At 39.1% G+C, this 71,918-nt stretch overlaps 3 protein-coding genes across 5 annotated transcripts; all 3 read right to left on the bottom strand.

Moving 5' to 3' along the window:
* Positions 1–30,069: 30,069 nt before the first annotated feature.
* On the bottom strand, positions 30,070–36,130 carry LOC124351002 (putative ferric-chelate reductase 1 homolog). Of its 3 annotated transcripts, none has more exons than XM_046801747.1 (14): positions 35,914–36,130; positions 35,725–35,812; positions 33,435–33,570; positions 33,294–33,347; positions 32,976–33,155; positions 32,827–32,918; positions 32,509–32,746; positions 32,103–32,420; positions 31,797–32,037; positions 31,578–31,714; positions 31,252–31,504; positions 31,067–31,179; positions 30,854–30,988; positions 30,070–30,791 (listed from the first exon to the last, which is right to left on the bottom strand). In XM_046801747.1, exons 1-14 carry the CDS (start codon positions 36,113–36,115, stop codon positions 30,684–30,686), a joined length of 2,295 nt encoding a protein of 764 aa, XP_046657703.1. In that variant the 5' UTR covers positions 36,116–36,130; the 3' UTR covers positions 30,070–30,683. The 3 variants fall into 3 exon arrangements, with proteins under 3 accessions (XP_046657703.1, XP_046657704.1, XP_046657705.1); XM_046801748.1 differs by having other exon boundaries at positions 35,883–36,033; XM_046801749.1 differs by lacking the exons at positions 35,725–35,812; positions 35,914–36,130 and adding an exon at positions 33,640–33,876.
* A 6,209-nt stretch (positions 36,131–42,339) lies between these two features.
* On the bottom strand, positions 42,340–43,918 carry LOC124348739 (WD repeat-containing protein 18-like). Its single transcript, XM_046799011.1, has 5 exons — positions 43,742–43,918; positions 43,403–43,684; positions 43,165–43,332; positions 42,883–43,090; positions 42,340–42,779 (listed from the first exon to the last, which is right to left on the bottom strand). The coding sequence occupies exons 1-5, from the start codon at positions 43,916–43,918 to the stop codon at positions 42,340–42,342; spliced, it is 1,275 nt and encodes a 424-aa protein (XP_046654967.1).
* Positions 43,919–44,404: 486 nt separating this feature from the next.
* On the bottom strand, positions 44,405–50,515 carry LOC124348364 (serine/threonine-protein kinase Nek6-like). Its single transcript, XM_046798558.1, has 8 exons — positions 50,281–50,515; positions 49,698–50,138; positions 49,524–49,614; positions 49,237–49,443; positions 48,848–48,989; positions 48,549–48,748; positions 46,591–46,743; positions 44,405–46,422 (listed from the first exon to the last, which is right to left on the bottom strand). The coding sequence occupies exons 2-8, from the start codon at positions 49,729–49,731 to the stop codon at positions 44,766–44,768; spliced, it is 2,484 nt and encodes an 827-aa protein (XP_046654514.1). The 5' UTR covers positions 49,732–50,138; positions 50,281–50,515; the 3' UTR covers positions 44,405–44,765.
* Between the last annotated feature and the right edge of the window lie 21,403 nt (positions 50,516–71,918).

Here is a 71,918-nt window from a genome sequence, read left to right as displayed (position 1 = left end):
AATAAGATAAAAACGTACTGGATACGCAAAATAATAATAAAAAATTAGACAACAGTAATATTTCAGTGTCTCTTAGACCAATATAGTTAATGCACACTCGGAAGACAATATTTTTTTCCAAAAAAAGATTTCCGTCGTTTTTACGTGGCAACGAAGCCTATTTAAGAGAGCCAATCCGAGAGGAGTAAACGAACGACGCCGAGAAAATTCATGAAAAGGGGCACGCGACTGACGCGAGTTCAGCACAAGCTTCCTCAACCTCATTTTCTGTCGAAGGTCGAAGGTTGTAAAGTTCTTCAAGTCTTTTTCTAAAGTATCGTCTGTCTCGTTCCTGCAACAGTTTTTTTTTTAAATGGTAACCCTAAAATTAGTTTAACTTAATTCAACTTTTAACTTTTTTTTTCTCCTCTAGGCCGAAGTCCAGAACAATCTACCCGTAACGATTGGCGCAGCAGCCGCCATGGCGAAAGCCTTTGGTGCTTTAGTTAAAGTCATTTACGACTTCATCGCCACGGAATTAACACCTGCTGCCCGCGATCTCAACGTGATTTACGCAAGCTTGCTGGCAACCGAGATCGTATTATGTTTGATCATAAGCGTTATCGATATAGACCGACAAGCCAACAACCGATTTTTTCACGTGATGGCATTTTTGCTTGGATTTGTCGAACTATGTGTCCTCACCGTCCGTGGTGTCATGGACATCATGGACACCAATGGGGTATTTTATGTCATCGGTGACGATTCCCGACGTCACAACGCGACCTCCCCTGTCTCCGTCTCAAGATGTCTGGAAATTACTTTCGTAATTCGAATACGGTCGGGTATGATGGTCGGGGTTTAATTCCTCCATTTTGTTTTGCATCGGTTGCATGGTGGGTTGCAACTTGTGCTTAGTATTACGGTCTGGTAAGGTGCCGTAAAACCACAAACTCTTTACTAAAGCCCAAAGTCCGTTTCCCATATTGCGGTTGAACATTTTGACTTTGAGAAAACTGTGATTACTCTATTGGAAATCGGTGTCCCTTATATAACCATTGGTTTCCATTCGCCATTCGCAGCAGCCGTTTGGCTCAGTTATTCGATTATATTTTAAAAGCGTCAAAGTTTATGTCATTCAATTATAGCTCATTCGAAACATAATTTTATTACGCATGTATTTCAAAAAAGACATTTAATTTTTAATTAATTCTGATCGAATTATATTAAAAATAAAAAATTCCATAGGGGCTGCCATCTACTATTTGCGAGTTTCAAGTGGCAGTGTTTTTTTTCCCAAATACTGGCAGGGTTGGTTGTTTGTTTCAGCACTGGGGTGGCAAAAATGACTACTAATGGGGTTTTTAAAATAAGGCACTCTTTACTTCACTTGCCTATTCCACTATATATGTTCATTAAACCAACTCGGAATTGCACGGTTGATTTCCCAAAGTTTTTCTTATTTCTACGAAATGAATGAAACCAGGTAAAGCTTTAATGTAATGCAGAATTTATTGCACTGTTAATCAGGCTACATGAAAGGTAATGCTTATAGCGTCATTTTTTAGTCAAACACAACACCAGATACAAAAATCTTATAAAGAATAACACAGTTTTAGGCTTAGGAACAAAGAAACATTGAGTATGGATGATTTCAGCAGAAAAAAGAGCTTCTTGACAGTTGTGTGTGGTCCTACATGGATGGTCGATATCAGTCAGGATGCATTAACAAATGTAGCTTTTTCACAGCATCCTAGAAAACAAATATAATGTTCTCAACAAAGTGTTATTACTGATAAACTTATTGATTACTTACTGAACACATTTAAAAATTCTTCTAGTGCTTTCATCAGTGTCTCATAAAGAGTTGTCTACCTGATTTATTCAGGAATTAGTGTAGATTGTTTGTATTCCAATTTAACTCGTTGTACGCCTCTCTAATTTAAGAGCCTCAAGATTTTCATCCTTTAATAACAACCCTGTTTGGCTCTGGTTTGGCTATTGAGTTTAGTGTGGGTTGTTTTTCAAGACACCAAAACAACTCCTGCTCTGAGTGATTCTTTTTTCAGCACCTTTGAAAGAAAATAGAAATGCAACAATTCAGATTAGATGAGTAAACAGCAACTTATAATTAGGCTAAACTTCTCACTTTTCTGTAAGATTTTTCTGTAAGAACATTTCATCGCTATCTAGTTCATTTTGCCTACCAGAATGGTTTGACAGAAATAGAGTTGTCGCCGTTCCCCGTTCCCCTTATGAAAAAAGTTCTTCCCTGTATTTTATGGACCCATCAATTTAATCGGTAGTATTGAATATTTTATTATTCCTTCATATTTAACTTTCAACAGAACTATCTACTGCCGACGCTGTAGCCTCATTAACTGAGATGCTGGCGTAAAATACAGCGATGCCATCGCAAAATATGAATATTAAAACAGAACACTTATATTCTCAATCGGCAACTTTGCTTTTTTAAATTATAGACATCTTTAAATTTGCAACGGTTCCCCAGAGCCAAAAGTCGTGCGACTTCTCCACTAATGCTCATTTGTAGCAGGGCTGTATTTTGATCAAATATTGCTTCACCATGGATGTCCACAATCCAAAAGGTTCCAACTAGCTCCGCAGATCAAAAACTATTATATATTTAGCAAATAAAAAACTGATGAACTGTAGCACATTAGAAAAGTTCTATACTGGGCGGGCTTGAATCACAATCGGTAGTTCCAAGCAACCAACCACCAGAGGAAACTTTTCGACATAAAATAAAACCCACCAAGATCGATAGATGGCGCTCTTCTCTCAAAGTGATAGGGCATTGCCAACTCGATGGACAAATTCAAGCCTGGAGTATCAGACTCAAAAAATGACACAGCCCTCGGGCGATAGTTGGAGCTTCTTACACCATGAACGACTTTAAGAAATCCCTTGAGAGTTATATTATCACCGTTATATTGCCATGACAGATGTGATTTGTAACACGTATATAATTATATTAGTTGTAGTAAGATTTAAGAGAAGAAAATTTTTTATTTGAATTCCGTTGATCTCCGTTTTCAGAATTCAGAAATTCTAACTGCTAAGCTTCATTATATCTTGGCGAGTTTTTTTTACGCGAAAATCAATAACAAATGAAAATTGTGAAATTTTATTTTTGAAATGTAAAAAGTGTAGTGTCGAAATATCTCCTGGCAAAGATAAAAGTAAAATTTATTATCAGTCTTGCCACAATCACGATTGGAAAATAATCGCGATTATAATTTCGATCTAATATTAGATCGAAAAACGAATCTTTTTAAAATGATCTTAATCACAAATATCAAAATATCATTCTTAAGAAATTTTTTTTCGATCATTTTGTGTCCCGTTTCCCTTCAAAAGTGAATTTTTTTTACATTTCCCGGCCTGTCTTTGGTCTTTTTAAATTTTTCACAAATTTTCTGAAAGAAATTTGCGGTATTTCCAAACCTCGCCTAGAACCCTTCTTTACCTAAGAAAACCTAAGTAAACTTTTTCGTTTTTCGAACAAATTTTGGGGAAAGTCGATATGGAGGGAATAGTTGATCCTAAGGATCATATCAGCTGGCCACCAAGATACTAGGGTATTTTGTGGTGGGACTCAGCACATACTTTAAAGTGCCGGTGGCCTATTTTCTCATCAGTCATTTTACTGCTCAACAAGCAGGAGGCTATTATCCTTCAAGTTATTAAAGATGTTGAAGACTGCGGGTTCAAAATAACTTGGTTGGTCACCAAAAATTTCGCCGTCAACACTAACATGTTCAAGAGGATGAATGCAGGTATTCTTTATCCAGTAATCGCCACCAAATTCAGGAGTACAGTAAGGCTGATCTCCTTTGAAAAAACCTGGGTCTATTGACCTCTCTTTTGTAACCTTTATTACTGCCACGTTACAAAAAACGTCCGCAACTAGTTTCTAGAGAAAAATTTACATATACAGGGAAAACATATGACGGGAGATTTTGCACTCAGAGTATTTGAGGACCAAATGGGCGAATTACTTACTGCTGTTAGGAGCTGGACACCAAAGCATGAAATGTCCAATTTCCTTGAAAAAAAGTAAAATGAGCAATTGACGTGTTTCTTCCGGAAGTGATAATAGCCGTCGAAAAGCACGCTGCACTTAAAACATAAGGATTCGTCGACGTCGACAGCACGTTGACAGTTATGAAACGAAATCACCGGTGGATTAGCTTACATGATGTAAGCAACGTTAAAGAGCATCAATGGTGCCGGTTACCGGAAAAATGCCCTACTATTATCCGCTAAACGAGAGACTACATTTCTCGGAATTTCATTTAAATCCCTAGTTTCGCGATTGGCACCAAGAAATTCAAAGTCTAATCAAATCTATGCCTAACAACAACAAGGCAGACAAAGACGCTTTAAAGAAAACGAAAAAAAAGTTTCTAACGCAAGAAACATACGAAGCCCTTACTTATACTACTTATACAATAGTTGCATGCATACGATATTTTATAGAAGAATTGAGTTTCCAATTCGTACACAAGAAGATTCTCCGGTGACCCCATTGAACAGTTGTTTGGGACTATTCGTCAGTTGATCGGCGGAAACTTAAAGGACGACGCTACAGCTGTTTCGCAGGCCTTTGAAAAGACCTGCGAACGGGCATAGCTTACAATATAATATACGACACTACCGTACCACCTTGTTTCGCGAACCTGAAAAAGAATACATGTTATACAAAATTCAGAAAAATCGAAAATTGCAATGATAAAAGCACTCCGTTTTATCATCAAGTTTCCTTATACTAGCTAAATGATCTTAAAAAACTCCAGGTACAGTTTGAAAATGAGAAAATGAGTATTGATAATTTTAACTTAACAGTTTTGATTCTTTCTTGAATTGTTAGTGAAGCCAAAGCCAACATTACACGCTTGCTTGCACTGTAGCACTACTTTCTGGGTGCATTGTATGTGTCCTACTGGAGCAAGAGTTTTGTGGGGATCGTGTAGCCAGACTTCAGGGTGTAAAAACCACAGACTCACTGATGCAGCTCATCTTTCGACTAGGCTGTAACCTTTTCCAATAATGATTTAACAAATTGGTTGGCATGAATAACACAACTTGAATTACTTTATACAGACTGTTAAGCACATTTTTTTGTGAAATTACTCGTCCTGGTGAAAATAACAAATAATTAATTTATGTTATTTTGAGAAATTTCTAAAAATGAATTTTTTCAACAAAATCAAACAGAGAACAAGAGAAAGTTGCATTTGTGTTTAAGCAAAAATACCAATAGTTTTGACCCAACCAACAAAGAGCGCAAGGCCAGAACTTTCAGAAAATTAATTAAAACTCAATTGTAAAAACTCAATACCATTTCATTTTAGAATTTTGAAGTACCTAAAAATATGCTTACCGTTGGCAGTTGGCAGCTGTAGATGCCAAACGTTTCACAGCACTGGCATTATCATCTAACGAGGTAGGAATACCGAACATTGGATGCCAACTACGATGGCGAAGCTGAAACCTCTTTTTTTCTTCTGATTGGCTTTTACCCGGGGAAACGGATACGGAATTTTGCAGATCATCTAGCAGATCATCTAGGGCGAGATTCAAGTTTACAGAGCTTAACCATAAAGTAGGCAATGGATACAAGTAACATAGTGTAAAAGAAAATAGAGAATTATATCTCAGAGTAATCTTTTTTTTCCGCAAAGGACGGAATAACCCCTTTACGAACTAACTCGGGCTTCCCTAAGTCTAATGTGTTTCTAATATTAAAAAATCCTAAAAATAAATTTACTTTAAAGCATGATGCGAAAGATCTTTTCTCAAAGCCAAAACTGGGTTGGATTACGAGATCCATTTCATCTAAGAAGTAAGACACAATGGTTATTGTAATAAATGAGTCTGTCACAACTGGACGCCGGGTTAAGATTTGTATTTGTCGTGTATTTATCTATTTTATTTGTGTGGTATTTGGTTCTCACTAGCCACTTAGCCATCTAGTGAGCCTACATTCTTTGAATAAAAAAGATTTAACTCTCAAAGCTGTCGAAATCAATCAACGCAATAAAATTAAGAATCAGAACCAACACTTGTATACTCCAATTCAATAAACGCTTTGCCAAACTTCCACTACTGAACTAGTCATAAATGTATACGCAAAAGAAGACAAAAGCAGGAAACATCATTAATGGGATAGAATGCCATACGAACGGCTACAACGAATCAAACGAAGACTTGAAAGACCCATTGAGGAGAAACGAAATCCTGGTTACTAACAAAAAGGAGGATCGACTCGCGATGTAGAATGGGAAAGTCTAGGACGGGCCGTCCTAGGCCCCTGGTCCTCGCTGGAGGAGGTCAAACATCTGAGGCTTAAAATCCATGAAACACCGCCATGAAATCTTATTCTGGAGTATTATCCTCCTTTGAATAAAGAAACCAAACTAGTCCGAGTCGGTAAAGGTGGTGTGCGGAAACACTTACTGCAACACATACAAAAGTTGAGAGACCGTCGCATAGGTAGGCAATCTGACGCAAACGAAGGGACGAATCTCTCGATGACTCACATTGCTGCTGTTGTTAGTGGCGATTGTTGGTGAGAGACTTTTCGAGATTGATTGCTTGCCGATTCCTAAGAAACCAACGGCCACAATTTGCTGGAACAACGTTGCGTTCTGGATACACAGATTGGACAACGCTAGGAATCCACTTCTTTGAAATTTGAACATGTACCGGGCTATTCACAGAAAAGGGAGAAAGGTACTTTTTCCGTCGACCTGAATGGAAGAATTGGTAGGCTTGACGAAGTTGAAACTGTTCCTTGACAAATGTATCATTGATGTTTTTCTATTGCAATTGCTGAGATGTGAATAACAGTCTCCCTCTAAGATTCTGACGTTGCAAAATAACAGCTGGGGTTGGTAACCCATTTAGAAGGCGAATTTAACGAAGAACTTGCAGTTGCAACGTATCCAGCAAGGTTTACCCTTAACTTTGAAACTTGATAAATGACTATTTTACAGTTTGAACCTTCTATCCTCCAACCCATTGGATCGGGGATATCCTGGACTTGATATTGGAGAAAGAATATTAAAGGAACTAAAAAATTGACGAAATTTGGCGAAATCGAATTGTTTTCCATTATCTTAAACTAGTTGTTCAGGTACAACGATGGAAACAGTAAAGAAACACAAGCTAAAGTGCTATATGGCTGGCCCTGATGCATATTTGCTATCAGCTTCCCAAAGTCTCATTCAAGAGTCTGCTTGAAAACTATGAAATCTGTGAACCGTCTAACGTTACCCCGCAGCCATGGCCACCAGCAACACAGAGACGTTTCTCTCACTTCTTCTCGTCTATCGCATTTTCGTTGGAGGCCATTTCTAGAACGCACAAACTATACAGAATCGAATGACATTACGTATAAAATACATGTTTGACCAAAAGACCAGCGGCCCCTGAACGCCGAGTATACGGCCAGTGGGTGGAGACAACAGGCGAAGAAATCGCAGATGGTCAAGTTAATGATGAACACGTTGGCCGGCGTCCCCAGCCATTTGGACCTGCGATTCACAATCTAAGAATGGGTTGTTCATCATCAAATTGAGGAAAAAAATGACAAGTACCTGGAAAAGACGTAGAGGATGGTGAAATTGGTGGCGAAACCGAAGAGCACGATGAAACTGAGAAGGACGTCAAGGGAGACGTGAATTCGTCGAGATACCCCGCCACGTTCCAGAAGTTGGCGCTGCTCCTGGAGGCGTCCAGCTCCTCAATCCGCCAAGATAGAAAATCATTTCTAGCAGGGCCAGCATCAAGATGTGAAGGGTTTACGTCAGCAAGAAGGCGGCCACCATCATAACAATCGTCCGAATTCCCTCAATAAATAAAACAAACAAAACAACCTGGCTTATGAGCATTTTAAGATTTTTTTTTTTGGGGGGGGGGGGGGTGATTTCCTTTACGACTCCGATACTCTCCCCCCCTTTGCGTGAACGAACTATGGGGGGGGCTACTATCGTGAGTTCCACACGACAATAATCCCCCTCCAGATTTCATGGGGGGACATCATAGGGGAGATCCAATCAAGGGGGGACTCAATTCTTGGGGGCAATTATCTCGGGGTGGCTACAATCCAAAGAGAGCTGGGGGATAGAGTAGGGGGATGTCACATCGACATGCCTAAAGAATTTGCCTTGAGGAGGCAAACCAAATTATTGTAGATAATATTGCATCATTGTTTCTGTTAATGATTTCATTTTCATATGTCTAGCCAGATGGGAAAGTGACATCAGTCCAGCATCAGTCAGCCCACGTACACATCCAAGAACCATTTAGGCCGCTGTGGTTTCGTTTACGTGTTCGATTTCGGAATGAGCACTTGCCAGATCAACCCATTTTCTGCATAGGTTATCCATTAATGGAAGTGTATTTTGTTTTGTTTTCTGAGAATGGAATGCGTTCATACTTTGAGTTTCATGATATGTACCTTAAAGGAATAACCAATCTATTTGCATAACCAAATGTTCAAAATATAAGTCTTGTGTATGAATTAAAGTGTATAAATTGAAGTCCTGATTGATAGATATCAGATCCTAGATTTTAACTTATTTTAACTTAATTTGCTGGATGTCTTTTCCTTAGCTGTTGCTTTTCCTTGTGTTGTGTGTTCAGCATCTTCTGTCTTTAAAGACATAGAATCTAAACTTATTTCTTCTTTCTTCGAGTAAGGATTGAAACAGGTTGAGATGTCTAACAAATACGAGAAGTACATTGCTGAAAAGGGGGAATTCAAGGAATTAGAAAAATTCAAGGTATTATCTTAAACACAATATAAACTTTAAACTTTAAACTTAAACTTATTACCTTTGCAGTTGAAAATGGATGGATTACGAGGAAAGAGTGAAACAGGAAAAAAGCTAACCGATGCTGAACAACAAATGCTGGTCGATTATGAAACTGTAGTAATCAAATTGGAAACCATGAGACCATTGTTGGAAGCCTTCGAGTACGATGAAATGCCTTCTTCAGATACAGGAAAAGATGAGGTAATTATAAAAAAAAACCTAACCCGTAAAAGTTAATACTGCAATTAACTACGTTAATTTTGCTCAAATAACGGATTTCTTTCGAGCAGTAGTGCCGGTGTTGAAACAATTCAAATCTGAAACCTTGGATAACACCGATATAATTCTCAATTCATTTTTGTTAGGATTTAGTGTGGTCTATGTTGTCTTTCTCGTTTGGCTGATTTTAACAAATTTGGACAAAGAGAATAATCGTGTGAAGGTTAAGAAACTCTGTGTTTTGATCGGTATCGCTGCCACTTTAGTTAACGGTCTTTACATTTTAAAAAATAATTTTTGAGTTTTCATGTAAAATTTTGTATTTAAGAAGAGCCACTAGGTGGCAAAAAATCTTAATACAGCATTCTTAACCCTGCGTCCTTTCTTGGAATTGGAAAAATTAAAGTTATTATCTTAAACACTATTTTAACTTTAGCCTTTAAACTTAAACTTTATTACCTTTGCAGTTGAAAATGGATAGATTACGAGAAAAGAGAAAAACAGGAAAAGAGCTATCCGAAGATGAAGAACAAATGATGGAAGATTATGAAACTGTAGTAATCAAATTGGATACCATGAGACCATTGTTGGAAGCCTTCGAGTACGCTGAAATGCCTTCAGCAGATACAGAAAAAGAAGGGTAATTATAAAAAAACCTAATCTAACCTAACTTTTAATTAAACTTAACTAAACTTTTTTTAATCAATCTTTTTTTTCAGGAATCGCCATTAGTTACGAAATGTCGAAAAGAGAACGATGTGGAATTGGGAATGCAGGTCGATTATGAAACTGTAGCTATCAAATTGGAAACCATGAGACCATTGTTGGAAACCTTCGAGTACGATGAAATGCCTTCTTCAGATACAGGAAAAGATGAGGTAATTACAAAAACATATTATATAAACTTTTAACTAAGCTGAACTAAACCTTTTTTAATCAATCTTTTTCTTTTCAGGACAATGCTGAAAAACTAAAAGATCTGGAACCGGGAAAAGAAAAAGAGTCAAAGGATAAACAAGACCCCGTAAAAGTTAATACTGCAATTAACTACGTTAATTTTGCTCAAAAAACGGATGTCTTTCGAGCAGTAGTGCCGGTGTTGAAACAATTCAAATCTGAAACCTTGGATAACACCGATATAATTCTCAATTCATTTTTGTTAGGATTTAGTGTGGTCTATGTTGTCTTTCTCGTTTGGCTGATTCTAACAAATTTTGACAAAGAGAATAATCGTGTGAAGGTTAAGAAACTCTGTGTTTTGATCGGTATCGCTGCCACTTTAGTTAACGGTCTTTACATTTTAAAAAATAATTTGTGAGTTTTCATGTATAATTTTGTATTAAAGAAGAGCCACTAGGTGTCAAAAAAATTTTAATACAGTATTCTTAACCCTGCGTCCTTTCTTGGAATTGGAAAAATTAAAGGTATTATCTTAAAAACTATTTTTACTTTAGCCTTTAAACTTAAACTTTATTACCTTTGCAGTTGAAAATGGATAGATTACGAGAAAAGAGAAAAACAGGAAAAGAGCTATCCGAAGATGAAGAACAAATGCTGGAAGATTGAAACTGTAGTAATCAAATTGGATACCATGAGACCATTGTTGGAAGACTTCGAGTACGCTGAAATGCCTTCAGCAGATACAGAAAAAGAAGGGTAATTATAAAAAAAACCTTATCTAACCTAACTTTTAATTAAACTTAACTAAACTTTTTTTAATCAATCTTTTTTTTCAGGAATCGCCATTAGTAACGAAATATCGAAAAGAAAACGATGTGGAATTGGGAAAAGAGAAATAGAAACAGAAGGCAAAGGAAATTTAAGAAACAGTCAAATTGACTTGATCGATCAACTACGTGAATGTTGCCTAAATTACGGACATATTCCGAACGATAGTGCCTATTGTTATTGAATATAAAGCTGAAACTCTGATTCTGATCAATTATAATGCCGACCCAATGGTGCCATGCCATTGAGAAGAAGGAGAGACAACACTCCTCAAGCAACAGCAGAATGAATTGTGCGCAAACGTAATTTATGAGGGGTACTGAAATATGCCAGATTGCGGGAATGATACGAGGTGCCCGGAGTTGCCAGTTTTAAAAACACTACCTTGCGTGTTGTGAAAATTCTTCTTCCATGGTGGCAGACTTTCTTGTCGTCTGCCCAACGTGACTCCTTTGGCGTATCAAGTATTGAAGCCCCTTGGATTTCGTCGGCTCAGACTAAATTTTCACTCCATGATTTGGATCCCTCTATCAAATGCCATCTGGTACCGTTTGTAGCACGATCTGACGTCAGTGTAAAGTGTGAAGTGTTTACAAAAAGAAAGTGATCAGTGACAGTAAATTATTTACCTTTTTCAGTGAATAACTGAAGAAAGAAATAAGAACAAAATTTTTATGGCGATTCCCGATCAAGGGACTGTAATAGCTCTAGCGACACTGAATGAAATCATCCAACGTGTTGCTGCTGAACCGAATTCATGACTTCGTAATTAGAGCCTGCTGCCTTCATAATTTATGTATTGAGTTTTGTGATGTGGATGAGGATTAATTTGATGGTGAAAATTTTGATGGTATTGCGAATGAAAATGGCGAAAGAGAAAATAATGAAATTGGTACAGTTGCAGGGGAAAGGAAATGCAATGCAATATCCCATCTGTTGATGTAATTGATTGTATAAAAATCATTTTTGTAATTTTGAACTGAGTTTCTAAATATAAAATAAATAGTTTCAATACGTTTGCATATGATTCAGCATATTTATTTCATTCTCATTTTTGGGACCTTTTTCGATTAGAGAAGTCAAACGATCAAAGGTTTCATTTTTTTTTTTACTTTGCTTCGAGCAATATCTTTAAAACGTCAACTCTTTCTTTTTCAATGCAAATTAATTGTTTATTTCAATTAGAAGAGTTGGTGCTGCTGGTAGCCCTTTTCTTAGGACCTCCATCACCCACTTCCGCAACGTGTTTCAACTTGATTGCTGGGCCATCCCCAAAGATAAGGTCCATCTATTAGTCCATTTCCATTGTAGACTAGTTTTCGCGCCAGGCCGATTCTTCTTTCGCCAAGCCTTTTTTGTTTTCTCCATTTTCATAAATTTCTTTCCCCGCCTTATTAAACATTTTTTTTTATATTCATATTTTTGGGAAGATTTTGAACGATGGGATAGCGTGCTGCGTTTGGGGCAATTCGAGTCAATTGCATTAGATATTGAAAGGCGGCAAGTCACGGGAGACTTTTTTTTACTCCAATTGGTTATTTGAACGACGTGAAATCACTAATAACCGAACGTTCTATAAACATGCCATTGATGTAAACGGTTGGGAATTTTTTGGAGAATTTTTATTAAGTTCACTAAATTTGTTTACAGTTTCATTGAAATGTATAGGACGTGTTTTAATATTAGGGAAAAGTTTACTACTAGCAGACGCTGGGAGAACTCCGAGTAATTCGTGACTTACTTATAGCGACAATGTCACATGATTGTTAACCGAGCGGCGTAACCAGGTACAGCACCTGGTGTCAAGTATTCATATGATGATTCGATATATGATTTCGATTTATGATTGATTATCATATGATGATTTTGATTATATATGATGATTCCTGCTTTTCTTCTAATTTGTGCAATTTCGAAGATTTATAAAACAATTAATGGTAGGTCGGCAACATTTGTCTATTGCTGTAACACGGTTATATAACAACCCCCTCTGAAAAAGAAGAAGAATAAAAGGGAACAAAGGTTTTTTTCATCTTTTTTTTTTTAAATAACCCTGTGGATGAAAGAAAAAAAGGCAATAGAAAAAGATGACGGAAGAAAGAAGAAGAAAAGAGGAGAAAAAAGGAGAACGTGAAAAAAACGTGAGAACGTAAAAAAAACATTGAAAAACGAAAAAAAACGTGAAAAAAAGGAGAACGTGAAAAAAGGAGAACGAGAACGATAAAATGAGAACGAAAGAAGGGGAACGAGAAAAAAAGGAATACGTTGTGGCTCATTGTGAAGGTATGCTTTTGCCAGCTAAAGCACACGCGGCGGCCAGCGGGTAAATGGCTGTGTGATGTGCTCTTACTTTGTAGGTATTCAATAACTGAGGCCAAAGACGTAATAAATATACGAAAAAAGATATTTCGTAGATACTAGTGAGTCTAGATAGCGTGAAATTATGAACATGGTACACAATAAAACCTGTCATGAATCACCCTTCCTTGGGAACACAAAATGCTCTTACAGCATTACAAACAATTTTACGAAAAGCAAAATGGTTCTGGTAAATAAAATTGTACTGACATAAAATGCTCTAGCATTACCGACAATTTTTACAAAAAGTGATGATTATGGGAAATAAGCTGTAAGGACAAAACTGGAATTTAAATTAAATCATTCAATCAAATCTTGTTCGCCGCATACCATTCCATTTTTAATTTACATTATGGACCAACAAAAGACAGCAAGTATGCAAGTTTCCTTAAAATACTTGAATTGACCGGCTGGTCAACGCTCACACAGACCATTAGAAATACTAGGGCTGTATTAAACGCCAAGCATGAAACATAGAACACATTGATGTAGAATGCCGATTCCATTACAAAATCATACGCATTAAAAAAGTGATGTGACAAAATTGAAGTATGGGAACCATTGGGAGATTGTAGCACATATATATAAAGACCACTTCTCAAAAGTAATTGGATAATTCCCAATTGTTGTCTTTAGCTTGCTTCTCCCCATTTTCGATATCACTTTCTGATATGTTGTTACAAAAAAAGTCTGTTCTCTTTAAGAGAGTTTTGAGTATTCTTTAACACATCGATTCCTTTCTTGGTCACATCTTGGCATCGTCTAACGTTTAACTTTTCAAGATGACTGAAATTACGAATTCCCGTGACCTTTTGGAGAACGTCGCCATTGAACGCAAACATCTTACCATTTCCATTTCCAACAACGAAGGCGCAGACAACAAGTAAATCAAATGTTTGCGACTAATGTCGTCACCTGCAAATCGCAACTTTTCTAGTTGCATTAATACTTGAGACTTACTATTAGCCCAACATCTATCGGTTTGTGACACATTATCAATTGGGTCAAGGACTACAAGGTTAGGGCTAAGCTGAAGCAATACATGAAAATCGAAATCAAGGAAATGTGATAGGGAAAGTGACTCATATGATGATTTTCCAAATGCTTTTAAAATTGGAATGATTCCGCCATGAAATGTGACACACGAGTTTCTATTCCCACTAAAAATAAAAGTAGAGAGATTTTCAAGAGATGTCAGACTATGTAAATCATTATCTGACAGTCCTTCGAATACAAAAATTTCTACCTTTACAACATAAGGGCACAGACGCACAACAAATTCCAGAGCTTTGAGGTGATAATTTACGTGACGAGGGATTTTTAAAGACAGTAGAGCCTACCTTGGCATTTCCCCATTTTGGTACAAGACAATCTTTCCGTGAATTTTTGTCAATGTTTGTACAGTAGCAAAATCAAAGAATCTGAAATTGCAAAAGTTTTCCAAAGTTAATTGAACTCCTACTGGGTAATTGCCGTTCTCATCGCACACAAGGAAATAAGAGATTTGTGCAGTCCGAAACACTCACTTGTTGGATACGGCGCAGCACCAACACAAAATCCTTTAACTCCGATATCCGACATGTTGTCACATCCCTTGATGTTGAGTTTTCTATGAAATAAATTGTAATTAATTTCTAAAAATTTTGACTTTAGGGTAAACAAGTGTATCTCAAATCTGTGCAATTCATTCCTATAACTTGCAAGCTGTAGTCATCCGCTCCAGAATATGAAATATCCAGGACTTGTAATTTTACGAGCACAGGAATGAAAGAATGAAACAATTCAGCCTTGACAGAAAATGTTAGTAGAGTAAGATGTTTCAAGAGAAAAAAATTTCATGTATATATGTTGGTATTGATGTGTAAGAACAATTAATTCTTACTACACAGCGCATGAAACTTTGAAGTTCAATTGTTTTATCGTCATCACTGCATAAGCAATCTAGATCTAAAGTCTCTAAACGTGGAACAGCCAAAAATCCAATGAATTGTTTTAAACATCCTTTGGTTCGAAGAGCATTGATAATTTACACCAGCAACTTGTTCGCTACAACGTAATAATGCAATTAAAAAATACGACTGTATAGGTTATGAATAGGTGCTAACTTACGCAAATATTCAAAATGATTGTCGATTGGTTCTTGGTATTGTCTTTGGTTAGCAAAAACATTTGTTGCTTTTCGCAAAACCCAGCATCCAAGTTTTTCACTGCAATATCAATGGATGTGAAGTGGAGTGACTTTACTGCATGAAATTGTGGCATCGTAGATGATTATATTACTTGTTAGTCAGTAAAATAGCCGGACCCAATAAAAAAAAGTAAAATCTGCTTTCCCGTCAAAAGAGCAGGTCCTTTAAAGTTTCATATCCCTATCACAAATCTTTCCATGGTGATCAATGAATTTGGTGGGAAGCAGCTGTTTTCCTGGTCGTGTTTTGGAGAAAAAGACTCGTTTGTGAAACGGTTTTCTTGTGTCTTCAGGTTCATCACAATTTCCGCAGAATAATTCGTTGCAATCTAAGCAATTAACTATTGGATGTCTGTGGTCTCCACAGTTCTTACAACTCAAACCCATCCCAAATAACAATTAGTGGAAACAATTACAGACAGAAATGTGTGTTGTCAAAACCTTAAGTGAAATTCTGAACATAGTACACAATAAAACCAGTCATGAGTCATCCTTCCTTGGGAACACAAAATGCTCTTACAGCATTACAGACAATTTTATGAAAAGCAAAATGGTTCTGGTAAATAAAATTGAACTTACATAAAATGCTCTAGCACTACCGACAATTTTTACAAAGAGTAATGGTTATGGGAAATAAGCTGTAAGGAAAAAACTGGAATTTAAATTAAATTATTCAATCGAAGTCATATTCGCCGCATACCATTCCATTTTTCTTTCCATTATGGACCAACAAAAGACAGCAAGTATGAAAGTTTCCTTAAAATACTTGAATTAACCGGCTGGTCAACGCTCAAACAGACCATTACAAATGCTAGGGCTGTTTTAAACACCAAGCATGAAACATAGAACACAGTGCCGTTACATTTACTGGAAAATTTTAATTATCCGCCTAAAGAAAATAGAAGAGTTTGAAGCAGAATTTTTAGTAAAATACAACTATGGTGCAGTTTAAAGGATTCTAATGCAACAGACTTATTTTCTGACCACTAAAGTTATCGAGATCCACTTCTCATTTTCTAATCTTCCTTCTTGCTTTTTTCTCAGTATTAACAGAGTTAGACATAGCTTTTAATTCTGAAGCGATTAGTTGCTCTTCCAGCTTTCCTCTTAGGATATGGAGACCACTTCCCTTAGATACTATAAAATATGAGGTGAAAATCGAGATAAGACTGAGTATGAATATCTTGTTTTATATATATTTGAAGATAAACATCTCGAGTATGGTCCTTGTCCATTTTATAATGCTCACAATTATGGGAATTTTTTTCACCTGTAATAGTATAGGGTGAAATTTGTTAGTATGGAGGCCAAAGAGGACAACAAATAAGAACACTTTAAGCAACTAACCTTTTCTACTGTTGGATGCAATTTCTCTCGTGTTGTTTTAGGTTTATGTGAACGCTGATTATGTGACTTGGATGGGTCCACAAGTTTGATCTTCTTGTTCTCTGCTGGTATCATTGCATCACCTAGATCAGGGCCCAAGTATATCTTTATTGTCTAATTGACCCTCCTAGCTGCATTGGATTTTGAAAGTTTTCTCAATTTGCCTTGTTTTTCCTGCTCTTGCTTTTTTGCCGCTTCTTCATTTTCTGGCTTCGGTTTTCTACTCTCTCGGTAGTGAGTCCATTTTGAGAAAAAACAAAATATGCTTATGAGACTCTAGTAAAATAAGATGAAGCAATCACTTTTTTACATTAAAAATTATGAGCTAACTCAGGCGTGGGTCCCTCTCTCAATGAGCTAAAACCATAAAGTTTAAAAGTGGTTGCCATCAACGTCAAATTAGATGAGAAAATCGTATTTTCATATTTAACGAGGAATTCATCAATAGAAAACAGGTTACTATAGTAGGGATTGCGACCATTAAAAGTTTTTTTTCTGAATAATCGAATGAAGTAGCTCAGTGGCTTCAAATTTCTCCAATTTTTGAGAGTCAATTGAAAACAAACTATTCATTAATCAATGATATGTTTTGGTCGATTCTGCCAATAACTAAGCGAGTTCCTGTTATTTCAATTTAAAAAAAGTATGCGAAATTACTTAACCATACACAAATAATCCTAGTAAAGAATCAAAACCAAATGTTGTTTTCCGCTTGTTGAAATAAAAAAATTTTATGTAGCCGAATACAACTTAAAAGCCAGAGTGTAAATAATCTGAAACCAGAGCTTTAACAAAATCAAAGTCATGCAATTCCAAAAAAGGATTTGGGCCAGCAACCACATCATTGACTATTTTTCCAGATTTCTCTGCCACATCAACATCTCTTAAATGATGCCAAGGATATAAGAGAATAAGTTAAGTGCTGTAGGTTTTTAACTTCGGCAAATCTAAATCAGAGGGGTCGAATTCTGAACGTCCATTCACACGTCTTATTTTGACTTAGACTTAACTTGGTCGGATTTTCTTTATTTTAGTCTAAGTGCTATTCTCTACCAAAAACAACAACGGACAAAATTGCCAGTGGCACTCTTGTTTGTTTACAAAATGGATCGTGACGTAAATGAAATCGACGAGTTTATGGAAGATTTAATGTAAATGTAATGTAATAAAACCGATGTTAGTGATTATTTATCATGAAGTGATAGTGATGGGCGTAAAGAAGAACGACGGATTTTAAAAAATCGACTCCTACAGTTCTATAAAACGAGAAAAGATATCCTGGCATATTTCTGTGAAAAAAAGTTGATGGGAACTTTTCGCTTTGACCTTGTTTCCATCGAATATATAATATGTTTTTAGATTTGTTATGTATTTTATTGCTTATAGGCTTTAATTTAATTTATATTATTTTTTATTTGTAGCTCTGCTTGAAAAGCTTAAAGAAACCTTCGGCCACTGGATATGATTTTAATTGCTTTACAATGCTATGCAACAGGGACCTTTCAAACCGTTGTTGGGAATGTTCTCCGGTATTGCTATAGGCATCAGTCTCACGATCCATTAGTTAGGTCTCGCTTGCTTTGTCACTGATTTCACACAAACACAGTTGTTTACCTGATAACCTAAATTACGTAAGCTATATTGATTGTGTTGTTTTGGAATCTATACCTTTGTCATAATCTATATAAATTTAAACAAGCTTAAGACCCAGTTTGCTGAGAGCTCGTATAGCTCGCATATCCGGAATAATTGGTTGTATTGATGGATAAATATAAGGCTGCAACGACCAACAATGCGTTAGAAGGTATAAGTAAATTGTAAAAATTATCATTCCATTAACGTCTAAGTACGTTTACTACAAGAAAGTAATATAATGAAAATTCATTCATGACATTTCCATATCAATAAGATATTTGTGATGCAAATCATGAATTCTTAATAGTGTTTGTGCAACTAAACCCAGATCTTGCCATACTTCATTAATTTTTAAGTGTAGTACCATATGAAAAAAATTTGAGGCAGGAGATTTTGGAACTAGTATAATGTTGGGTGATAGTGGCTATTCCAACACTTCCTATCTAATTATTCCTTAAAATAAGCCAACTGAAGCATACAAGGTAGTCCTATCAATTAACACATTGAAGTGTTTCGACTAAATTTACTGTAAATAACTTCTCTAGACTAGATTCAATGCAGCTCATAAAACAACACGCTGTGTAATTGAACGAACTTTTGGCATTCTAAGAAAATAATTAATGTTTTTGACTCGGAAATTCGTATGACGCCAGTTAAAGCGTCTTGTTACGTACAGGTGACAAAATTATTTTCGATCATCCAACTAAAATGTGTTTTATATAGGATTACCGAAGCATGCTGCGTCCTACACAACACTGCTATGGATTTAAACATGCCATTTGATGACGAATGGGGCAACGATCATGCGTATTTTGATGATTGAAACGTAATGTTAGAATGTGAAGAGACAGCGTTCTACCACGTTTGGGAAACGAAAAAGGCAGCTGATAGCCTATAACACTTTTCGCCGGCATTGATTGCATTGTCTATTTGAACATAATGACTTACACCGAAATAAAAACGTTACACATTTTCTTCCAAGTAATAGAAAAAATCAAGTGGATCCTCAGGTATTCCTAACTTTCAACCAACTCTTTCAGCATTTCCCGAACAGTCATGGCAGATGCGAGAACACGCAGACGTTGATCAGTCAAACGACTATTTGCTGTGGTTTCTCCTAGTCTACGGAAAGAAAATTTTGCTTTCTTCATTGTTTGACGAAGTGGCATTGATTCACGCTTCCCCTTGAGTGCGTCAAAGGCAGACTGAGATCCAGAAGCAAAAAATTTCGTAGCAATTTCTTCTGCTGATGATGATCTGCTACTAGTATTGGCAAATGGTTCACATGTGTACTGCGTTTTGCAACATGAGGTGTTTAGGCACGAAACTTTCATTTATTCAAAGATCCAGCAGATGATGCTAATTCACTTTCAAATTGGCGTGGAAGCAGAAGAGTAGGCATGGGAGTACTTCTTAATGCAGTGTGCGATTCTGGTCCTGAGATGTCATTAAGTCTATAATCCAGATGAAAACCAGATATTTATCTCGGTTGAGCAAATTTAGTTGTGTGATTTACATTTAGCTTAAACTCACTCGTCATCGCTGAAGTTTTGGCCAAATTGATCATTAGACTCGAAAAAGTACCCTTCTATCGGCACACAATAATTGTGTATTAGGGGAGACCGGGGCTGTGTGGGACATGGGGCTACATGGGACATCACAGTTTTGAGCATGTTCCCGTAATTTTTTTTAAATAATTTTTTTACCCAACATGGGGCATGGTAAATACTCAAATATAGTAAAAAAATTATTTAAAAAAAATTACGGGAACATGCTCAAAACTTCTATGTCCCATGTAGCCCCATGTCCCACACAGCCCCGGTCTCCCCTACTAGTGTGTTTCATATCCGGCATTTCTTTACTTGGTTCAATAGTTGGAATTTGCGTGTGTTTAGGTGTGATGAGCACGCTGATTTTTAAGTTTGTAAAAATAAAATCTAAACCCCTTGCACCTCTTTTTTGTCAAAAATAGCCTCTTGTTCCCTACACAACGGTTGCGCTTGGGGTGACATAGCTCGAATTTTCTAACAATAGTTACACAGAATGTTTATAACTATCTCAAACACTACTGCTCAAAAAATGAATCAAATCGAGATAGTTTTAGACCCCCCACAAGATTAAAAACCATTTGAACTTCACAAAAAACAGGAGGAAAAGTGCTTCGATTAAAACAATTAATAATAATTTGATTCATTTGACTGTTTGATGAAAATTAAAAAATTCTTGGTGCCGAATTTAAGAATACTCAAACACAAGGACAGCCCAAAGAATCACCAGTTATTATCTAACCATACATTATTCTAACCTCTACCTTATTACTAATCTGTTTTTACCTCTGCAGATTCCCATCAATACACAAGTAAACTTTCTGGCTGGAAGTGTAGTTTTTAAAGGGGAAAAACAAAGTAATTTGTTTTTGTTTGGGGAAAATTAGTTGACAAAACCACTCTGCTGTTGTTACCACAGCCACGACACTGGGAGCACAGCGGCTAACCGTTTGCCAATTCCTGCAGCACCGGATGAAACTCACCAAATTTACTCCCTTTGTCACCTACCATTACTGCGTGGACAACGACTTCGCGCTGACAAAAATTGGTTTCACCATTGGAAAGACAACATTTAATACAACATTTCATCGGTCGAAGACAAGTGGAAGGTAGGCCATACAGTTTAGTCGTCTATATCCCAACGTTGCCGTTTGAAAGGACAAAAAAAACAATTCGGCTCGATAAGGTTCATCACCGACGAGTTAAGTTTCGTATCTTTTCGCACAAACGTCACAGCCGAAACGTAACCAAAAATTTGAAACTACGTTCCACTAATTTGCAGACGTTTACTGAAGAGGACAAGTGGACAAAGTTTTCGTACTCCCTCCTCCCTCCCATTCGTCCCATTCTCCCTCTTCTCCCCGTTCTCAAGCTAAAAAGGAACGGCGCCATACTGCGTTGCCGGATAAAACGGCAAAAAAAGATCCGAAAGAGCCCTATAACAGAGTTATACAGTACCCACACTAAGTTTGGAAACACGACCAGTGTTTCCGCGCTTTTAACACGGCGGCTTACGGGTCAAAGTGTTCCCCTTTCTTTCGCGATAACTCACGTTTGAGTTATCGCAAAGAAAAACTTCTTCTAGAGGGAACAATAGGCTTTCACCTTGATTTTTTTGAAAATTTTGTAATTAGCACTTTACCCGCAAATCCATAGATTTAAAGTGGGGGTCAGCTTCGTCTACAATAGTTCATTTATTGTTATTTAGCTACCTGCGTTTTAGCAATGTACGGTACCTGAAGAGATGTTTGTAATTTTTGTTTCATAAAAATTAAAATGGCATATGACGTTCAATAAATAGCATATACATATGCCATCGAATTTAAAAGTATCGTTTATGATGGAGAATAAAAAAAGGTAAAACAACATTGTAGAAATAATTGAGATTATATATGGGACAAAACCCGATTTATTGAGAAAATAGAAAGAAAAAAAATTTAAAAAACCAAAGCGCAAATGATTGAAACTGAACCAGCCTCACAATCGATAATGGTCAACTTGCTCAGCTGTCTCCATTGCAACGCACCGCTAAAGAAATGGTGGATTCATTTAAGGGTAATCAAACCCCCTATCAAGGTAGTCAAATGTACACTACTTCATGTAGATGAGGACAACCTACCACTCCGACTGCTGCGGGGGAACTATAATGTATAAAACACTTCCGTGCTTTCCAATGCAACTCATCCCGTGCAAGTACAAAGTATTCAGAAGTCCCCACGCACATGCCAGCGACACCAACTCCATTGACAGGTTCAACCCCCACTCCCTTCCGGATTTTTACGAGGAGGGAGCGTCATCACAAATCAACAAATACCAATCGCAAGACTGACATTCAGCTTCAATCATAAGTTACTTCGATAAAAAAAAATCCAACTCAGGGAGCGCGAATCCATCAGCTGAACAGGTCAGTACTTGTTCCAATTTCTCTCCTCATAGCGAGCCTCATTGGCCTCATAGGCTCATACTCTCGAATCCTATCTTCAGCGTTTTTTATATCAACCATATTGATCCATTCGTCGTAATGTTCTTTGAGATTCGGATCCGATAGAATCAGTCTTCCTCTATGAAGGGCTTCACCTAATGCTTTTGCTTTAGCGCAGGCTTTCTCTTCCACGTCAGGTTTCATCTTGTCCGGGTGTATGGGACGCATCTTCATGCGGAAGCAACTTTGGACCTTTTATTTGGAGGCCTTCTCGCGTTCCACACCCAGAAGTTTGTAGTAATTGGGCAATGAGAAGGAGGCGAGTTCCAGTTTGTCAATAGTAAGATTTAACTCGGTGTTATGCTTCGTTAACTCCTAAATGCGGGATTCCAGTTGCAGTAAGTATTCATTATGCTTCCGGATAAGGATTGAATACTTTTTCCTCGTTTCTTGGATTTCTGTCCGGCTGTCATCTTCGAATTCATCCATTTTCAGCTTTAAATCTGAAATGGTTTGCTCAAGTTTAGCGATTTTTATGTTACGGTTCTCGAGCAAGGTGTTGTGAAAACCTCTCATTTTCTCCAGGTTGGCGCTGTGTTCGCTTTCCAAATCTTTCAAATTCTTCTCGGAAAAAGCATCTTTTTCTTCGAGTTCTCTGCTCTTTATCTCGAGTTGGTTGACGAGTCTTACGTTTTCGCGTTGTAAAACGGCACGGGAAGAGATAAGTCCTCGCACCCGTCGGTGCATCGCTGCAAACTGTATGCAAGATTTGTCATACATATCCTTGTAAGATTCTTCAATCGTGTGATCGGGAGCCACAGGTTCGGGTAAAGATCGGTGTACGATTGGCTGCGTCGGATCTTCATTATCAACGGGACGAATCTGGGAGTCAGAGTGCTGAAACGGCGCAACTACCGGATCCGGATGTAGTAGAAAATCTTCGAAAGTTGCCGGTGAAGTTTTAGTGTCGACTTCGACGACTGTCGTTTCCTGAGCCTCTACTTGATCCGTTTGGACTTCTGCGTCGACAAACGTTGGGGAATAAGTATAGTCTGCCGCTTACTTGTCATCTTCCAACGCCACGGGGACCAAAGTTGACGCTTCCGGGATGGTAACGGGAAGAAGAGCGTCCTCTTTCTGCTGGGGGAGAGAAGGCTTAGCAGATTGTTGAATGACTTCCAAGAGCTTCTCGTTGTCGACTGGAGTAGAGATATTTTCATTCAAAGTCCAAACTTGTGTCAGCGCATTTTGACGACCACAAGTAACTATCGGACAATTTGGTACATATCGGTGTTTCTTCAAAGTAAATCAAACTTAAGAGGACGCATGTCGACTTTTCCTTGACAATTACGCTCCTCTTCTTCGTACGAAACCAACTCTTCAACTTCTTCGAAAAACTCATTTTCAAGAACGAGACTACTTCGACGTATCAATGAACTTCAGGTGAAAATCAGGGGAATAGTTTTTTTGAGAAAGTGTAGAAAAACTTCTGAAAATTCATAACTGAAGGGATTAGGACACTCCAATATATAGACTCCTACTCGGATCACTGCGTTTGCAACGAGCCAAACGAGAAATATTTCAGATTTGTGTGAACTTTATCTCAATTTCAACTCGTTCAATTTAATTGTATCGCTCGAAAAAGAAAATTTCACGCAATCCATATATAATAAAAGAACAAGCTTTTGTGGGAGGAGCTTATTCATGTCACGGACATTTTTGGGGGAGGAGCTTATTCATGTCACGGACATTTATGGGAGGAGCTTATTCATGTCACGGACATTTGGGGGAGGAGCTTATTCATGTCAAAACATGCCCAAACATGCCCAAACCAATCACCACCAGATGTCTATAGCGTCGCCGTGATGACACAATCTTTGATGTCGCAACCATGACGCAACAACCAGCATCACCACCAGATGTCTATAGCATCGTTGTGATGGCGAAATCTTCAAGTAAGGTAATCACTGGGCAGATTTCCCACGATAAAATCTATTACGGGCAGATAATTAAGCTACAGAAAAGCGAATAGCAAAACAGTCCGACTTTACGCTAGACCAAAGTTCCCCGGATTTGAACGGGGCTCAGGTTACTCGTCTATATATTATAAAAGAACGAGTAACCTGAGCCCCGTTCAAATCCGGGGAACTTTTGTCTAGCGTAAAGTCGGACTCTTGCTATTCGCTTTCCTAGCTGTAGCACGATCTGCCCGTAATAGATTTTATCGTGGGAAATCTGCCCAGTACTTGAAGATTTCGTCATCACGGAGATGCTATAGACATCTGGTGGTGATGCTAATTGTTGGGCCATCAAAGATTACGTCATCACGGCGACGACATCTGGTGGTGATTTGTTCGGGCATGTTTGGGCATGTTCCATTTTTGGGGAGGAGCCTGTGTTGACACATTGTTGACACAGACACAGGCTCCTCCCCCAAAAATGTCCGTGACATGAATAAGCCCCTCCCACAAAAGCTTGTTGTTTTATTATATATGGATAAGCTTTTGGGGGAGGAGCCTGTGTCTGTGTCAACACAGGCTCCTCCCCCAAAATGGAACATGCCCAAACATGCCCAACACCAGATGTCGTCGCCGTGATGACGCAATCTTTGATGACGCAACAACCAGCATCACCGCCAGATGGTCTCCCTCATAACGTCAGCCTACACCTATCGAGAGGGGGTGGTCACTTCAACAGACCCTAAAGGCAAAGAGGGGGAAATTTTGCTTTCGCGAGCGCTAGGTGGCTTAAAGGATGAAGCCCGGCATGGCCGAAAAACGAAGAAATTTTTAGGAATTTTTTCCAAAATTTCAATCGTTAATATCTCGGCTTGTGAGCCGAGCATCGAAAAAACATGAAAATAGTTTGAAGAGGTTGGCTATCCTATCATTTTGAAACAATTAGAATATTTCTAGGTGCAGCATTTGACGAGAAAACTGCTGCACAAAAAACGAAAAAAATTCCAAATTTCGGCTATCCCCTCTCAGTTTTTTTTTAAATATCTCCCAAACTACAAAAGCTAGGTGATTGCGGTTTTTAGCAATCGACTTAGCGAAACATTTTGCACAAAACCCATCTATTTGTTTATTTTTAGAACCCCCAGCGACGATTTCCGCTAAATCAAAATCCCCCAAAACGGCCTCTTTGAGTGGCGAATCGCTTGTTAAAAGTAAGCCGATTGTGTTTTCTATATTTAGGCCTCGCCCAACCCCACGGGAGCCATCTAGTAGTCGGCGAAAGATACTTTTTCAAAAATATCGCCTTTGGAGTTTGGATTTGGACTTTAAGCGGATTTTTTTAAATAATATGACGAAAATATATAATATTTATCTCTTCTTGTGTTTCTTGATTTGAAAAGACAAATATTTTTTTTTAGTTGGAAAAGCGCAATTAGCACATTCATTTCCCCGATTGCGAATCCATATATAATAAAAGAACAAGCTTTTGGGGGAGGAGCCTGTGTCTGTCACGGACATTTTGGGGGAGGAGCCTGTGTCTGTGTCAACACAGGCTCCTCCCCCAAAATGGAACATGCCCATCACCACCAGATGTCGTCGCCGTGATGACGCAATCTTTGATGATGCAGCATCACCACCAGATGTCTATAGCATCGCCGTGATAATCTTAAAGTAAAGTACTGGGCAGATTTCCCATGCTTAAATCTATTACGGGCAGATGATTAAGCTACAGAAAAGCGAATAACAAAAGAGTTCGAATTTACGCTAGACAAAAGTTCCCCGGATTTGAACGGGGCTCAGGTTACTCGTCCATATATAATAAAACAGCAAGCTTTTGTGGGAGGAGCCTGTGTCTGTCACGGACATTTTGGGGGAGGAGCCTGTGTCTGTGTCAACACAGGCTCCTCCCCCAAAAGCTTTTATGGAACATGCCCAAACATGCCCATCACCACCAGATGTCGTTGCCGTGATGACGCAATCTTTGATGACGCAACAACCAGCATCACCGCCAGATGTCTATAGCATCGCCGTGATGACGAAATCTTCAAGGAAGGTACTGGGCAGATTTCCCACGAAAAAATCTATTACGGGCAGATGATTAAGCTACAGAAAAGCGAATAGCAAAAGAGTCCGAATTTACGCTAGACAAAAGTTGGATTTGAACGGGGCTCAGGTTACTCGTATCCTAATAAATTAAATTGGAAGTCGGGTGCGGTACAAAAGGAACGAGTTTTGAAAAGGCGAACTATTCGTTGGATTCCGATGAAGCAGAACGGAAAGAAATCTATCATAAATGGGACTTTACGGGTATGGCAATACTTCCCTTGAGAATTTTGTTTTCAAAGTTCGGAATTTTGGCAGAAAAAAAAAGTTTCCCCCCAGACTCCATTGGATTTTTATTGTTGTGCAATTACCTGCAAACTACAGTATACTGTGATCGACATGATGAGCATTCACACAATGAAGAAAGAGCCATTACGCTTGAGAGGGAACATCACCTCGTTTAATTGACAAAAGAAGTTTGTTTTTACAAAAGAAAGTTTAATTGCGCCAACAGCAGCAATACAAATCCAAGAGAAAGTGCATGTTATTTTCGTTAGAAGTTAACTTCGATTTTAAAAAATAATAATAAACAAAAAACACAAAAAAAATCATCGAAATAAATGCGAAAATTGCTCGGCAGTCTCCATCGTAACGCACCTAAAGAAATGGTGGACTCATTTAACGGTAATGAAACCCCCTGTCAAGGTATTCAAATGTTACACCGGCAAATAGGTGAGGACAACCTACTTCTCTGACTGCAGGGGAGCTGTAGTGTAAGACACTTTCGTGCTTTCCTATACAACTCATCCCGTACTGTTCAAAGTATTCAAAAGTCCCCACGTACAGTACCTACACAAAGTTTGGAAACACGGCTTTTTTTAATGAAACGCTGATTTTTGCCGATTTTTTAAAGAAAAAATGCCAGAGAAAAAGGAGAGAACAAAGGGGTTCGACGGTTTTCCCTCTTCTATTCTTCCCTCGGGGCAGGATACGCACCACGCGACGTGAGAAGAAAAAATCAACATTTATAAAAAAATCGGCAAAAATCAGCGTTTCATTAGAAAAATTTGAAACTTTGTTCAAATGTAGACGACCATGTCGTCTACCGTTTGTGCAAGTTTCAAGTAATAATTGACAAATTTGAATTTTTTAGAATTTTTTAAGTAACATACACTTTAGCATGGAAACATATGGCGAGCGCGCCGATGTTTCCAAACTTTATATCTAGCACGTAGGGGATAAACTTCAATTCACTAAAATCTGCAAAAAATCATGGTGAAAGGAAATTCTTTCCTCACCAAGATGATTTTTTTAAATTTGCTTTGCGATAACTCAAACGTGAGTTATCGCGTAAAAAAAGGAGACACCTTGGCCCGTAAGCCGCCGTGCTAGAAGCGCGGAAATACTCGCCGTGTTTCCAAACTTTGTGTAGGTACTGTATGCCAGCGACACCAACTCGATTGAAAGGTTCACCTACCATTCCCTTCCAGATTGTTACGAGGGAGCGTCATCCATCAGGTCAGTTCTTGTTACGTTTCCGTTCTTCATACGCTTTATAGTCCCATATTTTCTTCTCGGTTTTTTTTATTCCCATCATGTCTAACCAGCTGTCGTATTGATATTTGAGTCTCGGTTCTTTAAAAAGATGTCTTTCGCACGATTTAGGGCTTGGCTTAGCCGGTTCGCCTTAATCAAGACTTTTTCATCTTCATCTGTTTCATGTATCTGATTAACTTTGTCCGGATGGGCGCGTCGTATCTTTATTCGGTAGGCCATTATGATTTTTCTTCGGTGGCTTCCCTTTTCACGTTCAGAATCTTGTAGTATAATCCGATAACGCGTAAGAGTCGAGCTCCAGTTCATCCAAAAACAGTGTCATTCAATTCGCAGTTTTTCTGGGTCAACTCGGCAACCCTAGACTCCAGCTGCACCAGTGTTCGTTTCGTTCATCTATTATTATTGAATACCTCGTAGGCCTATTCATTTCTTCCATCTCTGTGCGGTGGTTTTCTTCGCATTCATCAATTGTAGAGTTCAACTCTGAGATAGTCTGTTCCAGTTCATTATTTTTGCAGTTTCGGTTGTTAAGCAAAGTCTGGTAATATTGTCGAATCCTTCCCACGTTTTCCTGGTGGTCGCTTTCTAACTCTTTGATTTTTTTCTCTGGCGAGGCTTTTTCTTCCTCGCGAGTTCTTTTGCTTTGCTGTCGCTGAGTGACTAGCATTGCTTTTGCGCTTTGAAGAACAGTACGGGCAGCGTGCAGCCCTCTCATCTGTCGTTGCATAGATGTAGCTATTCTGAGCGCAAGCATTTTTGTATTGGTCTTCTAGTTCCTCAATCCTGTTATCAACGACCGTCGTAGGAAGTAGATTATTCACGGTCTGAGTCGACGTTTTCTCCTGTTCCGGCACTCTCAGGTTGTTCTGTGCTAGTGCGGAATTTGTGTTCGCAGGATAAAAATGATCAACGCCTTCGAAATTCAGTGCTGTCGGGTTGTTCTTCAGGTCCAAGATGTGTTTCCGAAGTTTGGTGATGTCTCGATTTTTGGCATACAGTTCACACCTGGTAGAAATTAGCTCGTCACGTACCTCGCCATGGTCTGAGCTCAACGTTGAAAGTTCAAGTTTTAGTTGGATAACTTGACTTGCCAAACGTTCATTGTCTCTTTTGAATGTGTCATTCTTCTCTGTTTTGAATTGCTCATCAGGAATGCTGGTGGTTGTTAGCATTTTCGAATCCACAGTGAGCCGCTGTCTTGACAAATTTCCGGTTCAACATCAACACTCTTTGGGTTTACAGCTGAATGCTTATTTTTGGTACATGACGAAGATTTTTTTATAAAACACTTCATCATAACAATAAAGAAAATGATTCAATAAGTGATTGTGAATAATAAAGCCATTTCAAAATCTTTGTTGAGGTAAACAATTTCGAAATTCTAAGCTTATGGTACAGCTATTTAGCAGTCTTATATATTGGCGTTGCCGTGGCTCTTTTATAACAGCCAAGCAAGGGGAATCATAATTCACGCAGGGCTGTTTTTTTCTTCTTTTTCTTTCACCTCTAACTAGGTTTGTTCTTTTTAACATTCGTACTGAACTTAAATCATAGTTTATATACTATTAGCGCATGCCATTCAATGAGTGTGAAGTTAATTTATTGAAAATAATTATCAACTCTTTTTTTCCATTTTAAAACTCGGCATGTGCTCGAGGTGTTCGAGATTATGGTTTGGATTCAACGATTCCTTGTTTGAAAATGCGACAGAGTGCCAGTGGCGGTAAGTTTGCAAACTAAAAATGTCTGAATAGCATAAAATAAAAATGGTAAAAAACCAAAAATTAAATGGTAACTAAATATAATGTTATAGGAGCTAAATTAGCCGAGTATGCGGAATCGGCAGCGTCAACAGCCATACGAAACAATCCACGTCGAATTTCTTCAGTCTCAATAATGGATTGATCAGGCATGTCTTATCCTTGATGTTTTAGAGATCAAATAAAACTACTTTAGTACGCTTAAGAATTTCAATCACTTGCCGAGTCACTCGTTCACATTGCTACCATGCTACATACGAAAGTAGACAACCGTTTCAAGTAAACCAGTTCAATATAAACAGACAAAATATTTTTAAGGTCTTCACTCTTCAATAGTTCAATAAACCTCGACGTTTGAAAATGTTGGATCTAAAAAAGCTGTGTTGCCATTCGCCAAGTTACAATAAGCATATGACAGAATAACAAAGCACTATATCGACATCTTGTGGCCAATCAACGTATATTTATTTGCATTTTCTCTTTGAAAATTTTTGCAAACCAAATTAAATGAAAAATGGGACATTCAACAGGTGTTGCAAAATCCCAAGGCTTGTTTACGTCACAGAATTAGTTTAACCTTCACGTTCTAAAAAATGCAGCTACAGCACTGAACATGTTTAGCGAGGAACAAAGAGGGGGAATAGATAATCAAGGCAGAAATACTTAAGTAAAGTGGTAGTTCGTGAAAGTTAAGAGATTTCCAAATAATAAAAAGACCAAAATTCCCGTGACATAAAAGATTCAATAAAAATTATACACAGACACACAAGTAGCTCATTAAAATAGTACAGAATTGTGTGTGTTCCATTTTGTTGTTTGTGTCGTTATTTTTTTGTTGTTTCCTTTCCATTTTTCAAAAAACATTTAAAAAGAGGAGATCGCACTCGTTTTTCACAGATTACTTTACAATATACGATACAAATATATAGACGGCTGCGTCCAGTTCAGTGTTTTGTGCGCGACAGTTTACAAAATAAAATTCCTTGAAATGTTAACCCAACGATTGATTACCTAAAAACAGACGCACATATCGCAATTCCACTTTTTGTTGTGATGTTTATTGCTTGGCCCAAGGACCGGTGACTATTGTGGCAATCACAGCAGCCGCGAAACCGGCCACCAGAAGGATGTAAAAAGCCAGCATAACCCGGCGGAACGTGGAACCCTACAGAATTTGATTTGTTAATTTGAAATTATAGCTATGAAAATATTCGAATGTTTCTTTACATGGGCATCCTCTTTCTTGTCCTGTTGCGTAGAGTAAAAATGATTCTGGTTGCTTTGGTGAGGCGCCAGATCGCGCATAGCAAAAACGGCAGTTGGTTTTCGGCTCCCATCGGCATGGTAACAACACTGGGCCAACTGACAAAGAAAGGAATAAAAGGGAAAACGATTGGAAACGATTAAGTTTTAGAAAACAAAAGACAATTTGTGTCATACCGATAAAACGAGGTGAGTGGCTGCGTGAACGGCCACATAAGAAACGAGGAGCCAATTGACCCAATAAGGAATGGCAGCCTTGTCCAAATCGACGGCCAAAAAGATGCAGACGACTATTTTTTTTTTAATGACAAGAAATAAAAATAAATTTCAAAAATAATTAGAGGAATAAAGGAAATACGTACTGCCGAGAATGTGGGACGAATTGCCAACCAGCCAATGAGCCCAGTTGAAAATGAACCGTTTAGGAGTGCCAGGATGTGGCCGGAAGTAGGCCATGAACGGCTGAATAAAGGCCAACACGGTGGTGACAACTCCGATGACCGCGTGAGGGTTGGTCGTCACTGGTAAGGAAGTCCAACCTCCCAGTTCAATAAAGATGAGGATGAAGGCGATGACCGTCAGGATCCAGGTGATGACCATCAACATGCGATGGGACTAGAATTCAAAAGACAAACTGCTTAAAACTGTTCTACAGCGACAGCTGCAATATATTGAATGAAAGACTCACCACAAACCAGAGATCCTTGCCCATGAATTGCTTGCCAACCCAAGTGAGTCGAAAGTATCTGGCAAATAAAATTCCACAAGAAGCGGCAAACATCCACGCGGCCACCATAAATGCTCCGTGAAGTTTCACTAATGTACCTGTGACGTGAGTGGCGTAACAAACGGCGAAATCATTACTCGAAAACATATAAATAATAAGAAAAAAGCTGAAATTGTTTACCTCTGTTGGCGCCAACTGCACCCGTTTCGGCCAGTCGGACAGTCCTAGAGGAAACCGTTTTTTGTCTGTCGTGGTACGAAATTCCGTTGTCTGAAGCCGGGCCACGGGCCAAAAACAGGAGATAATCTTTGGCCATGTCGAAATGTTTATCGCCAATGACAAATTGCGCCTGGCGCTCGAACCGGCAGTACAAATTACCGTCGCTGTACTTTCCCTCGATCAATTTCAGTCCATTAGTCGGCTGTAAAACGTAAACGAGAATCATAAAAACTGCGCCACTCATTAAAAAGAAAATTGTTTTCGTACGTCTCGGAGTCGTGTGTTGCTTTTGCCCTCGTTGTACGACATGTAGGCGTTGACCCTGCCGTTGACCAAAGTGCATTCAGACACGCTATCGTCGCCCATTAGGTTGTCGTTGGAGAACGCGACAGCCACGTACGAGTTGGGTGGGGTATTGGTGGCCCACAATTCAAACTCGTAGCGCTGGCCCTTGACGGCGTATGTGACCATGGCCGAGCAGGAACCTTCCTGGACGCAAGTGCCTCCCAAGCCAAAACATCCCTTCACGTCACCGCAGCCCATGTAAACAGATGGAAGCTGGGCAGATGCCATCGGCGCTGGAGTCTAATGGTTCGTAGAAAATAAATAAACAAAACTCGTTTAAGTGGGTCACAAAGAAATGCGGGTGGGCGATGGCTGCAAATGCAAGAACCTGTTTAGCGAAACTCCACTGGGTGGTGCTGGGATTGGGAGAGGTGCTGACGATTCGAGTCGTCGTGGTCGCCGATGTCGTCGTTGAAGGAGGAACGTAAGGGTAAGACGCCTGATCGCGGCTGTAAGTTGTCGGAGCTTGATAGGCCGGTGTGACGCCTCCAGAGCGGCCAACACGGACCAACGCTACAGCGGGAACTTGGGTCCAAAATGTATTGTAATCCTTGACAAAAGTGGCCCTGTCGATTGCAGAAAGACAAAGAATGGTGGGGTTTTTTTAAGCTATTTTAATGATAATGTGAGGTCATAAAACACAGACCTGAACTGGACTTCTCCTTGGAAATCTGTTGGGGCCTGCCAGGTGATGTCCAAAGTGGCCTTTCCTCTGCCATCTCCATGAGTAAGGGAATTCTATGGAGAGACACTTTAAGCTCCAGTCATAAACACTCAAGAAAAGAAAGAATAAACCTGCAGTCCAGGAGAGCAGGTGAGAGTTTTTGTGTTTGGCGGTGGATTGATAAAACTGCCTAGTGCCACAATGGATGGAGAAGCAGGATTGGTGGCATGAATGAGGAATCCCCTGAAATTGTCTGCAGGATTTATAGCTGCCAGCCTCACAGTGATTTGCCCCCCAGGTTCGACACTAGTCTGCAAATATATTCACAAGAATAAATTATGAATTAGACATGGCTGGTGTGTGTGTGTGTGTGGCTGTAAAACATGGACATCAAAACAGAAAGTCCATCATTCATCAGCAGTTAAATATTGACCAAATTGGGTATTCACCTTCAGTGGGGTGGTGGTGAAGGGAGACGGAGATGTCTGAGCATTAGGACCGTGCTGGAATACACAACAAAGAATGGAATCATTATTAAAACAAACAGACTAAAGATACACAATCTCTTCATTAATATGTTTTACGCTTACTCTGGGCATCATGGAGGAGCAGGTAGTGTCAGGTGCACCTCTGCCGTAGCCATTTGACTTGTGGATGGAACCAACAAGAGTCAAGAGGAAAACCACTTGAAGCATGCGCCTCTTCATGTTGTTGTCGCCGTAGAATCTAATCAAAATGCCAAGTGAAATTTATATAGCTGAACAACCGCAACGAACACCGCATGAAGTTTCGTACGCTGATGCACGTGCTTTGCAGCCGCAACAGCTGCAGAGGAATCAAATGACGTGATAAAATACACGATCGTCTCCAAAAAGACTAACAAGAAGAAACTTTTGGGGGAAGTCTACGCTACTCAAGGACACACGCAACAAGTTCGTGGTGCTTCCCATTTTCGAAATCAGCGAATCGAATCAGTAAACAAGATCGCCTTTGCTGAGGGAAGACATCTGGTGGTGGTAGAATATAGGTACATTCTTTAGACAACACACGCCCAACTAGGAGGGGGGAAACGACTGAGAAAGTGAAGAGATCGTGATCGCCAAAAAATCGTTAAAAAATGAGGAGATTGCCGAGATATAAAGTCGGTCGTGACGGTGCAGATGTAAACGAGATGGAAAACTCCTTTTTTATACATACACTTGAAACTTGGCCGAGAAGTGTAGTAGTGTGTGCAATCACGAGAGAACAAAAAACACAATGGCGCGGCGGAAAACAACTTTTGTGCTAAATAACGAAGAAAGAAAAAAAAAATCGAGCGGAAGAGAAATTTCCAAATGACTATGAATTTCTCATTATTACGTATAAAGTGGATGCAAGTAGTAACAATGATTATATTATATACCACTCCCGACCGAGAGAGTCACAGCTCGACAGATTTACGACATGGAGAACAATAGAGCACTGCCTCCAACGTCTGCTGTGCTGGATTATAGATCATTTTCATTCCGAGATCTTTCGCGCGTGATCCTCTGGACAAAAAATTGTGGGTTGCGGGTTTCTGTTTACTTTCCAGCGTCGTTGTCAAGGTGACAGAAGCCAAACTCTTGGCAAACCGAGTGGCGGTTGTGACCTTTTTGAATGATTGAGAAACGTTGTTCCCCCGCCCGCCGCAAGAAAAATCAATGCAAAAACCGAGTGAAATGGGTTTGTCTAATTTTTCCATTGGCACACAAATTGGGTCGAAATGAACCACTTTTGAGTGTGTTTCGTCATCATGCAGGTACAATTATGGCAGCTGCTGCCGCTACTACCCGGCATATCATCAAGCGGGAGCTCAGCTCAGCAGCCACTTGTATCTCTCGGCACGCGTGAGTCATCAAAAAAAGCGCAACAACGTACTAATCAAAGATGGCGAAACTGAGGGGGAAAATGAAAATTCTTTCTCAAGTCACGCCGGAAAGGGAAAATTTGGCCTTGAGGGTTTACTCCTGTCGATTGGGTTTCTTCCAGGTATCGTAGACAAGTTATTTGATTTCATTTTCTGTTTGAAGGCGAATGTAATCAAGCGGGGAATTAAAATAGAAATTCGAGGAAGTTGCCCCTTCGAAAAATAACAACACCTGTTTCTTTCGTTTTCCCGAATCGATAAAATTCTAATAACCTTATCGCTGTCACATTTCAAGGCTAACTCGCATTCTACGGAATTCAAAAATCTCCGCAAATGAAAATAGTGGCATTCATTGATTATCGACGAGCGAATTGGGTCGCACAAAAAAAAAAAAATATCCTGAAATATTCTAAAAAATGGAAATTTTTTTTTTATTTCGGGTGGCCTGGATAACTAACTGTTAAGCGCTTGTCGTTATTTTATACGACACTACTGTAAAAAAGAAAAAAAAAAGAAAACTAATAAAATAATCAACGAACAACTTTGTGTTAGTAGTTCGTTGTTTGTGTTGACGATGGGCCCGTTATTATTATTACACAACATCCGCAAAAGGTGACCCGAATGAGGCTTGGTTCAATACCCGGATGGAGTTATTTGTTTCATCGAAGAAGCCACAACACAAACATTTTGTGAGAGGAAATGGCCAAAAAACGAAAAAAATAAAAATAAAAAAAGCAAATTGGAAAATATCTCGAAAAAACTGGTTGACAAGAGTTTAGAGAAAACCGGCTGCCATCAGAAATCCGTTAGAATGACATTATATTGCAGCCACACCGTTATGGTTGGAGTTCTTCCATGCAAAGCAGGAACCATATAACCTATAGCTAACAGCTGTACAGTGTATACAGTAAAAACCCAAGTAAAAACCCATGATGGCATCATGATCGTTTCTCAATTTCCAGACTGGGCGAATTTGGTTGTTTTGGGCTTACCTTTTTGTGGTGTGGCAGTTGTCCAGTTCACTACACTGGCAAAGTTCCGATATTTTCCACAAGTCCACACCGTTAAAATCCACTGAAACTGTAAAAAAAGAAAGGCAAATGAGGAACAGCTGGATCGAAAACCCCCTCAAAAATGTGTTAACTCTCACGTCAAGAAAGGCGAAAGGTATTCTAATTTACTCGGGAAATTTTGAAAAAAGAGAAAATGTCGATCTTTTTTTCTTCCAAAACTCGTTTCCTCAGTGGCGTGTCTGTTCTGAACGCAACCGGCACTCTGACTGGCCTGCCCAACCAGACGTGCCACCACTTTATGATATTCCTGTACTACGACTACTACAACAACAACAGCAACCTTCTTTTCTCTTTCTCCTTCTCCTTCCATTCGCCACAGGTAGAATAGCCGCAGGGCTTGTACGAAATATTCCCCCTTTTTTTTTACTTCCTTTTTCGTTCTTCCTTTCATTCCTCATTTTATTTGGCAGGTAGATACACCAACAACAACAACAACACACGCAATGATTCATTCCCTTTTCGAGGGGTATTACATTACACGTTGAAATGTTTTTTTCTCCCCCCCAATTTTCTATTGATATTCTGCCAGCCCCTTTTTTTCACCTTCTTCTTCGACTTCTGTTTCTGTTTATTTTTTCTTCTTCAGGTGATTTGTGTCACAACGGTAAACAGACGAGTTTTACAATCGCCATAGACTTTCGGAATAAAATCAGAGACACGCCACAGTCTCATCTTTTATTCCTTTTCTAAACCTCGTGAATAAGACAACGGGGGTGAAAGTCGCCACCACCACCACCCCCCGAGGAGATTGTTTATCTGTTTTTAAAGAAAATCAATTAGCGTTGATGCAGACCGGTGGCCATTAACTAATCAAGTGGAAGCGCAAAAAATAGAAGTCGAGGCCAAACTAAACAAAAAACGTCAACGAGTGCGAAATCAATTCGGCGATTGCGACACGCGTCACTAAGGCAACACCCGCCAATATATTGCGCTCTGCTCTCTCCTATCCGTCTATTCATCCGCCCTGCTCCATCCATCATGGATGAAGTAGATCGATCTCATTGTCCCGACGCTGGCCACCAATGGATGAATGCGAAAGTAGACCAACAACCTCAATAGCAGCAACATATGGGTTAGAGAGATACTAGAGGCGTTCCTTGTAGGAAAAGAGAGAGAAACGGAGTCACACATCGGCAGCATCAAATTGAAATTTTTGTCTTTCTTTTTTAGACGGAATTATAATATCCTGCGGGGAGAGAAACTTAACCATGAAGTAATCGCGCACAGAAATTCGCTTCAATTCACGTCACAAGTGCGTCAATTAAAGCCAAGAATCTTCCGACATCTTTTCTAAACAAAAATGAAAAAAACCCAGAAAAATGTGTTCGTGATTCATCGTTCCCATCCGTCACGATTGTTCTGGGCGCTGTTCGTGAGTCATGGCCCCACACGTTAAGAGCAAAAGATGCTGCTGCTGTCAAAGGGTAATTATCGGTTGGCGTTGCGTAAACGTTCGATTGGGCAAACAGAACCGATTGGCATCTTGTCTCACTCGCTTATTATGCGCGAGGTACAAATTGGAGCAAAAAACTCGAGTGAACTTTTTGTTTCCCTTTCAGTTCGACATGTGGTTTTAATGGCTCAGTGACGCAATATCGAATTTAAAAAAAGGAATCGACACGTTCGGGAGAGCGTAAAGTTCTCTCTCCTACCCCACACCACTTTCCCCCCTTTGAAATGTTTTTCTTTTTGTTTATATGAACAGTTTTTTGTTGTTGGTTCAGATACGAGCAGGAGCAGTTCACGGTCTGTTTTGTTGGACGGAAAATGGCCCAAAACCCCCCCCTCAAAAGCAAATGAGAAAAAGTTTTCTCTTTCGACGCCGTTCGGGACTGAAATTCGTCAACGCCTAAACGGACGCAAAAACAAAACGAAACAAAAAAAAAACGACTGAAATGAAAAGCGACTTAAATTACACGCTTTCTCAATCCATTCGTACAATTCTTTTCTCAATTTGGTGGTGACGGAAAGGAGACAAATTTCAATCTGCAAATGCTGTCACGCGTCATTGCTGAAATTCAGCCAACAACCGAAATGGAATCGACAGTCACGAAACGGCCATACCCATAACGCACCAGAAAAATGCATCTCCCCCCCTTTAAAAAAAAAAACGAAGAAAAACAAAAAAAGGATCGGGGAAAAATGCCGGTGCGTGAAATCACGGCGGCCCCTCTGATCATCCCGCCGACAGTTTCCAGTTGGCGCTCGCACACAATGACAGGTGAATCGTCGCCTTATTTCTCTCTCCCCCACCTTGAAGAACCGCCGCAACTTTCCCTCGTTTGACCTTTTTGCACTCCCGAAAGACAACAACAAGTCACAACTTATTTTTATATTTTTTATTTCATTTTTTAAGACATTTCTTGGCCAATCGACCGAAAATGTTGGCCCATTACAGCGGGAATCTTGGAGATCGAATGGGCGCAATCGTTTGGTGGGCGAATATTTCCCCATCGGACAAAGCACCGACAGAAACGGCCATCATCGCTGGTATCTTCTTCTTTGACTTGTTTCGGCGGGTATCGTTCATAATAACACGAAACCTTGACACGGAAATTCTCTCTCTCTCTCGTATAACTATCGTCCTCCTATTTTCTTTTGGCTGGCAAGTTGGAAATGAACAAATGGTTCGACTATTTTGTTCCTTTTTGTGCGTTACAAGCCCAAAACGTTTCCAAACGGGCAGAAGCGCTAAAAATTCAAATCGGCCCGTCTTTTTTTAAACAAATGATACCCGTCAACTCTCCACCCCTGAAAAAAAAAACATCCAAAAAAGGAAAAATTTCTTTCGATTTGAAATTTCTACAAACGTATTCGTCTGGAAAATCTTTACGCGTCACGAAGTGAACGAAATGTCGTGTAAGCAAACGACAATAACGTCAATTTATAGGCAGTGCGGTACAGTCGGGGTGCATAAACATATATTTATAGGTATACGTGCACGTACGGGTACGGAGGAGGAGAGTTAAGAGCCTTGACCCCCATATTACGCAACTTGTGTGTCGAAATTCACGGCAGAAAGATAAAAAAAAAAAAAAAAAGAAGTTAAGAAAATGATGAGCTGCTGCTTCTGTCGTTTCGACCTCTAATAACTCTCTTTTTCTCTGCTCAATTTGCATTTTTCCTATTTAAATTTAATCACATTTTTTCTGGCTGGCTGGCTGGGCTCTTTACTTTGTTATTGTTATATCCGTGACGCCACCATCAACCCGTCGTAAAGGAGATGGAAAAAAATTGCCTTTTGGCGTGTTGGTTATTTGCTTCTCCGATGGAGGAATCGATGGCTGCAAACAGAGAAACACTTTTTTCGAAATTAAAAATGTTCGCCCTTAAAAGGTTGCCTTTCGCCAAGCGGATCGTGATGGACTGAAAATGAACCTAGGTCCAAAAAAAAATTATATTCCCGTGACTTTTCCATCTATTGGATCGAGTCCAGCAGCAAACACGATTCGTATCCCGCAAAACTAACCTCTTTTTTGGTTTCTCTCTGTTTTCGATTTACGCGAGTCAACTTTCGTCTGCGAGTTCCCGGGATGGTGAACGAACATTCCGCGGTGGGTCAGCGTGAACCTACCGAATTCGACACACACAAACACACAGCCTCTTTTCTTCTCGCAGCATCACAATCGATGTGAAAAATGACTTTCTCTTATTCCGAGTATTTTCTTTGGACTCAAGTTGTAGTAGTATCTGTGTGAAGATATTGGGGAATGATTTGTTGGTTGTCACGGGGGAGGAGAAACAACAATGGAGTCATTCATCATATCAAGTATACTTGTACTTTTTTTTTTCTTTATTTCTTTTCATTGCACAAAGGGATTTTACCCGTCAAAATAAGCGAAGGATACCTCTCGAGTTTTTCCTCGTTCCTCAAGCCCTTGGTGTCAACCTTGACGAACCGATGGCCACCACAACAACAGGTGGTGTCCATCAAGAGAGGATCCCTCGCAATTTTGCGGGAGAGAGATAAATGAAATAACTTGGTGAATAATTGAATATAATTTCGAACGTTAAACGGCGATGAAACGCTGAGCAGCCAGTAGGACAAGACCTCGACCTCCTCATCAGCGGCGGGTTGTGTGTGTGTGTTTGTGTGTGGGTGAGAATAACTCACGCAAAAACGGGAATTTAAATACAAAAAAATCACAAGGAAAGGAAATGGACACGGACAGCATCCGGTCACGATGACGCATCGGGGAAATACGACCTTGGGTAAGAAAAAAAACCAAAACAAAACAATCTTGATGACACTTGGTCGAAGATATAGAAAAGAAAAGAATTAGTATAATCAAGGATTCGGATGTGGTGTGGATGAATTTCGGACCTTTGTTCGCTCATTGCCCCAAGGTGGTAATTAAAATGTCTTACCGGAAGTAAACCGAACAATTTTGTTTTTTCGACAATATTAAAATCATTAATAAAAACTGACATCGTTAACTTTTTTATTGAAATATTTTTATGTTCTTCACTTAACTTTTCGAGTAAAAATAGAACTAAAAAAAAAGTCGTTTTTGTTTCTTTTTAACGATTTGGAACAATTCCGTCCTTGGCGCAATTTTTTGGCGGATGAATCGAGGCGTGAAGCTGCCAACAGCTCAAGTGTATCCGTTTTTATACATCAGTTGCAAAGTCGTATGACACGCACAGGCTAGTTCCTTCCGAAACCGCTCGACCGGAACGAAACCCGCAAGACAAAAAAAAAATCACGCGGTGAAGATTCCAGCGTGATCGAAAGACCTGGCCAAGGATATTTGGACGTTCTCTTGCCACATAAAACAAAACAAAACAGCAAAAAAACCCACCGAGACAACGTTATCGCTGCAAAATCCAAGTTCCACTCCAATGTCTTAATAATTGAATTATCAACAAAAGGAGAAGATGAACCTTGAAAGTGAATTTCTACTCGATGTCGGAATTCAGCAGACAAGTTTTTCAAAGACATGACAAGACGGCACATCGTGACTATGCAGTTTTTATGGTCAAACGTGAAAGAAAACGCACTTGAAAAATGACGAAAAAAAGAATTTAACTTGATATCTTCTGTTCTTACACGGCCCTGGCTGAACTCACGTGAATGAAAAAGGGACAACTCTACAACTGGAGATTCAAAGCTCCTGATTATTTGGAAGAAGGGGGACCATCACGACAAGCCAAAAAGATTGGCCCTCAAGGCTAATGATTTCATTCAAATGCCACCACTCTCTCTTTCTCCTTCTTCTTCTCCTATTGACACTTTTTGTCGCAAATGTGTTTTTTCTTCTTATTCACACCGGGATAGCCCAGATAATTTACACTCGACGACTATCATGTCCAGCAGGTTTCTTGTGTTAACGTTACTGACACGGTCGTTAACGACCGTCAGTTCCGCACGATTTCACCTCCTGGGGGTCGTCAAGTAACAAAAAAATTTTAAAGAAAAAAAGGGAAATTCGTGTTTGAGAGATGACCCAATTAAAAGAGAACGTGACACAATCTCTCAGGCAACGCGAGCGAATAAATAATTTCCTTGTTGCATCCCGCTCGCTCGGGGAATTATATAACTTCATAAACTTGTATAAAATTAAGGGGAAAAGCCGCAAGAAGTGAACAAGGACGATTGTTTCATCATCATCAAGGAGAAAACATTTTTGTCTCTCTCGACTAAATATCTCGTAATGATATTCTTATTCGCCACTTTGTCTGCGTGACGGGCCTCTTTTGCACAACCCCATCTATGTCTGTAATCTTTCCATTTAAGGATCTTCTGCCTCCTCCGGCCAAAAAGCATTATCGACGCGTCTAAAAATAATCGCACAGAATGGAAAAGGAAAATTTTCTAACTTACCGCCCCGTTACGTCGAGAGTGTGGGAATGGCCGCAATTAGATGGGATGGACACCACCGTCAGCTGTTGGATATCCAACTCAGTGTACTCCGTATTGAGTTGTCCGGTTAGAAAAAAAGAAAAGAATACAGGCCACACATGCAATGATTTCTTCATTCTAAAGGAAGGAGAGGGGGGTGGGTAGAATTTGAAACAAGAAAACCGAAAAAGGAAGAAACTCACACTGTGTGTTTTGACGTGAACGTTCCTTTTGTCCAGTTACATTCACAGCAGCTGTCGGTCCTTGAACGTCAACTAGACATGAAAAAAAAAGAACAGTTAAAACTGGAGGGAAAAAATAACATTTTTACAAATAAATACAAGGAACTCACCAGTTGAAAATGTCAAATCATTCAAACAAGACCTTTCCAACCTGTCTCCTTTTGTTCGGCTAAAAGTGTCAACATCAATTTGACACCCATTTTTATTATTCACGTACGCTAGAAATTTCAATTGTTAAAAGTACCTGGAAAAATCCCCCCCTTGCGACTCTGCAAAAATCTCATCAATGTGGCAACAAATAGAGATCCACACGTTAAAACTCCCTGCGGTTTGACATTTTTCCCACACCAACGCCCCAAATTCTTTTTCTTTTTTTTTTTTTTTCAGTCAAATATTTTTTTTTATTTGTTTCAATTTTGGAAAAATGTGGACAGGAAAAAAAGAAGAGAATTATTTTCGTTTCTTGGTCGTGATCGCCGCATCTTCATTGTAAATCTTGTCGACTGCAAAGGCGTACAGTTGGCGATTGATGAGTTTCAAACGCCCCATCTCGTTTTGCGTGACTTGATCAGACACTTGATGGCCTCCACTGGCGTTGCTGCCCGACAAGGACAGAGCCTCGGCTCCCTGACTCGAGTCGAGTGATTCCATCAAAGGCGGACAAGAAATCAACACCTGGGCGTTTAGTTCATTTTCGGCGCTCAACAGCTGTCCGTCGTGGCGTTTCTTCTCAAATGTGTTGATGATAATCCGCGGATGGAATTTGTCCGTCTCCAAGTGTTTGTATCTGGGAGCGAAAAACGCGTTCGTCAGGGGCCCACGGTGAGCAAGAATACGGACGCACTGGCCGCTGGCTATGTCCCATACCCGAGCGCTACCGTCATCCGAACCTGTTTTTTTTTTTTTTTTGCAAAGAAATGGAAAGATATGTTGTTGAGAAAGGGATTTTTTAAAAAATAATCATTGACCGAGATTGTTTTTTTTTGTCCTCACCGCTTAGTAAATGGCAGCCGCCAGTTGATACGCTCAGGCATGTGACAGCTTTCTCATGGCCGACAAACATTTTCCTTGACGCCGATTCGTCCACCATTTGTTCGACACTGCGGGGAGGATCCAACAAATCTAGTCGGTAAATCTTTCCCTCGTGTGAACCGACGTAGCAACTTTCTTCAGAGTGGTCGACCACAACCGAACGCAAAGGCTTGAAAATGAAGGATGAGGTTTATTATTAGTTAAGAGAAATCTCGTGAAATCGAACCAGTGACATTAATATACCTCATTGAACTGGATGTTGAACAATGTTTTGCCAGTATTGAGATCACGGATTTTGCAGGTTTGGTCAAGCGATACTGAAAATACCAAGGGCTGGATCAGAGATTTTGTCACATGCAGGCCAGTCACTGGCAGGGAATGGTCAGACCAGATTGAGTCTGGTTCACACTCCTGAAATATATAAATGATTAAGAGAAGATGATGGCATTAAGGAAAACAAATTCACACTTGATATGCTAACCTTGGTGTGCAAAACCGTATCCAAACTCCAGAGCAGAACGAGACCTTCAGCTCCTGCACTTATAAACCGTGAAGAATCTGCAGTGAATTTCACATCAGAAACATTTTGGTAGTGACGTCTCAATGAAGCCACCAGTTTTCCAGTTGACACCTGCCAGATCAGCAACTGTTCACTCAAGGCTCCCACGCAAAAGTTATTGCAAGGTGACATCACCAACACTTGAATAATGCCTGGCATGATCATTTTGGTTGTGATCTGATCTTGCCTGTTCAACGCCCAGACCTGAATTCAATAAGCATTGATATATGGAGCATTCACAATCATAAAAATCATGCATACCTGTATAATTGGTTTGTCCTTCAAAGACGAAAGCAAATAATCGCCCCCGACAATGTTGAGTGACTGAGAACCAGAAATTCCACCCTTAAATGTTCTCAATGTCGTACCAGTGAGAGGTTCCCAAATACAAGTATTCCATAACTGACCCGAACATTCGCTTGTAACGACAACTTCCATTTTCGAAATTCAAATTAATAAACTGTAAACTCTGTACATTCAGTACAATCAATCACGAGAAACGAACGACGTATTTTTTTAAACACACGTGGAGAATAAGACGTCTGCTATTCTGGCCACTCCATCTGTACTTCAGCTGCTCCATCATAAAATCCTGAAAAGTTAGCCACCTAGCGATAGAAAATAAAACCACATGTAACATTTTTAAAAATTAATATATACGGCAGAGAGTACGACACGAGAATGACTATTATTAACTGCACATCGTACACATTCACACGAAAATGTCGATTGTTTTTTATTCTGGTAAGTTTAGGTTGAAGAAAGCTTCGGGACACGGGATGCAACCTCGCAAATGAATCGAGAAAATCCGCTTGTTAATTGTCCGATGGTGTGGTATAGCAGCAAACAGAGTTGTTGATTGGCGCGTGTATTGATAAATAACACACTAGTATAATAACGTAAGAATTGAATGACGATTTGGTGTTGGTGTGTTAACATTTTTTATTCGAATCCAATCATCAATCACAATGTTTTGAGTTTCTCATAAATTTCACAGTACATGAATTCTAGGTCACAACATACGCAATGCCAAATTTGATTTCAGTTAGATGAATGTCGCACAGCAGTCAACACGTGAATTGGATTAACGGAAAACGGCTGTTAACATCGGTCTGCATCCAACAAATTTGTTTCACCGGTGTCAGAAGTAATACAACCTTGAATACAACATCGAAGGCCGTGTAACTAAACGATCGTTCAGTTTGAACACATTTTACCATCAATATCCTTTATTTACAAAGCAACAAACAACGCTATATTGATGAGTCATCAGCAATTAGTAACATTACGGTTTATGCGATTCCATTTTGATAACGGTGGTCGAGCTGTTATTCATAGAACACGAACTGGTGCTTATTGTGTATTTGTTTATTTGCTTATTGATTTTGGGCAGAAATGACCGTGCCTCTACTGGTGGATGGACCTCCCAGTCTTCTATGTTTCCTACAGGCTCATTATTAGGCTGACTGGGTTGACGCTGAGGTTTTTGCGGCTTCGGTTCTTGAGGTTGTCGGAATTTCGACGAAATTGGCTGTTTAGTTTGTTTGGATTCGAATTTCTGCACGGCGTACGTGAATACGGATGCAGCTTGAGGCATTCGTCGGTGCTGGACAAAAGTAGGAGGTGCGGCGGGCGAACTACCTTTACGATCCCAGACACGGGCACCGGTTCTGTCTCGAACAGCAGTGCCACTCTCCATTTGTCGGATCAGAGAATCTTTGACTGACTTGAGTAGAACCGATGTCTGCTCGATGGCCGTCTCGACGGTAGTGCTAGAACTGGAGGCTTCCGTTTTGACAACGGACTTGCTGGTGGTGCCATTGGATTCGACGACAGACGAGTGATTTGACTGTTTTTCGGTGCTGACTATTTCCGTTTTGACCGACTCTTTCAAAAGATCCGACACAGCATCAAGCACCTTTTCTGTCGGTTGATTTTTAACGACTGGCGATGTGGGCATCGAACAAGGTGGCGATGGCGACATGCCCTTTAGAGATGTAGGCGAAGCGTCCGGCTGCGATGAAGACGAAGCGTCCAGCTGAGATGGCGAGTTGGAGATCAAAAGGGATATTGTTCTCCGGGGGCTATCCGAATTGAGCTGAAATGGGCTGTTGGGATGCGAGTTCCAGCGCTCAACGAATTGTCTCAAATTTACTTTAGCAACTTGCAAGATATCCGGAAAATCAGCTAATTGCGTTGACGACGAAATCGACGCGTTGTCTAGATTTAGCGGTTGAGGTATGGGTTTACTATGTGGTACTGGAACTGATGAATTAGTCGACTTAACATCCGAGACGGCCGGTTGAGTCATTCGATCTTTTACTTCTGCGGCCGTTGTCGATGAAGTCGACAGATTTTCGTTATTGTGCAGGAAGGGTATATCTTCACTTTTCTGAGTAGCGGATAATGGAGTAGATGAATAATCCTGTTTGACACCAAGGGCTTCCGGCAATGTTATCGACTTATTCACTTTTGGGGCCGGCATTGGCTGATCGTCCTGAACGTCTTTATTTGGTATCGAAGGCATAATTTGATTATCTAATGAACAGATAGATGATTGATTGGCCAGTTCGTCATTAGGAACGTCTCGTTTCGTTTTCGAATTCATCCTTTCTTCTATCGTCGGTTTTTCCTGCTGATCTGATGATGAAGTTGTAATTTGATTATTTAGTGTAGGGGGAAGTTTGTCCGGCTCAATGTCGGAGACGGATGTCGGCATTGTTCTTGAATTCATGACTACTACTGCTTCCGGCACCAACGATATGTTGGAGACAATAGGAACTGGTTCGGTAGGCGGAGACGATGGAGGAGTCGGTGACGTGGAAGTATTAGTTGTAGACGAAGGCTGTTCTTCCTGCTGGGCAGTTGGAGTAACTGTCGGAAGAGGAGGCCGCGGTCTGAGCCAAGGGTGTCTTAAAGACTCGGTGGAAGTCATGCGCTTCCTTTTATCCCAAAAAATATTTGAAAATAAATTAGAATCAACCGTTATGTTTGTAAAAGTAAAATATAATTATAGGAGTCAATTAAAACTCTGATGATAGAACATTAAGACCACAGGAGCAAAAGTAGAGTCTCAATTAAAGTTAAAAGGCGAATATAGTTTAACTTACGAAATTTGTTTGACTAAAAGTTTTGAAATAAAATCTTTGGCTTCAGCCGAGACGTCGTTGAAAGCCTCGTCGTCAAAATCGTACTTGGCGATGGTGACGTTGGCCATTGTCTCGACATCCGTTTCCCCCATGAACGGCGATAGGCCAGAAAGTCTGCAATTTAAAGTAGAAAACAGTCAAGTTCTAATATAGTGGAGAAATGAACAAACAGTCGCCAAATGTCGTAAAAAATTCACTGAAACCAAATAAACAAAAAAGAAATGCATTCATTCATCAACGAAGAGCACGTCGAAGCAGGCTCAGGAATATCATTCGCGGTAGCGATGTCGAAACGGACGCCAATCGGCGTGTCTCACAGCAGAACGAAATGTGCTGAAGTAGGTCATTTTGGTCTGTTGAAACCGAGAACAAAACCCCCTTTGGCTCGCCTCCAGCTCGAATAAACAGCAATAACAGGGGAGCTTAGACTGCTCTTTAAATTGGCCCATCGTGAATAATAATTTCGCCCTCAACAACCAAAAGAAGTGGCGTTGATATGCATCAGTCTCGATATACTGTAAATCGGACCAAGGTCGCCTGTCAGCTTTCTGTCTTTGTCGACGACAAAGATGGGGAGAGTCGAAAAAGAAAACAACAACAGTAAGGGTTTTTAATGAGGAAGTGGTTAGGCGACCAGGAATCGGTATGCGCTGCATGACGTCGATCCGCAAAGGACGAGCTATCTTTGGCATACCCAGCAGGAGACTAAACGGTAGAGAGCCAGAACACACGCCAAGCCTCCGCTAGCTCGCATTTAGACGCTCAACAGAATTTAAAAGAAAAAAAAAGAAAGGAGAGAAACAAAAAGAATGCAATAATAATTCGACAAGCCATTTTCTCGAAAGGAGACCAATATATATGACGACAATGGATCGCTAGTCAATATTGCAGGGCGTGTCTACAGGCGACGGAGTTTTCATTTTTCACAACAAAAGGCGAATATAAACAGCTATTCCACAAGACGTGAGATAGAGCGCCCTGGAGTCGAGCGCAACAGTCGGAAATAATTAGTCACTGAATTCTTTGGCAGCCGTCGTGCTCCGTCTCGCGAAAAAAGTTGGCAACCCAAAGTTGAAACGTTTTCGTCTGCGTCTGTGCAACTTTCAGCTTCCTGTTGACACCAGTTCGCTTCAAAAGTAAATGCGAAGAAACGACCACATTTTCCTTAACACTCTTGAATGAATGAGAACGCTATCGCACAGCACTTTTTTAGCTCTTCATTTTTCAGCTTGTCTTTTTCCCCCTTTTTTTCTGGCATTTTCTAAACAAGACATTAATAATTCGGGAAAAAAACCCATTAAGGTTATTAAAAGCTTCTGTATTTCATTTAGACTACGGGTTTAGCTACCGAAAGAAGGCGTGTGGGAATGTCGAGATAAAAACATGTCGGCCGATTTTCTCTCTTTCTTTTCGACATATGAAGTCCTACATTTTGGCTAAATTTGAAGTCTACAGAGTTTGCCGAAAACATGACCGCGCCCTAAGGAGGCTTTCGTTGGCTCCGGCAATCATCAGACCGGCTGTTCGTGATTGAAAGAAGCTTTTGGTTTTATTTCCCCTTTTTATTTAGCACGTTTTTTTTCTTCGTGGAAAAAGTTCTTTTCCTAGACACTGTCATGGTTTTCTCGCTCGCATAAAAATAAAAAAATAAAAGGTGAATGGGAAAGTGTGAACGCTTCCAAATTGAAACGCCAACCTTAGTTTTCCTAGTCCAAGAAAAACAGAAGACAAACGAGAGAGAATGCATTTCTCGACAATTGAATTCGCCCGAAATGCTCTTTGCCAAGTTTCGGATGGTTTCTTTGACTGATTTTTGCATGCTGAACGTATATAATGGCATTGCAATTTTGCTGCGTGAGTCTTAGAATCAACAGCTGAATGCGAATTTAAAAGTGCGAAACGGAAGTTTTGTGACTCACAGGACATATCCGATGATGCCAACGGACCACATGTCTGTGCCGTAGCCGATTAGGTCGAAATTGACTACTTCGGGTGCCACAAACTCGGGTGTGCCGAAAAGGACTTGCAGTTTTTTGGACGGATCGTAGCGACGCGCCAGTCCAAAGTCGATTAATTTGATCCGGTTGCCGGCCCTCGTCAGGCATAGGATATTCTCCGGCTGGAAATTAACATTCAGTTTATAATAACAGCCAGAACTTGTATAGGAAAAAAAACACGCAATGAAATCAGACAATAAGTGAAGAAAATCAAAGCTAACTTTCATGTCGAGATGTAGGACGTGCTGGAGGTGGATGAATTGGATGCCCTCACAGATTTGCCGCATGAAGATGGCACAGGCTCTCTCCGTCAGCACAAAGTCGTCGTCGATCACCCGTTCAAAGAGTTCGCCCCCTTCGATGCTTAGCCGGGCGCCCAGAAAAAGGGGAAAAATGCAAACGAAAACAAATATCAGGCAAGCGTCGTTCTCGGCGGATACCGCTGGCTCAGCTGTTAGCACTCAATCCTTGTCCGTCCGTTTCTCTCCCCCTCCCCAAAACAAAAAAATCAAGAAAAAACAAAAAAAGAACTGCTCCAGTAGTAATGCATGCGAAATTACCTCTGGTCCCCAGTTTTATTATTGAAAAGGGAAGAACGGGGACGACTTACAGTTCAAGCAAAAGACAAATCTCTTTCTTGCCGTCGTCAAAGGCGTCGTAAAGTTGTATGAGTCGGGGATTACGCAACGATTTCATGATCTCGACCTCGCGTTCCACGTTGATCCGGTCGGCCTTTTTGGCCGCTTGGACGAATTTGGCCGCAAGGCGGAGACCAGTTTTCTTCTCTCGACACTTGAACACAGTTCCGAATTTACCTCTGTGCAGACCAGCAACAAAAGCCAACAGTTAGATAACAACAAACAAAGATGAAGGTAATAAAAGAGAAAATTTCTATACCGGCCGATTTCTTCTTCCATTTCAAAGAAATCCCGAACATTAAGACCCCTTCGTATTTGGACATCTCGCGATTCAAAGGGTGGCTCGATCTCTATTTTTATTTTGAAAGAGGAAGTGAACCACACACATATCTTTAACACGAAACCTATTTGATAACTGATATGGATCACTTACCTCCCACCGGTTCACTTTCGTCTACCACAATCATTTTGTTGTTGGGAAATTTAGTTTTCCTATCGCTCGCCGAATAGATGAACTGTCACCACGCAAAAACGTAAAGCAACAAATCAGTCGAGTTGTTCTGTAAACACATTCAAGGTATGTTGCTGGGCGGCGAAAAAAAACCCAGGTTCCAACGCTCGTCGTATCTGCTGCTTAACGAACTAAGTCGTACGGTCTGCTGGTGTGTGTGTTGGCGTGATGTTTATCCCGGCTATTCCAAAACCAAGAGTATACATAAGGTGCGTGTTGACGCCAACTCGATCGCGGATGTAAATTCTTTTTTTTTTTCCTCGCTTTCGGCTGCGCTATAATCACATGGTAGTTAAGCACGAGAGCACTGATTTTTTCCCATCCAGTAGTCACGCGATGTATAACTGAATCCTAGGTGGGACACTTTCCGGATGTATAAATTGAATCGGTATCAAGACAACGATCGGGGAAAGGAATGAAACCAAACCGAACCGGGGAATAAGGAAGAAAAAAAAAATAAACAAAACAATTCTAGGTTGAATTCAACAAGTCCATTCGATCTCACCAAACACTGGAAGTGCAGACTGAACAACTAAAGAGCTGGGCTGAGTGTGAAGAGTGGAGTAAAAACGGTGGCGGTGGCGGCGACGAGGACGACACGCGCACGCACCCACACACACACTGGATCACGGTGTGCTAAAAACAGCACGGCACACGGTTACGTTTCCCGTCTCATCGCGTGCGCGCTATAGCTGTCTCTCTCCTTTTCCCTTTCTTTCCTTCTCCCTCTCTCTCTCGCTCTCCCACGACTGCAGTTGCATACCGTGCACTCTTCTCGCATTATCTCGTCCGATCAACCGGCTATTTCCATTATTCTAGCCCATCGTGCTGCGTATCAGCTGTACCAGCTATCGATTGAATGATAATTCTCCATTCAGCCTTTGCACAGCCCTTGCTTTCTTTTCTTTTTTTTTTCCTGTTCGTTAGATTAAGATATCGGCCACTCTCACATTCCAGTTGGAACAGTCCGTAAACTGGACGATCATTCGCCTAAAAAGAAACAAATAAATACTAGATCGCCTCTCTTTCCTTTCATATATACCCCGTGAGCACATAGAAAGCCCCTCGAAAATAGACACGAAGATTTCTTTCTCCTCTTCTTCTCCTTTTTTATCTTATTCCCTTTTACTCTCCGTTTCTGTAGTAGACCATGGCGACTGATGATACGCGCGCCCGAGAGAGAGAGATGGACGAGAGGCCAGCAGCTTCCGGCTATTTTTGGTCGTTTTGATTTACAGTAAGGAAAAGAAACTGGCGGGTTCTCGTCTCGACCGAATGCTCTCTACTCTCCGTGCGATCGGACAACACGTTCAGAGTTCATTCACTTCCTTCCTCTCGCCAGCACAATGTTCGTTTTTCGATGAGCTTATCCGTCTGCTATATACTCCGCCGTTGATTTTTGTTTCTCTCTCCTGCTTGACTAGTACTACACATCTTTTTGGATTTCTGCGGAAGACGGCACAGTCTACTATTTGCCCCAATTCTTGGTGCGAGTTGAATTCAAAGACATCTGAGCTTTGTTTCGGTTCTTTTCTTTTAGGCTACGTCGCCCAGCCCTCTAGGAGCTCTTTTCAAAGCGTTTGGCTCCTTTCCCAGCTCCGATAGATGCAGCAAGTAGCTAGAGAATGCCAAGATAGACACCACAGTTGTCTTAGATTAAACGGACTTGGGGATTCTTTGGCCAGTAGCCATTCTTTTGTCAGAAAATCTTGGAAGAAAACACACGGGGGATAAAATACGTTGTTTCTCAAACTCCATATTAGATCCTGAAAATCCTTTGATGTGAATCGATCTAGAATGTATGTCGTCAAACTCAAACATCTGTCGAAATCAAGATTCCAAATGGAGAATTGAGTACATACCAAATAATTTCTGAATATAAAACAACACTCGTATTTTGAAAAATGAAAAAGCCTCAAGGGTATAAGACGCGTATAAGATCTCCTATAGGATGAAAATCTGTATGATTTCGTGATAAACAACTAGCATGATATTGGTGGTTCCGTATCCAGCAGTGGCCGCAACAATTTCGTTTATGAAGAATACCAAGTTTAAACCTTATTAATAACGGACGAGTCTGTTGTTTCGCAAACCTATTGCGCAAACCTAGTTGCAGAGTGTTTGAACTGGCTGTGTAAGATGAAATTGAATTGAATTAATAGCCTAGTTCATTTCAGATTGATAACACGGTAAGTCATAATTTTTGTGCCTGACGTGCCTGACGTTGGACTTGTTTGCCGTATTAAAAAATTAAAAGATGTTCATCTTAATTTAAAAAAAGATATGACATCAAGCTTGATTGCATCATATGAAAGAGTATTAAAAGTAAGTTAAAATAAAATTATACGATGATAGCAATCATAAATTTGCAGTGTTGTCAAAATCTTTGACGATTTGGGTCATTCCGCTGAAATCGAATTAATTTTGGCGCTCGACCTCACCGATTTTTTTTATTTTTTTACAGTGTGTTCATTGTGATCGTATACAATTTTCTGTAAAGGGAAAAATTTTTCCCGTTTACAGAGTGGGAGATAAAAAATCCTAAAGTTTTGGTTTTTTCAATTTAAAAAATTGATTTTTTTCGTTAAAATTCAATTTGTTCCGAAACCGTTTTTGCTATAGATTTAAAAAACAGATGAAAGATAGAGAATTTTTTTCTCTTTTTAATCATTTATTTGGAATTCAAATTAAATTAAAAGAAAGTAAGGATATTGAGGTTTAAACATTTTTTTAAAAAAAGGTCTTAGCGAAGATATGTTAACTTCGATTTGAAAATTTTTTTTACTCATCAATAGCTCTAATGTGTGCGCATCTCGTGTAAAATTTTCAAGTTTTACCCACGCTTTGTTAATTAGTTATGCATGTTTAAATATTTTTCAATTCTCCGTTTCAATTGCACAGACCCCTTCACTGTCATGGCAGGGTGTCCCTAGAGATGCCACCGTGCCCGTTGAGTGGCGCTAGTGTTCTCTGTGCAAAAGATATGGCAAATAAATAAATATTTAAATATGCATAACTAATTAACAAAGCATGGGTAAAACTTGAAAATTTTACACGAGATGCGCACACATTAGAGCTATTGATGAGTAAAAAAAATTTTCAAATCGAAGTTAACATATCTTCGCTAAGACCATTTTTTTAAAAAATTTTAAACCCCAATATCCTTACTTTCTTTTAATTTAATTTGAATTCCAAATGGATAATTAAAAAGACAAAACAATTCTCTATCTTTCCTCTGTTTTTTAAATCTGTAGCACAAACGGCATTGGAACAAATTGAATTTTAACGAAAAAAATCAATTTTTTAAATTTAAAAAACCAAAACTTTGGGATTTTTTATCTCCCATTCGGTAAACAGGAAAAATTTTTCCCTTTACAGAAAATTTTATACAAACACAGTGAACACACTGTAAAAAAATTAAAAAAATCGGTGATGTCGAGCGCCAAAATTAATTCGATTTCAGCGGAATGAAAATAAATCAAAAATGATTTCGATTAAAATCGTTTTCAAATTTTGCGTTTTGGATTTGATTTTTGCGGATTTTTGTGCTAATAAATCACTTTTTAAAATTAACAAGTCAAATTTTGCTTTTGGAGGATTTACTGTTATTTAACATTTATAAAAATTTGGAATTAACCTTATTTTGTTTTCAAATATAAATCAAATATAATTTAAGAGCAGGCAATCTTTTTAATATGATTTTGATTTTGATTTAAAAAATGATTAAAATAAATAAATATTAATTTAAATAATTTTTTGATAATTTTGATTTATGAATTAAATTGGGATTTAAATTGGGATTTAAATCATTTTTTAAAATGATTTAATTTGATTTAATATTTAGATTTTAGCGATTTTGCGAAATTATTTTATTTCGATTTAAATCACTGCTTCATTTGGTTTTGACAACACTGTAAATTTAATGGAGCGCAGTAGAACATCCTGCGTTGCGCATTCTCCACAAATACGAAAATCTCATTTGTGTCCAATCTGGTGTACTGTCACTACTGTGTCATGGTAAAAGACCCATAAGGAAATTTCCCATAAGGCTAGATCCTCGGTTTTTCAGGTTTTTTTCAAAGTCCTTTGCCACGATAAATGGTGCTGCCACCACGCGTAGCGTTACTGAATCGTGTTGCTTCCAAAAAGGCCTTATGATTAGCAATTTTTTTGAATCTGCAACCAATTGGAAGCCAAGTTGGATTGGAAGCCAGGTTGGAAGAGCGTCGAGCACCCATATCAGATGACGTAGGTTCAAATCAACAGTCAAAATTCATTTTTTATTTTATTTTATTTTCTATATTTTTAAAGCGAAATTGATAGAATTTTCCTACATTCTGTAAAAAATGCGAGTTTTTTCACATTTTTTTTTACAAAATTTGAATTTGTTTTCTTTCGCAAGGACTTAGAAAAAAAAACGTGTTCAGTCATACAGTACCTACCGGCGAAATTGGTACAGTGTTCGCCCGCTTTTAGCATGGCGTCTTATGGCGCTTCGCGATTTCAGTATTTTTTTTAAAATTAGCAACCTAGTTGCAGTGAGTTTAAGAAGGGCGCGCACAGCAACAGCACACACGGCGGCCAACGGGAAAATAGAAGAAAGATCGCTACTGCATCCATTTGAAATCCTCCTGCCTCAATGGGCCAGGACAATGCCTGACACAAGCTGGGTCATAAGACACTGCCATTTAAAGAAAAGACGATTTTCTTCTTTCGCAGATTCAACTGCCATGCACCAGAAGAAAATTCCGATCTTGAACAGCGTGGCTAGCATGAGGCAGATGTTAAACGCCATCCCAATGCTGATGAGATCTTTGGAGAAAGCCAGCATGATGAACATAAGAGCGCTCCAATCGTACACAAAATGCCCACCGTCCAGCAGGTTCACGTTGACATTCACCCCCACTGTTGAAAAAAAAAAATTAAATTATTAATACCTACGAGAAGGTAAGAATAAATAAATAATTAAATATTTATCCTTTCTTGTCGGTTCCCACTTCATTGAAACGAAGAATTTGTTCGGTTCAAAGTTCTTTGCCGAGGCGGAATACGGCGGCAATGGCGTGAACATACAACACGCGAACCAGAACTGCGAAAACTCGAGCGCATCGAAGGAGTGGACGAGATGGACGGACGAGATGGTGAACCAGGTGGCGGACGAAATGGCGGACGAGGTGGCGAATGAGATGGCGGACGAGATGGCGGACGATATGGCGGACGAGGTTGCGGATGAGCAACTGAGCTTGGCGGAATTGCAGGGCGAGGCAAAAACAGGCGGCTGCTGCAACATGGCAAAAAAGTGATATAAAATAAAAGATACATTCGGAAACAAGATACATAAGATAAAGATACATACATTAAAGTGCAGACACGGCCCGATGGCGGCGGCTGGGGGGTCGGCGGCGGCGGCGGGGTGGCGGCGGCTTCATTGGCTTTTCGCGGGGCCGGCGTTGGCGGAAAAGCGAAAAGCGGAAAATGGTAATTTCCGAGGTCCAATAAATAGTAATTACTCATCATCTAAGTTTTCTTCTTCAGTTAGTCTTTTGCGTTTTGCTAATGTTAACCAGTGGTTAGTTCTAGTTGCAAAATGCAATTCACTTTTTCTAAAAAAAGAAACAACACATGTACAATTATGACAAAGATGTTGTAACAAAATTAAATTTTTTCAATACCTTTTAAAAGATTAAAAATGTTTTTACACACATCTTTGAATGCCTACCTTTGAGGCCTTATAAGGTTACATTTTTCGGCAATCCTTCTGGCTTCAGAAGACCGTTAAAACTTTTGAACACCAGTACATTAATCGTTTCCCCTTTTTGCCATTATTCCACCCTTCTAAACAACAAAATTAAAACAAAATCGTTATCTGAAATCCAATATTGCAATTTGCAATTATCATATTATCCTCCAGTGACACCATTGCAGCTTTTGCTGTTTGTGGAAACACGAGCGCTATTAACGATTGATTGTTCAGCTCCGTCATCCAGGAAATTTCTTGTTGCGTTCTTGTAAAAAATTACAATTCTTGAAATTAAAAAAAAAACACGAAAGGACGTAAGGATTCAGTTCAACTTGCAGTTCTTTAACGCATGATGTTGAGGCAGTTTTAGAAATAATTTTTTTTTTCATGAAAGGGGACAAGTGTAAATTTCTTGCCCACCGATTTTGAACTTAAAAGAAAAATATAAAGTATAGTGTAATGAACGAACTTGAATTAAAATTGTAATCTTTATTTACCTTTTATGATGGATGATTCGTCCTCGATGTCATAAAGAAGGAGATAATGCACTGATCGTCTTCTAATTCGTGCTCGCAATCGATATCTTCTAACTTCAAATATAAAGTTTCGGAACAATATTTTTTTATGAGTAAAATAGTAGCAACTTTGGGTGTCTGTTCAACTCACCTGTAGCACGACCATCAATTTCCACTGATGATTCCGTCGACTGCTTCTTTCTCTTTTTACCTGATGAAATGCATCGAATAAATTCCATATGGTCTTTAGCAAAAAAAAAAAAAAAAAATAAGCCGGATTAGAATATTTTATTGATTGGCCACATTTACTTGGTATGCAAAGAAAACCAATTTAAATTTATTTAAATGATGTGTACCATTCCAAGTTTCTCGTAGACTTAACATTGAACCAATATGACTATAACCTGTAGCATGATCATCAAATTTTAGATAAGGATCAGTCGAGTGCTGCTTCTTATTTTTAGTTGACATGCTTCGAACTGATTGCAGGTGATCTTTATATGAAAATAAATTGAACAGGTATTGGAATATGTAGTAGGAATTCACAACACAATATAGCCAATTGTAGCATTTTGTGGGAGCAAAAATCAAACATCACCTGTAATTTTTTTAAAATCCATTAGTTGATGAGATGTTGATTCTACATTAAGAAGGTGTACCATATGGTAACGACTCCTACCATCTAGTCAAGCTTACCACCGTTATTGCAGAAAAGTTGCTCTTGACTGTTGTTAATCCTGTCCTAATCCAGCAAAAAGGGACGCGAGAGATTCAACCAGTGTGGTTTCAAAATAAAAAATCAAATGAGTTTAGAAGTCGTTTAGATCATCTTTACCACAAATTTGATTCTCCTCTTGAAAGACTCGACTTTCTAGACATGGGCAAACAATTCCCCCTTGATTATATAGCATATGATCCTTGTCGGTGTTTTGAAACGATGGATGGCTCTGGATTTTAGTTTTTGGTAACGTTGGGCCAATTGATAAAACTCATCATCTAAATGAAAAAGACATTCTTGAAATAGATTGAATTCAATTTTGCTCTAGGCAACGACTTTACCGCAAAGGACTTCCTTTAATGGATTTAAAGAATTGAATGGATTCTCTCCGACTGATCCAGTCATTTTACAAGACACTTTTCTAAAATATAAAATATGATAATCTTTTACTCTTTCACGTTGCATGTCGCATTTTTCTCTCCCCTTAGCCTAGTCTAGATGGATGTGAGACATACAGGCCCCAACATACGGGCCCAGGCTCGTCCGTTGTAAATTTTTAGGCCCGTCAGTCGTTTTTAACGTCACAAGGACCACCTTTTTTTTATTCCTCTCCTAATGAATGAAACTTAAAAAAACGCGATTTGCACCAGTAGACAACGTTCTAGCATGAATGTTGTTCACCAGAAAAATTCTTCATGAAATGGTTTGATTGGGAAATGTTTGAAGATGGCCCGCGTAGGTGGTTTTGGGCTTTTTTTTGTTACTGCAGAGATCTCATACGCCCGTTTACATTGCACTATTGAAGATTGACAGGCAGTTCTTAGTGTTTTTAAGTTCTCTCGGGGCAATCTGCTGGCGCAAATCATTTGCTGTCCTCACTAATGCAAGGATTCAATCAAGATAGGAAAAATGTTGACAGTATTGAGATGATAATAGACAAGAAAATCAAGGATATGGAACAACGCATGATGGCCAAAATTGAGGAACGACTTGAGCGCTTAGAGAAACGAATGGAAGAAGATAATTTGAAAATGATCTCAATGCTATTAGACCTGAAAACAAAGTGCCAAATAAATAGCACATTATACAAATCACGAATATCTGTCTAGATTTTATCTTAAAAGACAAAAATGTCTAGTTTTTTACGATTTTCAATTCGGTTTGATCTACGATGCCGAACATCTGGTTTATAATGTTCATTCTCCAATTCAACTTGCTAATGATTGTATCTATTTTAAGTGCTCTCTTAACGAATTGGCCTTATTTCCATTCGAACCCTGCTTAGAAAAGTAATGCATATTATACAAAAAAGAGGAAAGCATCTTGCATACTTTTACAAAAGAATGGGAGAATTAAGCAGCAGACCTAGGATGTTAAGGAAATCCAAATATGATAATGTCAATACAATTGGGTTTCACTGTATTAATCCAAAATCTTCACGTGATAACACTTGTAGAAATCCGAAAATTTTATTGTCAAAGAAAAATCTATCAACACACATTCGGCTGTTGGATATGAGTATGTTCTCGAAGAAGAGGATTCCCTTTTAACTTTTTTTTAAACGATTCCCAAGTTCTTCCTAAAAGTCAAAGTGTTTGTGTGTTTGTTTTCTCTGGATGTATCACGACATAAAAAAGTTGGCCAAAAACAGAGATTCGATCAGTGTTTGAAAATGTGTAACTTCCCTATTGAAACTGATGACACTGAAACAAAGTCTTTGCTCATCCCAGTTCTGCACACTAGATCCACTCTTATCACTCAATAACAAATGCGACTTGCTAGAATTTCAACTTTTATTTATTTCATTTCTGTAGATAAAAATAAAGTGTGTACCGTTGAATGAGATATATAATGAAAAAAAATATTAATAATTTTAGTTGTTTTGTTACGTAACAGGAATGTACCGTTTATGTCGCTCTCTTTACATTAAATTATATCTAATTTTTGTATTCTAGATGGTGACTCTACACGAATGCGTACCAAAGATGGGCCGAATTGGTGGAAGAATCCATTCAGACGTTTGATGACCAATGTCTTACGCATCACTGGGAGGAGCAAGGTTTTATATACTGTTCAAAAACGAATTAAGAGGATTGATCAAGATCAATTTTATGAAGTCCAAGTCGAAAGTGCTATGCCATCTACAGTTTTTCGTCGCCTTCTTAAAAAATGGAACGGGAGAGACCATCCAGCGTCTCAGATCCGACAGCGGGATCAAATATGTGAATGTAGTGACTTCAAAATGGACGAGCGCAACGTATACCTCTGAGAAGAACGGAACATTGGAAAGGGTAAACAGCATGCACGCGAAATTCGATGCTTGCCAGTAGTGCTGAATTTGGGCAGAGGCTTTCAATTGCGACTGTCTACAATTGAAAAAGGATTCCATCAAGCTCAAGGATCAAGTCACCAATTGAGATCTTGAACAACTGGAAGCCAAAATATTTCGAAGGAGTTAGGGTTGGTTTCTGTAAAACCACGAAATGGTAATAATAATAATAATAAGTAGAGACGTTATTGCCAATGAACAATTTTGAGATTTTAAGGACATCTCAAAGAATTTCCTATTTTTTAAGCTGACGTAATCTCCTAATGGATTGTCACCCGAAGAAGACTTCTCAAAGAATAAAGCTGAGACCAAAACTTTCATGAAATCTACCTTTGATTTGTTCATTAAACAGGTAACTCTAAGTTTTATTTACAATCCACTTATCTCGCATGAAATATTCTTTTGTCTAACAGTTCGGTCAGTGTGAAGCAAATTTGATTTCTCAAACTACTTGCTAATCAAGGTCGATCGCATGGAGTTTAATCAAAATAACGAGCAAAATGGACAGCTATCTGAAGTAATATATGGTTCTCAAGCCAACAACGAATGCATGGAGTGTGATTACAACGCTGATACGATGGGAAATCTGGGAAACCCTTGAAGAACAACTCGGCAATCGCATTGATCTTCCGCAAGAAGAGGATCAATTCCCTAACGGAACAGGAACGATAAATCAAAACACAAATCCTGATCCAAATGAACGACCAGAACCCAGCATAAGAACAAATTGCTGGACAACGATTGACGGTCCCTGCCTTGCCAAAACCTGACCAATTACTACCTTAATAGGCACACATGGAGTGTGTTTATTTTCGGATGACTTCAAATGGAGAATATACCATTCTAATTATCTACGTCGAAGACGGACTGGCATACAGCAACAGACCCCATGTACTTTCAATTTTACACTTTTATGGCGATATCGACTTTTGAGGAATCAAACGGCAACGATAAACTTCGATAACGCAAGTGCAAGATGTATCATCGAAGATCCTGAAAAACATCGTAGAAGTAAACACATAGCCGTCCACTATTTTTCGTTCGCGATCAACAACATTTATTTCTCAAACTTTATCCCGTCAAATTACAAACTGTATATTTGTTTCCTTTTTTGTAACTCTTATGTCAGATTGGTTTTTTGTATTGTACTGAAAAAAAACAACGAGCAAATAAAAATTAGACAAAAATCAATATACCTATGTTGGCCAGGCACTACAATTGTTCCTACTCAACTCACTAGTTTGAATTGAACCATGATATATGTTCTTTGTTTTCGATCTACAGCTCTGAATGCCGTCTTTCATTCTATATTGTATACTACTAAACTTTATTTTCTATAAGAGTCTTTTCGAGAGTAATCTAAACATCACGCTAGGCTGCTTAATCAACGAATCCGTCAGCAATTCCTTCGACACGAACAAACTTAAGATAAAAATTCTTCTCGACTGTTAGTCGAGACAGAGCGGCAAGCAGTTCTTTGTCAACATAAAGCGGCAATTGTTTCTCGAGCAATAAACTGGAGATAAGAATATTATCATCCAAGAGTTTCTTTGCTATTGATTCTGTGGAAGAGCGCCAAACAAGGCAACAACATCAGGCAGGAATGGCAGCTGATAGCAACAGAGAACCTCCTGAAGAGCAACGAGCTAGGTTTCAAGCGCAGGCATTGTGCAAGAAATCTCTGCGGAAAGATGAATCGGGTGCAGAGGAGTCAGCTAGGCTTCGTGAAGAACAGACCATGCTGCAAAATTATCTGGGAAAGTCGGAGAACTTCAAGATCAATGAGAGTGAGAAGATCAAGAGATGCGAGCCAGAAATACGGTTGAACATTCCAAACTTTTTCTAATTGAAACCGAAGAAAAAGTAACTTTTCATCGCAGATGTAACTTGAGCGCAACCGAGCAGGAATTCCAAGAACACATCGAATGGCTCACAAAGAAATGGAGGACTAGGTTCACTTGCTTGACTCTACGCATCACTGTTTACAAGGCAAATATACAAACAATGTCAGGTTGCTGTCGGGTATTATGGAAAAGTTAGGTGTTATGCTTCGAGAGAAGAATCCGCACTCCTTGATTAACCAGACCATGCGTTGATTTCTTGAAGAAGAATACGTTCGCCGCCAAGCCAAAAATCTTCCTCATTACACTATCGTATGATTATCACTTTTAATAGAAGAAATGTAGAATACCTGCACTAAAACTAATCGACAGCTCAAGAGATTGCTGTAGTTTTCCTTACCTCTGGTCGAGCTCCACCAGTTCCGGTCAGCGACAGAAAATTAAGCGACATCACAAAAGCCGATGTGTGATCCAATGTGATATCCTCTGCTATTACACAACGTTGAAGGCGGTTGGCATACCAATATGCCTTATACTACCACCAGTAATAGGGGAAGAGATGAAGTGGCAGCAACTGCAAAATTTTTGATGAGGATGAAGAGGAGCAGATTAATCCCCATGTAAGCCAATCCTTTAGTGTGTTAATTCGTGAAGAAATGGCCGCAGCTAATGGAAATACTAAGTTTGACAACGAGGAAGACGAAGAAGAGGGACTGGTAGTCGAGCAGAACGACGATCTGCAACCCAACAAAAAAAGAGTCCCACGCTTAATAGTTAGGCAAGTAAGAGCTAAATCGTGTTAAATCTTCGGTTACTTTATTTACGTTATGGCTAGGCACCCTCACTCAAAAATGGTATCATTGACTCTTACGTCAAGATCGAGGCAAAAAGAGTGAAATACATCAGAGAAAACCAGACAGAGCTGCATGTTGAGAAGTACAGCGGTCTGATGGATTATGTCAATAAACGAGAAGGAGAGAAAATATGTTGGAATTAGAGAACTAAAAAAGTGAAATAGCGTTGTATACTTGTGTGTAGTATAAGACAAGATACAATACACGTTCATTATTTAGCAGAAATGTCAAGTAAGAAAGAGAGATGTTAATTAACAGTGCCCAGCAAATATTAGATACAACCAACTTCATCTTTGCCATCAACATGGTGGTAATTGCAATTAAACATATTTTTTATTTTCCCGAGAGAAATCTTGGCAGGACATGCGTTACGTCAGTGCCCCAGAATTCGCCGAAAGAATATTCAAGTTTCCTCTCAGAAATCGTTTCCGTTCATGTCACACGACTAGCCCTACGTCAGCATTTGAACAGTTTTCATCAACAACACTGTGTGTGTACCAGAAAGCGAAGAACAAAAAAATACAACAAAACTTATCCTAGTCCAATATTGCTTCTTGTTCCTCATTAGATGTTTAGCATTAGGTGTAGCAGGTTGTGTATCATGCCCCATGTCACCGAAAAAATAAGCAATATATTCACAAACAATAAACTCACGTGATTAAAAAGTCACGTGAAGTCAAGTGTACTTCTACACTACCTTTTCGAAAATAATAGCAGACTACCAACAATTGGTGTTCCCAACCACAATTTCTTCAGGGTACATTTTTTTCCCAGATTTAAAAATAAATGTCAATTAGACAATATTTTATGTCTGAAAATATTAATTTAAACATATCAATATTTTTTTAACGTCGTGGGGCTCTGAACAGAAATTTTTCGTTTTGCTGTGTGTGGACGCTTTTGTTTCTCGTTTCCGAGTATAAGCTTTGTAGTATAAGCTTAATTTTGAATTCCCTTTTTCAGTTGTCTTTTATCAGAGTTCACTGTTGATGGGCTTGGCTTCGTGCATTTCGTGTAAATGTTCTCTCTTCTCGACTTCTTGTTCATGTTTTAACCCACTTCAAGCTGTCTTCAGAGATTCTTCCTTCCTTTTTTCGTTGTTCCCTTCTTTCCAGACTTCCAGACATTCCAAAAATTTCAACCATTCCAGATGGAGTAAATTGATTAGAACTGATAAACTTTTACTTCCTCTTTGGCGCAATATACTATCTCACCATCTATGGAATCATCTGTTTGTGGTGCTACACATTTTTTTTTATGGAAGCAACTGCTGTTATTAAGAGCACATACTAAATGAAAGCAGCTTTACTCATAAAAAAAAAGAAGTTGGGTCTTGTCAAATCTCATCTGATTTTTTAATCTGGCGAAGAAAAAGTTATTTAGAGATTATGATTTAGAGTTGTTAACTAAAATGTAAAAAGTAATATTTGCCAAAGACCTAACGTGGTTTCATTAATTTATTAGAAAACTGCAAGACGGAACACCAGCTGAAACAAAGCATCTTTGAAACACTGTCTCCTATGTGGCCACTATGATTCTTCGTTCTATCAAAACTTCCTTGAGCTGACTTTATCGTTTAGGGAGTAAACGATTCGTTTTTGGTTTTTGGTTTTAAAGATTCATACAACTGTACTATGTTTCCGGTTTTCGTTTTTGTCAATCTCAATCTTTCTGGTTTCAATAAGGCTGAAGCCAGGTGATCTACTCTGTCCCATCCTTCGATACCTCTAAAATCCTTAGCTTGCTTGGCGTCTTCTTCGTCGTCGTGATCAGATTCATTATAATACTTAGACAAAACCACATGCTTTTTTAACGATTCAGAAGTGAATTACATTTCAGGATCTAGGCTTTCTTGTTCACTTTGGTCTTGGTTATCGATAGTTTCTTCATTCGTCATGTCTTTTTCTATCTGTTCTTCTATATCTTCCGTAATACCCCCAAAAAAGCTCATCCGAGTGAACCGCAGGTGGATGGTAGTTGAAATCCGAATGCTTTCAAAGACATGGTAGTCAAACGACGAATTTTTTGTTGACGTTGGGGCATCTTTAGCAGAAAATTGAGCAAAAACGCTTGAAATTGAATATCGTTAGCAGCAGTTCCTATGGGTACAAAAACCAAAAGTCAATCTATGAAATTTAATTGATGAGATAACATTTTCATTATTTTTCTGGATGTGCTTATCTGGCATAGAACTTTTCAAGTGGCAATACAGACTATTCTCACCAATAGACAGGAAGTGATGAACGCCACCTTTTTCAAGCCTTGAGGGGTTCTTGAGTACATTCCGCGTGATACGTGCCTCACATCCATGACTCCGTCTCCAAAATTTGGAACTCTTAGAATGTCCGTTGATATGTTTAACGAAGGCAGTACACTTTTAATGAAATGGATTGTTTTTTCTATCCTTCAAAGTTCTTCTTCGACAATGTCGAGCCAGTTATGATTTCATTATTCTTTTTTGACATTCTCGGGGGATTCTTTATTACCGTTCTTATTTCATTTAGCCTTTCGTAGAACCTCAATATCAGATGGTTCCCACTCGAATATGGCTGCCGATATTTTCTTCATGGTACCATACAAAGGATAAGATTCAAGTTTTTCTGCCTTCTCCAAATTTATCTTCCGATATTGCTCAGCTTCTTGTATTTTAAAAACTTGGTAAGATTATACTAATAGTCGAAGAAGAAGCTGATCAAGCAAAACACGTATCCTGTACTACAACCTGGACAACAAAACAACTGGAGCAAGAAAGAAGCAACCTGATGCAGTGGTGTCAAAAAACAAGTTTGTTTAGTTGTTTTCTACCATCCATTTCTTAGAAATGTTTTCTGCTTATTATTATTAATTTGCAATACGAAATAAAACTTGGCTAACCAAAAAATGAAACCATTCGCAAAAAACAATCGAAAATTCTGTCGTTTCCCATATCAAAACAAACAACAGAAATGATCGTACAAGGCTAAAATTGATACGTTTAAAGTCAAACGTCGCTAAAACCCTGAAATTGAACAGTGTTTTCTAGCATTAATCTACCATTCTTTTTTTTAAATAAGGAACAGAATATTTAAATAAATTGGAACAAGGCTGTTGTTAAACGAAACCATCTCTCGTCTCACAGTTTTCAACTAATTGGCGACTGCAGGCATAAATTTGACAAGTTGTCAATTCTTGAATATTCGATTTTTTTCAACCAGATTCTGTAAAGATTTTTAAGATTTTCGAGATGTAGTGAACGGACTTTCTTGATTTTAAGATCGATTCTAATAGAAATTAGAAAATACCAAAAGCTTCGAAATCTAATTTGGAATGGGAGGAAAGAATGCTGGATTGTTTGCTGGTAACCATTTGGACAAAGACAGAGGCTTGGAAAAACAACAAAATGGGGCAAATTTGTGGACAAAATTCAATAATTTTCCTCTAAATACAAGGCAGTAGAAAAATACGTGAGAGATGCGCTTGTTGGAGTGTCGATAGCATGTAAGTTTTTCAATCTTTGCATAACCAATGCTACATTATGATTATTGGAAAGAATCTCAAGACGAGCAGAACCAACAATATTTTTCAAACAAAACTGCCCTCTAAACATTTTAAAGCACTAGTGGTACCCCCCAGAAACACCAATTACAATGAATTGTGATTCACCTTTCTTATTTTTCTCTTCACGTGCGCTGGGAGGGGTAGTATAAGAGTAGCGGCTACAGCAAGCGTCTCTTCTGCACTTCAAAAAAGATATATAAGAATAAGAAGAGGAGGAAAAACAGAATAAAACAGACGAATAGCATAGGAAAAACCAGATAAAACGTTGAGAAATGGGTAAGGAGGGACGAGCTGCAGTGGCCGCTGCTGATTATGAAAAGGTTCAACAGAAGCAGCTATGGTCCAGCCTTACTTTATTATATACTTACACGAACCTTGAATGTAGCAAGCAAGAAGAAGAATTAAGAAAGAAAAGAGAAGAGAGAGAGCGCCGCATTTCTCGTCGCAATCAATTGCTGGTGCCAATGCCAATGCCTCCAACTTCTTCTCTTCTTAAGTCGACGATGGGTCTATTTTTTTGTTTATCATTTTCTTTCATTCGTTCAGCCAAACGCTAGCCGAAGAAAAAGAAACGACTACATAAATAAAACTTTGTTGGATGCAAAGAATATGATTTATGTTACGAGCACCCCCCTTCCCAAAAAAAAGACACAAGAATTTTGTAACGAGCCCTCTCTCCCCTATTCTGGGTGTTGAAGACTTAAAATTTTACAATGAATCTGTTACCCACCCTATTCTGACCCTATTCCAATGCAATGTACTTATAAATGTGCAATGTACTTATAAACCTTGTGGTATACGTTAGCTGTAGGCTTACCTGTTTTTTTATATATTGTAACGGCTAGATAAATAGCCTTTAGTCGAATAGCATAGCACGTGACGGAAGCCCGCAGAACAGACCCAAACAGAAAGTTTCAGGTACTACCGCCAGTTAGAACATAAAAGAACATTCAAGCCATACAACCGGGATCAGTCTATTGTATCGCATCACGTTGTATACCATGTGTCCCTCTCAATACAATATTTCTATCCATTGTTAAACTTTTGATCCTGTGTATCCGCACTGTTCCGGGGCAGTTCGACTAGTGGCGATACATCACTGACTTTGTGAATTTAAAAACAATTCGGGAGAATTTTTTGTTAATTTTAGTTTTTATAAACTGATGGGATATTCTCTCACTTTCAAACTAAAAAAAAATTGTGTTAGTAAAGTTGCAAGGTATCGCAAGGTATACTTAAATCATACGACATCTTATCTCTTTTTAGTGCAATAATTTATTGTCACCAGTGAAATCACGGGGTGAAGAAATAATTAAAATTTTATCATAGGACTATTAAAGAGGTCCGGTATTACGGTGTAATAGCGCAATTGTGGGACTTATTTGTAATTACATTATTTCAGCTGACAACACAGCAGAGAATAGCCGATCTTGAATAACGCAACAACTAGCAAAGGGAAAAACGCCATCAAAATTTTTTTTCTGCGACAAGTGGTAGTAAGGATATCCATCAGCATCACACAGCGAAGGGTCAGGGAGCCCAGCTGGGGGGGGGGGGGGTGATGGGTGGAACAACGAGGGTGAATTTTGTAAACACCCCAGAAAATGCGTGTTCTTGCATAAGTTGCGCACCGTGTGTTAAATATACCAGGAGGATAAGCTCTGGGATGGAGTGAGCTGCCCGTGCAAAAAATATAGGAGTAAAAAAATAAAGAATAATTATTGCTTTTGGTAAGCTAGTTTTGCACTGTCTGGTCTCTATATGGTGGAACCCAACTCTTCGGTAACATTGCGTGCCAGTTTCCGCAACAATTCTGCGTTATAATGATTAACCGAAACCATCGTTATGCATAACTTTAACGTAAACTGTAAAACAATGTTATTCTTTATTGCTAGCAATTTGCTGTGCGAACAATGTTTCTCACTAATCGGGAACTTCATAACAATTTTATTTAGTAATCATAAAAACCTTAAACACTATCAAATACACCGACAAAATAATACCAGTCAAACTAGTAACAAGTGTTTGAAGCATAATTCTAGTTTTGGTTTGCTTAGCGTGGCTCTCTCGGACAATTTAACGGCCAAAAGGCAATTTAGCTTACTTATATATAAGATTTAGCTTAGGCTAACCCATATACAATATGAAAATGAAAAATAAACCACATACTTATGAGTCAACAACTCGTTCTACTTTATATTCATCAACGGGTTCATATCCAACGTCACAGTCTGGCGGTTTATTGATATCGTTAATTTGGAAACAAACAGAATCAAGATGAAAAATCATGCGTTAAATGTATTTACGACCGTAAAGCCATTTCAGAAAATGGGCGTGCAATGTTATTTATTGCTCTGATTTTGTTGCAAATGTTTCGGAAAGCATACAAAGCGGCACTTACGAAACAAGTGGATTTCTCAAAAAAGTGTGGGTCGACAAAGAAAAACAATTCCCTGTGCAGAGTCTGATATGCTTATCAACTTCCATGCACATGCCAAAAATCAGGACGTCAGTATATGCCCAGCGTTCCCACCTGTAAAAAGAATTTGTGAATTATTTTGTGTTTATTGAAATCTTTGACTAATCTTTGAAGTTTAGTGGTGATGCCGGATATGGGTGTTGGATCAATTGATCCGCAGCCAATAAGTTATAATGTGAGACTTTCTTGTTAGTGAGAAGCAGTTAAACACGAAATTGAAAGCAAAAAAGTTTACATTAGTTCACGTCCCAGCTGATGGATAGGAATCTAATGCTGACTACTAATTCTTCGGTTCATGAAAATTTAGGAATTTCGTTTTTCCTTTTTATAAATTTTTGTATTATTTTTGTTGTTGTATGCTCTATCCCATCAACTTTTCGGAAACATGAAGAAGAATGAGTTTTTTTTCAAAGACTTTAACGAGACTGATGAATCATTTACTGTGCACGGTAATTCGTTTTGTTTCAATTTTTTTATTTACTAGTATTTGGCAAATGATAAAAACAGTAAAAATATCTTCTATAATCAGGCTGTTATGGTGGGCATGACGCAATAGCTTCGTTCGCAAAAGTGTTAATGTAATGTTATTTAATCTTGTTGTGGCTGCACCAAAAGGAGGTAAGTAACCATCCAAGATGGCAATCTCGGACCACTAGGGAAAGGATTTCGAAACAAGTTTTTTTATAGTAATTAAAACATATAGAATTAAAATACTACATAATTACTTAAGAAAAAGAATGTTTTTGAAAAAAAATAAATCTAGCTATTCCAATGAAGTTATTTTCAGTAAATCCCAATAATAGCTGAGTAAAATTATATGAAATGCAGGAAATCTGGTATATTTTATTGTAATTATCAGCGAACTTCGCGTAATCGTAAGTGGAACCATTTCCATCTTCGATCAGATAGATGTTTTTTTTTTGGGGGGGGGGACACTGTTAACGATGTCTGCGACTGCCTAGAACCAAGACTATCTTTCACTTTCACAAACCTGTAGCACAATGTAGTCTAATATTTAAAAAGTGACATTTTTTTTCAAATCACAACACTCACAAATTTTTATCTATCAAACTGACGACTTTTTTTCAATTTTTCAATTACATCACAAATTTACGTAAGACGTGAACACTGCAGACTGCACTTTGTTTTACTTTCTCAAGTGAGCGTTTTTAGCTTTTCTTTCCAGGACTCAAGCATAGACTGGTGGTTACGTACGTTACGCCGCCGTCCCAACAATAGCGCCCCACGAGGAAAACGACCCACACAACATTAAACGCACCGTGACCAGCCCTGAACCCTAACGTTTACTTTAAACCGATTAATAGTTAGATGATTCATTACTGTCCAAAATGGACGGAATTAAAGATATACAAGATTTGCTTTCCCAACCAATGATACGGACGATCGCTGACGCGGCTATGCAATTCTTACAGGGAATTGACAATCCACAGCCATCAGGTAAAATCTCCAAAGCCATATTACCCTACCTGCCTATTTCTGTATGCCTATAATTGTAGTTGTTTCTTTTCTCACAGGAATTTCACCTGTCCAAACTCCATTTGAGAATCCTGGCATGAATAATTTCACAACCAACTTGGGTCCATCTCAGCAACCACCAGGCATCAAAATTTATGTTCGATACTTGCTTTATGATGTATGCCTATAACTATAACTGTTCCTTTCTCAAAGAAAATTCACCAATTCCAATGCAAAATCCTGGCATGAATCCTATCACAAACAACTTGGGCCCATCTCAGCAACCACCAAATATTTACACACTAAAGCTACGGAATACTCAAACGTTTCCTTATGCCTTTAATTGTAACTGTTCTTTTCTCACGGGAAATTCACCAATTCCAATTCAGAATCCTGGCATGAATCGCTACACAAACAGCAAGTAAACAAGAAAAACTAGTTAGGTGGCACTGCGGTTACGTTACCGTTGCCCATTTTTTTAATAAATGATTTTAGTTAACAGCTTCAATTGTTAAAAAAGGATATTTTATTTTTATAATTTTTTGGTATAAACACTGATGTTCTCAGAATTTATTCAATATTCGTACGTGATATAGGCATAATAAAGTCATAGGGTTTTTTTGTATTGGTTTTCGAATGATGAAGTGAATGAATCGAGCGATTTACTTAACGAAAGATGAATAATAATAAATTAAGAGGGCCGTATCGTCTTTGGCCTGCAAACACTCAAGTTCTCTTGGTTGGTTGGTTGGTTAGTGGATTGGTGCCCTGCTGCTGACGATCAGTCGCAGCAAATGGTCCTCTAGTTGAAGACCTTCCGCACTGGCGCTGCTGGTTGCTTACTTTGGCGAGGCGGGGGAGAGAGGTATTAAGGAGTTGCGTTGTGGATGTACAGGCCATCTAGCGGTCGAGGTTTGGACTGTGCGTTTCAAGCTTGTCGGCTGGTCCGTAGCTACGTGTATACTGGTCGTTCAGTACTACTTTTAAGCTATAAAAGTGTAAAAAGATATGATGATTTCGTATTAGTAAACTAGACCTGGCAAGTAACTTTGATTCCTTTAAAAAAATGTTGGGGGTGTTTTGGACGTTTGTGACGATTAAATTTTGGAATTTTGGAATTTTGGAATTTTCATGGTGAATAGCGTCACCGCTAGATGGTAGATAGCTCTAGTGGAATTTCGGGGCAAGGGCGAAGGGGTATGGCACGCCGAATTCATAAAAAAAAATTTAAAAAAGAAAACAAAGTTTCGCCGCATCGCCATCTAGCGGTCAAATATGGAACTTCATGCAAAAATTCCCTTTACTTTACCCAAAACGCAGAAATTTTCTTCGCTTATTCGTCGGTGGGCTACAAGCCTCAGAGCTCAGAGCTTCCGAGCTTCCTACTAAAATACCAGAATCATTTCATCGTAATTTTTAAAGATTAAATTGGAAATACATAGAAATAAATTTTCTTAATAACAATATTAACACCATAATTAATAATCGGTAGGCTACGTTCCTCAGACCTCAGTATCTTCTACTAAAACACCTGAATAATTTCATCGTAATTTTTAAAGGAGATGAAATTGGAAATCAATAGAAATAAATATCGCATAGTAACCTATAGAATTTTGGTTATCGAAGCAGAGAAGAGAACGCTGCCATAATTTTCTTATGTCATCACAATGTTTGATCTCTGTAGCTATACTTTAAATTATTTTTTAACGTTCTCAAGATAATTTTAAATATAGTAACGTAGGCCTATAGACTCCGAACTTCAACTGGTGGTACGCCCATCTTCTCATGCATGACGCGCTGTCGAATGGTGTTGTCGATCGGGGCGCAGCTGCGTGATGGGTTGTTTCGTCTCTCTTCGGTAAGAGCTGGAAAAGCTACTGCTGCATAATTCGATTTCCAGCTACATCGTCGCTCATCAGATATTTGAGGGAATGTAAGACAAGTCATGGAACCAACTGGGCGTACAACCATTGCCCAGTTGGACCACGGCTGTCCCCGCTCAAAACTGCCAACCTCCAAAGTAGTAATCCATATATCCGGTTTTCGTGTCACGTTCGGTACCTCCGGCTGGTCGGATAACAACCATCTCCAACCGAGATAGAGACACTCTCCTTTCACCAAAATAGAATGATCTATTGGCGCACGGCATCATCCTCTTTACTCCAAGAACTTAAACTCGTCCTAAGTCACAGTTGCGCCTTGCGCCTCCAACCTCACAAGACGGTATACAATTTCTTGTACTTCGAGTACCTCTGCGCGACTATTTATGAGATGCAAAATGGGAACGACGGCATTTAACTGGAGTTTCCAATCGGTACAGGCACGCGTTTAGGCCCCGTGGGCGTTGTCGTTCCGACAGTCAAATCCTGTCTTGAAGACCTGGTCATCGCTTCTAGAGGCGCCCCCAGGGCTGATGGAATCCTGGTTCCTGTTGATCTGGTCAAGAATGTAGTTGATGTTTGCGTATAAATTTACTGTGATGTTTTGTAAATTTAGTTTCGACCCAAGGAAAGTTGACTATTGTTCGGCAAAGAATCGGAGGAAGACGCCGCACACAATCATGGAGAGGCCGAATGCCTTATTACGGCTGAACAAACGAAAATTTGACCAGGCCGTGTAAATTGCCCGAGTTCATTTGATCGACGATGCCTTAA

Source organism: Daphnia pulicaria, chromosome 7 (genome assembly GCF_021234035.1).
Source record: "Daphnia pulicaria isolate SC F1-1A chromosome 7, SC_F0-13Bv2, whole genome shotgun sequence".
Classification (NCBI taxonomy): Eukaryota; Metazoa; Arthropoda; class Branchiopoda; order Diplostraca; family Daphniidae; genus Daphnia; species Daphnia pulicaria.
The sequence above is the reverse complement of the archived record's forward strand: the minus strand, read 5'-3'. Positions and strand labels throughout refer to the sequence as shown.

What these genes read in the sequence shown, in the direction of transcription:
- LOC124348364 (XM_046798558.1), bottom strand. Translation starts at nt 49,731, where the DNA reads ATGATTGTGGTAGACGAAAGTGAACCGGTGGGAG. An exon ending in ATTTGTCTTTTGCTTGAACT is followed by an intron (nt 48,990 to 49,236) that starts GTAAGTCGTCCC and finishes CGCCCGGCTAAG; the next exon opens with CATCGAAGGGGGCGAACTCT. An exon ending in TCCTACATCTCGACATGAAA is followed by an intron (nt 48,749 to 48,847) that starts GTTAGCTTTGAT and finishes GTTAATTTCCAG; the next exon opens with CCGGAGAATATCCTATGCCT.
- LOC124348739 (XM_046799011.1), bottom strand. Translation starts at nt 43,918, where the DNA reads ATGGAAGTTGTCGTTACAAGCGAATGTTCGGGTCAGTTATGGAATACT. An exon ending in TCAACATCCAGTTCAATGAG is followed by an intron (nt 43,091 to 43,164) that starts GTATATTAATGT and finishes TTCATTTTCAAG; the next exon opens with CCTTTGCGTTCGGTTGTGGT. An exon ending in CGGCTGCCATTTACTAAGCG is followed by an intron (nt 42,780 to 42,882) that starts GTGAGGACAAAA and finishes AAAAAAAAACAG; the next exon opens with GTTCGGATGACGGTAGCGCT.
- LOC124351002 (XM_046801747.1), bottom strand. Translation starts at nt 36,115, where the DNA reads ATGGAAGGAGAAGGAGAAAGAGAAAAGAAGGTTGCTGTTGTTGTTGTA. An exon ending in GCTCCTCCATGATGCCCAGA is followed by an intron (nt 33,348 to 33,434) that starts GTAAGCGTAAAA and finishes TGTGTATTCCAG; the next exon opens with CACGGTCCTAATGCTCAGAC. An exon ending in CCACTCACCTCGTTTTATCG is followed by an intron (nt 30,989 to 31,066) that starts GTATGACACAAA and finishes TTTCTTTGTCAG; the next exon opens with TTGGCCCAGTGTTGTTACCA.